A 72,089-nucleotide genomic window follows, 5' to 3' on the forward strand; every position below is an offset into this window, starting at 1 on the left:
GTACCCACCAGCGTCATGCATGTGACGTGACACGGCTAAAATAAGCGACCGGGAATCGGGGATCGTTAAAACGTCAACAAATTTCAAAACATAGAAAGCAGTAAACTTATTGGCGAAAGCGGTCCAATTTTGAGCCATAAGTTTACGTGGTGAACAAGGGTGTATGTGACTTGCAGCTAGCCCGAGGTACCCACACCTCCGTCACTACGATTTCCACTGTCCTTCTCCGTACGAAGGTCTGAGACTCCTGAGCATATCTGGTCCAGGGTACACATAAAATACCACTTTTTCTCATAAATACCACTTCCTACCATTCCTCACACGAAGATGAGACTTAATTTTAAACAAAACATATTTGGTGCATAATTGTAAATTCTGAGCACATTTGAGGATGTAAAAGACCAGACTTGTGACTGTTATCGTCACCGTGTTTTAAATTCTTCCTATAAATAGATGCCGTCAGTGTGACGTCATCCCCGCGACGTGACTTCACGGTGCCCCGTTTTTACTTACGTATCGCACTCATGGCCCTAGTGAGGAAGGAACAGGGCCATGATGTTTCGGGCTAACTTGCATCGTGCATTCATTTGCATGCAATGCATGCATGAGAGTGAGATGTAGGTATGCCAGGTGAATTCAAATTTGCCATCAAACTGCATCATTTTATATATCAAATTAAAGCCCTTGAGTAAAGAAAGCCAACACTGAAAACCTTTTTGTCATAGCACTTTCCGTAGCAAAGTTACATCTTGTCAGAGATTGACTTTCATCAAAAAGATTCTGCTAGCAAAATTCCCCAAAACAGCATTACGGGGGTGTTTCTAGATCTTATTCCCATGACGATAGCACCTTTTTTTAATGGAACTGCTATCAAAATCTCTCTGAAATTCCATGTGCGAGTCTCTCATCACCAAAAAAAATCATATATTTGGGTCAAGTGAAGTATAGACAACATATTTATGAAGGTTTCCTTCTTAAAAAGCTTCTTTTTAATTTCAATGTAAATTTGTATTGCCGGATTTAGGCCATTTTGACTGACTAACAAATGTGTTAACTGAGGTTTCCCTGTGATACCTATGAGATGCATTGTATACTAAACTCAAAGGTCAAGGTCAGGCTACCTGACATCGACAGTCACACCATAGACTGTCCTTTCTAGGGTCTATGGTCACAAGGGATAGCCTTGCAAAACCCGATGTGTGCAGTTCCTCTTCGTTGAGCTGGTTGCTACATGTATGTGCAGGCTTAAGGCAGCTGTGTACTCTAGACATTGTTTCTTTCGCAAAATTGAGTTTTTTTGATATGTTTGTACTTTGTTATGTTTTTTATAAATACAAGGAATGAAAATCCAGATTTGTAAACTCCAACTGCAATATTTTAAGGATTTTATTTCACTATTCCACTCGTGTTTGAAATTGAAAAGGAAAGAAAATCTTTGTTGTACCAGTAGGGTACGCGCGCATAACAACGCATCGCGTGCGATCGCGCAATTTGTTAACGCACAAATACGCTAAGCATACGCGACGCTTATCTGCATGCGCGGCCCATCTTATGGAAACACCACGGAAGCACAAAAACCTAGTGGTCAAATGGCTCGTTTTAGCTGATAAAATGTGGGTTTTTCAAGTTCTTTCCCCAATTTAAATATCAAGTTATGAATGGATTTCGCTCAAACTTCTCAAGGGGCCGTGGATTTACCCGATGTTTATGTAATGTAAGGTAGAAAAATAAAACTGCCGCATTCTCCTGCGAGATTCGATGAAAATGCAAAGTGTGACGACTTTAAACTTCAACGGCCATTATTTCAATGTTCATTTTCTCGGTAAAATGACGATTTAGGTACACGATAACTCAATAAATACAGCATCTATAGCTAAGCAAATATGATCATCATAAAAAGCATGATCGACTCAAGAAACGGTTTTCTCATTTTTTATATTTTGGTCTATTTCGATATTAGGCATCATTTTGTGCAAATAGGCGTTTGTGAATTTTAAAAAGTTCAATTTGATGCCTTATATGGTCAATATCTCAAAAAATATGGCCAATATCAAAAAAATAAAAAAAACGTTTTTGAAATGGAGCCTCAAGATTGAGCTAAAAATAAAATAAAATATTTTGGAAAGAGTGTTTTTTGTTATGATGTACCTAACAAATATTGCCAAAAACTCACTTTTTTGTGATTTTCTTCATTATTGTTGTTTTTACCCCAAATCTGTATTTATATTAAGATTTATTGATGTCTTGCCTTCATAAAAATGTATACTTTTATATGTCTTATTGAATAATTACAAAGTTATTGCACTTTTACTACATGCATGTCTGAGAGTACACAGCCTCCTTAAGTTAAAATGCTTGTACAAAGGGGACAATGTTTAGGTATGAGAGGCAAACCTTAGTTAACACATTTGCTAGTCAGCCAAATTCGCCTAGACCGGGGCCCAAACACAATACATATTTACATAGAAATTTAAGAAATTTAAAAGAACAGCCTGGTCAAGGAAACCTTCTTCCTTAATATAGTGCCTCCCTCATGTATGTAGGTATGCTAGGTGAATTCAAATTTGCCATCAAACTGCATCATTTTATTAGCTCATTTGCGCCAGCAAATGAACTATAGTCGTAGTCTAGATTTTCTATGTTTTTTACTTTCTCTTGCTACATCGTTTTAGCAATGGAGCTGGTAATTTGAGGGAGCGATCTTTGCATGATCGTTCATGATTGTTACTTATTTATCTAGGAAAATTCGGACAGAAAGTGTGATTTTTGGAGCATTTTGTTCCGAAAATTTTTACCAAATTTCAGGGAATAGTCTCCTTTGCAGACTGTTTGTGGTGCTGATCCTAGAGTTGGGCGACTATCACTTTTTTCCTAGTCGACTAGTCGGCATCAAATAGTCGCGACTACGACTATAGTCGCGACTATCTGTGGTTAAAATTGGACTGAAAAATCGGGTGAAAGATTGGTGGCAATTTAGTATTTATAATGCATGATTACAGGACCCGTGATTGCCGGCATCGCATCACAGTTTGCTACACAAACCAGCACTGTTGCGATACAAATTGCTACACTGTATCGCACGTTTGCGATGCAAATATTTGACTGTAAAATGCTGTAATATAGGCCTAACTTTTCTGTTCAATTAAATTCACTTGCCACTTTCCAGCAACAGCACAAGAAACTTCATATAATTTCTCAAACCTTCAATATTCCAATAGCGATCTTCGTTCGTTTCCATGTTTTGCTGTGCATGAAAATGTGTAAACATGCCGGTCCGGCAGTGCATATTTTCCATGGTATGCTCATGAACGTGTTGCATCGTGCATGTACGATTAACTTTCACCTCCAACCTACGTCACCTGACCTCATCTAGACTACTGCATTTGTCGCTACAGGGGTGGCATTGCAACATTACGACTGTTTGTCAGCTAATTTGTTTATTTTCCTGTTGCTTTCTAAATATTCTGTTACCACAATAAGCATAGCTTTTTGAAATTACGTGAAAAGTACTTCTAATCTAATAATATTTTCCTAAATTTTCCCTTTTGGAAAACACTTCTCGGAAGTTCTCGCTGTTTCTTTCCAAAGTTGAAATAATCTCATACCTTCAGTAGTTGGTACAAACACCCAACCTGGGTCTGTACATGCACGCTATGACGCTGCTACACCTGTTATCGCTGCATAAATTATAATCATAATGAGATGTTCGACAGTTCTAAGTAATTTGAGTTTTTTGACGGCTTTTATCTTGTGGGAAGTAGTTCGACAACAAGTCAATAACACCAATTTAATGATGATTTATGGACATTATGATTACTTGTTGGTTAGTGTTACTATTGGTAAGACAATGACTAACATTTTTTCACATTTTTCGCAGTTTATATGTTAGTATTCGGTTGGTTTTGGTGCGAATAACTGGCACTTTTAAAGTAATTTTTTAACACAAAAATATACTTGCATTAGTCGACTTTTGGTTTTCAATAGTCGTAGTCGCGACTATCAGTAATAGTCGCGACTAACGACTATTGGCGACTTAGTCGCCCAACTCTACTGATCATATTATAAACACTGTAGAAACTCCTTGATCTGGCGATGCTGTTTCATTTTGTGAAAGAGATGTTGAATTTTATTCCTTCAATGTTTGCTTTTCAGGGTTGCTTTGCCTTAAATTGGCAAATCCATAGATATTGCACCAAGGCCAACTAATAACTCAATGGTGCTACTATGTGCTAATAATGTGTAATTTTTCCAATTGGGAGGTTTTGGGGGGACCAGTAAACAACTATAAAGGCTTAGCAGTCATAAAATACTGAGTAAATAAACTGAGAGCTAATTAACTACACTTAATTAGGTCAGGCAAACACGTTTTGAAAGTTGTAATGATATCGAGAAGGTCGTATCTGTAATAGCTACCCTATAGACATTTGACCATTTCTGCATTCTATATTGTACATAATCTTAAAAATAAAGCACCTGACAGCTATTGCATAAACCCTACCTATGTGTTTTTACAATTTTGTATATAAGAGATAAAGTACACATTAGGGGTTTAGGGCAAGAAAACCCTATCTGCAATAGCTGCCAGGTGTAAAATGTGTACAATATAGAATGCAGAAATTACCCAAATGTCAATGGAGCAGCTATCACTGCAAACCCAGAACGTCTAAATTCAGCAAAACTTCTAGTATTGGAGATTAGATATGTATAGAGTATTAGCCTTTGTTAAACTGATACTGGGCAAAATTACTTATGGAAACAATTATAGACACATTCATGGTCTGCTAGCTCCCTCCCAATTTACCAGCCCAAATGGTTTGTTTTACACTTTTTTCTGAAGATCACTAACTATTATTCAATGTTGATTGTTGTACTTGTACAACTATATGTAAAATTACTGTTCAAATAATACTATTAATAACATCACCATTGAAATCCATGCTTATTGTTTGCTAGCAATTCACTGAACTGGAAATTGCTCCTTTGCAATGATTTATAAGAGCCCGTAATGTTACCCACATTTGCTTCTTATTCCAGAACCACCCATGTGTAAAATGCACCCTATGCTGTTTTGGGCTTATAGTGTCTAATTTTGAGTCTATTTATGAGACTACATTTGAGGTCTGATCTTCTGGATTGTATACTCCCCAAATAGTGGTCTAAATTTGTGCCTATATTTAGGGAGCGATCGTTATTTATGACAGAGGGGGAATGGGAAAATTTAGGGGGGGAACACGAAATTTGTTTGGGGTCTTTAGGGGGGAACCTGAAATACAGGAGGGGGATTGTTAAATTTTAAATGGTGAAAATTGCGATAACTAGGGGGAACGCGAAAATTTTGAGCGGACGCGAGGGGGGAATGCGAAATTTTTTGTCGATATTTTTTCCAAAACGCCCATTCCCTCCCCCCTGCCATAAATAACGATCGGTCCCTTAGTAATTAATCCCTCATTGTTACTGCCAAACCAATTTTAGAGGATCTGCTGAAATATAGGCACTTTGGGTTTGCAGTGTATGGTCCTAAACCCTCAATATAATTGTTTCTTGTTTTCCTTCTCACCCAGTTGTTTGTCTCCAAGATAAGTACTTAGTGGTCCAATTAACATTATTGTTATCTTATTGACTATGCAGCTCGTAAAAATTTGGCCCTGCTTTATATTAAGGTGAGACAGGTGTAATCGGTTTTGTGTGAAGATCATAGAAATTCAAAACTTGGTACAAAGTAACTGATATAAACAAAAAATACTCAAATGTTAAGCATATTAATTAGCTAATTTGCATATTTAATTAGGGAAAATGAGCTACAGCACCATTGGTGCTCTTGTATATCAAATTAAAGCCCTTGAGCAAAGAAAGCCAAAACTGAAAACCTTTTTTTCATAGCACTTTCCGTAGCAATGCAATTTACACAATTTAAAAAAAACCCCTACCTACCTACCTAAATTGTTAATGCCAATAAAACAATTTTTTAGGCCTAACTCCTTTGTTACTTTCAAGAAGGGCATATTGCAGTACTACTACTACATGTAGTTCCAGCAAGATGTTAAATAGGTGTGGAGACAGCCTTGCCGCACTCCTACCAGTGTTTTGAACAAATCTGTAGATCACCATAGAAACAAAAGTAATTACCGTATTCATCCGAGTATAGTCCCAGTTTTTTTTTTTTTCGGTTTTGGAGTGTCCCTGGACCTAGACCTAAATGCTAGGCACGTCTTTAGCGTCCCGTAATAAACTTTTTAGGCTTCTTTGAGAAACACGCCATCTCGCGATGACCTCATGGCATGTAAACCAATCAAAATCCAGCTACTATCCAACCTGAAAAAGGACGGCGCTTGATGTAAAAGGGATAAAGTCAATACGTGATTCTGAGAATGTGTACGCATGGTGGTGATTGTATTAAAGTATATTGTAAAACGCCGTCGCAAATTGACGTTGCCAACATTATAGGCTATCAGCAGTTTTGCGTCTGCCTGCATGATAACAATGCATAGCAACGATTATGGGACTGGCTCAACAAATCAGATACCGGTACCATAGGATTTAATAAAGTTCAAAGTTCATACAAAGTAAAATCGTTCGACGATTGTCATGGATAAGAATTTACGCACTGGAAACATACATGTAGGCCTATCATAGCTGAATAGCTCTCAAAAATGATGACATGATAATCGATAATTAGCATGATCAAACTCAGAACTGCAAAAGTCAGATATCGGATAGTATGATTCAGCAGCAGGATGTCATGACTTAATTTATTCTTTATGATTACGATTTAAAAAATAACAACGAAATAATAATTATAATTAAACGATGATAAAACAACGAAATAATAATTATAATTAAACGATGATAATATTATATACTATAATGTATAGGATTTTGTTTTAAATTAAAGAAATTATAAACATTTTTTTATCATAGGCCTAATTTAACATGTTAAATATAGGCCTAGGCCTATATATCATTTCAAGCAACATCTTATAGGCCACACAAACAGCATGAACATGATGAATATTATAAACTTGTCAAATAACTTAAAAACACTCAGTTGAAAGCGTTTGTCATTTTGTCTTTATTTATACAATATTGCTTCTCGTATCATTTGTTTTTGTGTAATTATTTTAACAAAACAATAGCCTACCAATCCAATTTAGCAGAAAAATGTTATATTAAAATGCGCTTTGCGATATTTGCAGGCCCTAAATTCAATTAAAACGCCATATAGGCCTAACTGCACGCGGTTGGTATAGGCTGAGAGAGAAGTTTTTTCAGCCTACAATGAAATTATTATTATTATTATTATTATTATTTTTTTTTTGGTTAAAAAAGCAGGACAATAAATCTGAAGTGTTTTCCAATTTGTACAAATACATTTTTGCAGTAGGCCCTAACCCAGCGAACACAAAACATTAATTTTTAAAGCGTTGGAAGCAGGTTGTTTTTGGGTTTTGGTTTTGGTAAAACCTTTTAATAACATTAAAGGAGTATTTAGTGATCATAGCACTGATGATCCTCTTTTTATGACAATTTTCAGTGTAGATATCCACGAAAAAAGCTTATTCCCAAAATTTCAGTTGATTCCAATTTTGCGTTTGCGAGTTATGCATGATTATACCGCTCCATAGACTGTGTTGTAATTTCGTTCTGGTATACCAGAATGAAATTCATATCTTTGCTAAACGAATTAATCTGCAAGATTTTTTTTGTACATAAACATTATGTAAAAGTCTCAACTTTTTTTGAAAAAAGTGGGGGAGATGATGCTGTGGATCACGAAATGCCCCTTTAAATGTCGGATTATATAAAAGTCATTAATACGTTTTAAAATGTTTGGTTATGAAAACACACAACAACAATATTTTTAAAATGTTTTCAAAATGTTATTTTTAATAAAAATTCCAAACATTTCTTTTGTGAAATATTTTGTCAACACTTAAATAACATAATGTTAGAATATTTTTGAATGTTATGAAAAACGCTTTATATATCGTCTGTATACCCTTTATATAACCCGACATTTAAACATTGCTGAGAAGGTTGCTTCATTTTAGTAATATTAGTAATTGTGCAGTTAGTAATTTATTTTCATATATTTAGTGTAGCAACATTGAATAGTATTGTTATTATTTTATATTGTTTTATTAAATTTTGAACTAGGCCTATATATGTTCAAAATCTCACCTTCTCTGGTTCAACTATGGTCTTTCAGACTTTCACATTGAAATGTAGATTATGTGGTATCTTTATACTATAGGCTATATAAATAAATGGCCAATGATTTAACATAAAAGTGGGAATATTTTAACTTTATAACATTAAGTTTTAAAGTTTTAATATTTATTTAATATTATTATTATTGTTATTATTATTAGTGTTATTTTTTAGCTAATGAGTTAATGACCATAGGGGTAGATCCCGGGGAGATGGGAATAAATCCTCCTAATATTTTAATCATCCCCCAATGTTGTGGCCTGTATATGGGTTTCTAACCAAAATTAACCCCATATTTGGTAATTTTAAACTAAATAGTGCCAATTTTTTGCGCTTCGCGCAAATTAATTCCGGTTTTGTACTATATTTCACCAGTTTAGCTTCAATATAGCAATATAGCCATAAACTTATTTTGTCGGCAAAAGGTGCTGCATTCACTAGACTTTAAGAAATTTTCTCCAACCCCAAAAAGAAATCTATGCTACTGTTAGTGATGTATATTTTTGGTTTCTTTTTTAGGACATGAAGGGGGATCAAAAAAAATTTTAGAACATAAAAAAGGGGGGATCAAAAAAATAGACCAAAAAATTTGACGTCCGAGGTTCCAAATTTTCCACCCCCCCCACCAAAGTATTTATGAACACTCCCTAGACTGGCACAAGTCTCTGGCACAAGTCTCTCTTGTTTTAGAAAAGATTAATTTCCGACTTACGCGACACCACCCGGATTTAGAAAATTCCCGGGAAAAAATGGCCTATTGGCATTTCAACTCAAAACTTGTCATATTATCTTTCGAATCACACATAAATTCGCCCAGTCCCATTTCCCAAATATGAAAGTGAAAAAAAAAAGTCAATTTCAGTTTGGCAGAGGTGGGACTCGAACATACGCCGCAGCTGCATACAGTATCTCCAAGTCCAGCGCGCTAATCCATTGAACCACATGAGTTGCTGGTAGCCATATTGAATTTTAAACATATAGCTTATAGGCAACTCCAACATTTCTGGGTATAGAATAGAAATACAACAATACGTGTATTGTGCTGAGCACAATAGATAATATCAACTTTGACTGCATCGTGCATCATGGTATTGATATATCGGTCCGTACAATGTAGGCCTATCTGCCTATCTGAGGGAATCTGCCATTTTCTTGTAGGCCTATTATTTATAGTCCCCGGAGTATAGACGTTGGGTTTTCCCCCAGTTTATTCAAGATTTTCACATAGAACCCCCAAGATGTTTTTTAGAAAATAGAAGATTAGATTACCATAAAAACGACACAGTAATCTTTATCGGGGTTCTATGTAAAAATTACATTCGATGTTTCATCATTTTTTGAGCGTTTATTTTCAGTAAATTCAAAAAATATTTTGACGAAAATTCTCCCCCTGCTAAACAACACCAACTGTACCACAATTGGGTATCACGAATCGTTATGCATGTTGTGCAGTTAATATTCATATATTCCACATAGAATGCTGCAGTTTTTACACAAAAAATATTTCAGCGAAAACTCGCCCACTCGGCTATTTTATAATGATAATCAGACTTCCTTGGAACATGCAATAATTAGCATTAAAACCAAGTTGTTTTTATGCATTTTAAAAACACTTTGGCTGGACGGCGAAGGCCGCTGTGATCCCGAATATAGAGTGCTTTGCGAAAAGTCATTAGTTCAAATCATCATCAGACACGCTCCAGAAGATATGCAAATGCATGGAGTACAAAAGAATTACTTTGATCAATACCAGTTAAACAGGCAATTGGTATTGTACTCCATGCATTTGCATGTCTTCTGGAGCGTGTCTGGAGGATGATTTGAACGAATGACCTTCCGTGCAAGCACCCTATAATTATGATAGGGTCACGCATAAATTCAGCGCTTACACTTTAAATTTTCGTCTTGGGTAAAGACTATGCTGCAGGGATCGTTTTAACGTAAATACCTAAATAAATCATGCAAGTGGCCATATTTTTGGGAATTTGTTGTGCCACACCATGATCTTTGCGAATGTTGCATTCATAGAACACCTCAATGAAATATGATATGTCCCATATATATGTTTACTTTAAAGTCGAAACTAATAAAAAAAAAAAAAAAAATTAAAATTTACTGGCCAAAAATGTGATATTTTGGCATTTTTCTAGTAACATTTTTATGGAAACAAAAATTACAAAAACCTCGGTAAATCTGTCAATTTACAACCAATTCTACCACCGAAAAAAAAACTGTCCGTGTTATTTTGCTCACACAATAGTTCTTGTTCAAAAAAGCAAAACAGCAGAATGCGTGTTATCTCTAATTTTAAAAGAAATGTTCGGGCCTTTTTATCACGATTATTGTAACACGACAAAAGAAGTACAGTACATACATCCGACACGTAGCATACATCCTTTTGGTCTGATAACATACCAACATAGCACCCGGCTATATGGCCACATAAATTGTTTAATTGTTTCGCATCCCAGTTGGAAAAGTGAGGAGGAGGGGCTGTTGATTTTTGTTTTTTTTTTTGCTGAATTGACCAAATAAAGCAGTTTTCATGTAAAATTTACATTGCTAGCAGTTTTCGGGCATTTCAGCATATGCCAAGAAAACGACGAAACCATCATTAATGAGGGGTAAGATCCCTTAGAGTTCCACAAAAACACTAGCAAGTGATTCATGCTGACTAATAATCTTGTTTATACGCATTAACATTTCACTCATGTATTGAAACCTTTTAATGTAATATGAAAATTGAAAAATGAAAAAAATATAGACTGATCCCAGAAAGTGAGGAAGGAGGTGGACGTACAACAAATGATTTTTTTTATTTGGCTTAGCATGGACTAACCGGTGTATGTCTATTATTCTTAACCGTAATCATGGGGTCAACAGTACATCCGATTTATAGTGATCTACAATCAGTCGCCAAGCTGTGAGTTATTGATTAGCAATCAATCAAGTAAAAGCACTTTCCTATAATAACAAAAGCTTCTAGTCCTGTCTCGCAGTTGAAATCGCAATAATCTTAAGCGACCAGTAAGTATAAACTCAGCGCCATGGGTTGTTCCTGGGATATTATATATAGAGGGAGACATTCCAAACCCAGAAAGATTATCGCTGTAGGACCTATGCTATGAAACACTTGTGTAGGATCATTCATGGTTGACCTAAAAAAAAAAATTGCACAATGTTTTGTGTTTTTAATATGAAAATTGATAATTTGTTTTCATGTCATACTCTATTAATGATATCAAAATGCATTGAATTTGAACGCATTTTGATATCATTAATAGAGTATCATCAGCGTGCGTGCATTATTTTGTCTAATTTCTCTCCCAATAAGTAATACGCGTTCATTAACCTATAAATAGACAATTAACCTTAGACTAATTCCATTTTAAAAACATACTCCCTCTGCAGAAGACTTTCCTTAAATCTTCCACAGGGTATGACAGATTTTAAATGGAATAATTCAGTTGGTTTGCTTTTTTACAGACATGATGATTTGTATCAAATATCTATCAAGATGATATGGATGCCAAGAGAGTGTTTCTAGATTTTGCATTTCCCAAGAGTAAATCTGACTTTGAATTGGACAGTTTTGACATAGATAGCAGTATCACCAGACAAGCTGTGCATCTGCTTCATGAATGTACTGATAGTTACTTTCAGTCTAGGTAAGGAGTTTGTTGCGGAATAAGTTATACCAGAGAAGATATCTTATACTTCCCATAATGCATTTCTCCCATTTCAGTTGTCAGTGCAGTCAGTCTACTCTGAAGTACAAAGTACCGTCGCGGACACACACATTGTGCCGACTTTGAAGGCACGCATACCTGCAGCAGAGACGCAGCACTACGCACTGTTTACGAGTGCGTTGTCACTTTGTACTTCAGAGTGGACAAACTGTACTAATTTGCTGTTAGTGCAACATGGGCTGATAGTGATGAAATTTCCCTCGATCAACAGTCCACATGTCTTGCAAAAATATGTGTATTTCTTGACTATCAACTCATGTTTAGCCGGTCTATTCTCAAAATGAAAAAAGGGATGTACAAAGTAATGGGACAGTCATTTGATGAAACGAGGTGATGTATCATGTTGCAAAGAATTCTGGGAAGCCGAAAGCTAAGATATCTGCTCTGCTTATATATATACATTTCAAGAAATTGGGATCAATTGGGGTTAGGTTTTTGGGTAAGGATTGGAAGGGGCAAAATTGGAAGGGGCAAGAATTTTTTTGGCAAGCTGATAATGTAACTGATTGTAATTTCAATGCCATCCATCTTATTTTGACAATTCGCTGTCAAAGTTATGTAATAATCGGATTAACTACCATAGCAATAGATGAATAGAGGCCCTGCATATGATGTATTATCCTGTAAATATGGCGGACTACTCAAATGCATTCAAGAAAAGCATGATTGCAATCTACCGTGACAGTTTGTCTCACACACATAACCCTGCACTACGATCAAATAGGTTGATGACAACATTTGATTGAATGAACTGTACTCCGCCATAACTACCATGAAGGACACCGGTTCAAATCCTTTGTTTGGAGCCAATCGATAAAAGAATGCAGGGCCTCTACAATTTTCGATAAGATCGCCATGCACTACAAGCAGGTTACACTCATCACCTGTGTATGTCTGCAATCACATATTGAATACAATACCGCTCTTTTCAAAGATTTTAATCTTACAGGTGCCAGTGATTAGCATTCCTTTGACATCTATGGTTCATGAATTATGTAGTCCACTGCGATCTATTCAAATTTTTTATTCATCTATTGCTATTGTAATTAATCCTGTTACATCATCACTTTAACAGCGAATAGCTTTTTATTCTGCTCTCTGACTTTGTAACTGCTCACCTGTTTTCTTCATCATTTCTTTTGTTACATTGGGTGTGACTTATTTTGGTCTGCTCATTGAAGTGTGTGAGTGGATGATTTAGGCCTACATTTATATTTTGGAATTAACACCAGGATATATTACTGTTGTTATGAATTTTGTTATAAATTGTGGAATGAATTTTGTGGAATACCATGTCATATCGATGATGCGATGTGTTGTCTCAATAATTAGTGCACTTGTTATTACACATGTTATTTTGGTCTTTATAATTTAGAACCTATTCCTTATTTCACATTTGCCACTCAATCAGTTTGGCATTGCTCTTGAGCTTTTGTTACACTGCAGTGTAGACTGTTCAAAAAGTCTTGAGTTAGGGTTTTTAGAGCCCAAATTGCCCTTAAACTTACCCGAAGTGTTTGCGAGACTCATAATTTCAAACACTTCATTTTTGGCTCCAGCGAAGCTTCGGAGCCATCGTCATCAGAACCGTAGGGTTACACAATACAGTGTTGGTTTTTATGCTAAGGAATTTTTTGTGCTTGGCTTTAGGTTTTCAAATTGGTTTCTAAGTTTTGCTAAATTATTTTTTAATCGATTGCACTCCCGATAGAGTTGAAATTCAGTTGAGAAAATGCATGGAAAACCAATGCATGTATAATATTGTGATAGATGAAGAGGTAAACATTAGTTAGTGGTTTCCATATTAAAGATAACAAACTGTATTTTTTTTGTAATGTTTTCCAAATTTTTTTTCAAATCATCTGTGAATGATACTAGCACTTCAGAATACGTCTAGTGTTTCTCCAAAGTCAACAAAAACTTTGACATGTTTTTTGTTAAATGTTTTTTTTTCTGAATTTTTAACTTTGTATTGTGCATCATATCAGTGTCCTATCAGTCACGTAGGCCCTGTTATAAAGCCAAAAAATCGCTTCAACGAATGATCTTTATGTACAAAAGTATAGGAAACTGCATTTTTAAAAGCACATTTTCTATGTTAAGGAAGCATATTTTTCAAACTTAAACAAGTCCCAGAATGTTTTTTCACATTTTTTCAAAGGTTGCAGTCATCAAATATGTGTTGCAATCGTTGCCAGATATGGAGTATAAATCCCTCCTCAAATACAACCTTCAGAATAGGTCTAGAGGTTCTCAAGTTGCCAAAAACTTTGAAAAAATTATCAATGTCCTATCAGTCACTTAGGCCTTGTTATAAAGCCAAAAAATCGCTTCAACGAATGATCGTTATTTACAAAAGTATAGGAAACTGCATTTTTAAAAGCACATTTTCTGTGTGAAGGAAGCATATTTTTCAAACTTATAAAAACAGGTCCCAGAATGTTTTTTCACATTTTTTTCAAAGGTTGTAGTCATCAAATGTGTTGAAATTGTATAATTTGTATAATAAAAAATTGTATAATAAATCCCTCCTCAAAGTGTATAAAAGCCTAGGGCTTCATTTTCACCTTGTTGTTTTTCTATAAAATGTGTCTAATGTGAAGGGGCTTATAAGGGTTTTTAGTGTAGAAACCCTCTAGCTTTGGGGGGCTTCGCCCCCTCAACCCCCACCGGGGCTTTGCCCCTGGAACCCCCGCCGTCAGAGGCGATACTACAGGCGCTTTGCGCCCAACGTTCGCCATGTACTCTGTTTTCTAGGTTTTCAATGTTGGCAGGTATGCTTGAGGTCAAATAAGTAAAAACTGTCAATGGGCGTGAAGCTAGGTGGGTATCGTCAACATTTGGGAGTCAAATTTTTGGAAAGACATTTGAGGGGTCAACAGGGGTCATCTGAGGTCAATGTAGTAAAAACTCTCGGACAGGCATGAAACTTGGTGGGTAAAGTCAACATTTAGAGCCAACTTTTTGGATAGTCATTTTAGGGTCACCTGTGGTCATCCAGTGTGTGAGGTCAAATTAGTAAAAACTGTCATATGGCCATGAAACTTGGTGGGTACAGTCAACATTTTAGAGCCAATTTTTGAAAGGTCATTTTGGGGTCAACAAGGGTCATCTAAAGTCAAATGAGTAAAAACGGTCGGACAGGCATGAAACTTGGTGGGTACAATCAACATTTAGAGCCAACTTTTTGGAAGGTCATTTTGAGGTCACCAGAGGTCATCTGAGGTCAAATTAGTAAAACTGTCATATGGGCTTATAAATAGGTGGATACAGCCAACATTTATAGCCAAAATTTTGGGAAGGTCATATCTGGGTCACCAGGGGTCATCTGAGGTCAAATTAGTCAGAACTGTCTTATGGGCTTGAAACTTGGTGGGTACAGTCAACATTTGGAGTCAAATTTTTGGAAGGTCATTTTGGGGTCACCAGGGGTCATCTGAGGTCAAATTAGTAAAAACTGTCAGATGGGCATGAAACTTGTTAGGTATAGTCACTTTTTAGCTAGTCAAATTTTGGGAATGTCATTTCAGAGTCACCAGGGTCATCTGAGGTCAAATTAGTATTAACTGTCATGAAACTTGGTGGTACAGTCACCATTTAGAGCCAAAGCCTTATTCAGACTAACACTATTCTTGACATAGGTCTACTCGCCTGTATATAATTGTCACATTATATTCAAATGATTTCACTTGTTGCCCATGCGACTCCAAGAACAATTACTTTCACTGTCACCAAAAAGCGCAGAGCCACAGCGCCATTGGTGCTCTTGTTTACATGTGCTACTTACTTTTCTTTTCTGTTTAAAATTAAAGCAAAGGAATATGTTTGTTCTGTTGATGTTGAAATTTGGATGAAAGTTAATTTTGAGTAAAGATTGCCTATTTTTAACAGTCCAAACTTTTGTTGAAGTGCAATTTTATCAACATTTTTGATGCAATCACCCGCTGTGATCTGCTGTGTTTACTTCTCAACTTCATTGCTTTACACAGTATCATGCTTCAGCGAATGTGACTAGATTTTGAATGCAGTGATCTCTAGCCTCAAATTATGTGAAGCTTTTATTGGCAAGCAAATTTGTGGCTAGATTTCTCAAGCAAAGGCCACGCTACACACGGCCAGGAAATTCTCTGACTTCGTCGTAAGTTTGAATTTGATCAATTCCCTTCAAACCCTTGGTGTGTGACAGTATTTGTCTTCATCTTTCAGGTTTACATTTGCCAAAGATGTATCTGATGAGTTACTACATTACACTTGGGAGAAACTTAACACAGGGAATTGGAAGGATGTGAGCATCGCATGGAGAAAGGTTTACAGCTATGCTTCCTTGATAAAAGCAGCTAGTATATGTGGTCTACTGGCTGAATGTTTGGATGATAAACATACGTATATGGAGTGGCAGGTAATTAGGACCCGTGATAAGGCCAAACAAAAAAGATTGTTTGCTGCTTGTCCTTAACTGACCGACCCTAATCTTGAAAATCTGGAGAAAAAAATTTTGTTTGTTTTACTGTACAAATGAATACTGACCCTAATTTTGGAAATTCTAGAATTTTTTTTTCATCATTTTTGACATTCTAAAAAGTTTTTTTACAGTTTCTACACACTTCTAAACTGTTTTAAAAATATGAATGAAGTGGTATACAGTAGAGAAATATCCCAATTCACAACTATTTGGGCTATTTATTAAACGAATTAAATGCATACAGTCATGTTTTAAAAAATCCCGCCCGACCAACCGACCCAATTCTGAAAAAGTTGTGGAGGACAAGCAAACAATCTTTTTTTGGCCTAATTAACATGCATATGTTCTGATACAGGCCTTGTCTTTTGAGGCGAGTGAGAGCGATCACACACCATCACTCGCCTATAATGAAGCTGAGGAGAGCTTTTTATCACTCACCTGCATCTGGTGTAATACTAATACAAGTGATTAAAATCACTCGCCTACAGCTCACCTGACAAGTTTTGAGGAGAGTGATTTGTCACTCGTCAGCAATTTTCAAAAGACAAGGCCTGCTGATATATTGCACTTGCACACGAATGACCAATTGTTTTTAAAATACCACCCAAAACGAGTTTCTGTCTTTTCGTCCAAATCAAGAATTTAATGCAATATCACTTCAAATTTGACCTAAAATGTGACTCCTAAAACAGTGTTACATGCTCTGTATCTATATCTGTGGGCTCCAGCAAAATGGTGGTTAGACAAGTTGCTGAGCTAGAAGACCAAGTTTTACTTTCACCCTTTACAAGATGATCAGCGATGGTTGTCTTGAAACTACTCAAGTTTGGTGACATTAATAATGTACTCTGGAGATCATTCCAGTGGGGATTGATTGATGGGTAGAAACTGGTACTGATTTTGGGCTTAGCATGGACGCAGTGGTAGGAATATTGGTGAGATCTGCAATGGATTCTGGATTGAATTTTGAGATTAGGATTCACGGCAACCAGTTCATGGGCGATTGTAAAGCATTTTGAGCTTGGCTATGATGCATCTTGTTTTAAGCAGAAGCATCCCAAGTTTTTGAGCAACTAACTTGAAAGAAAACCATTTTTCTTGCAAATTGATGTTTGTATACACATGGAATATGTGTTCTTTCACATGCACACACAAAAATGCCCCTTTTCACATGTTTTTTGGTCACATGTACATGTACACCCGATAAATGATACCAGTAACAATCAATATAAAATACTAGCAAATCATACTTTCATTCATATTTATTTTTCCATAAAAATCAAGAACATTACATAAATATGTACAAAAATATACAAACACGATATATAGACCACTTGACATCACTGTTTATCAACAAAGGCGAGGGACTCGTCTATCGATATGCTCGAACGAGCCGCTACCCTGTTCAATGGCTTTCTTGTATTGTATGACATGTGGCGGGCGCTTTAAAATGCACATGCCCTTAGCAGACTACGATGTGTACGCACACTGCAGGGCAAAGAACAATGTAAATTGTCATAATGCGCGCGCATACTGCCGGGCAATGACGTCACATGCCAAGTGGTCTATATGGAGGAAAAGGATGGAGGACCAAAAAGGCCTGAAAGTTAGCCTTTACCAAAAATCAAATGAAATTAGCAAAACAAATCAACTTTACAAAACATAACCAAAAGACAAGACAAGGGACGGGGATGTGCTTGCGGAAAAGATTAATTATATGTAGAGATAAGATTTTTTTAATTGATGGCAGAAATGTTTGACAGACTTTGAAGCTTTCTGATTGTTATCTAAAGAAGTCCATGTTCAGTAGGGTTTCAATTACAAGTGACTTATTCACCAATGTCTTTTGTGGCCAAACTTGTTTAAGAGAAGTCCTTCTGTAAGAATATCCACTCAAAATAAGAATTTGGTTGAAATTTGTTGCCAAAAATGATGTATAAATGTGTTAATTTTGCCACATAAATTCCTGTGATCATACTTGCCGCCATAGCATGTGGCAAACTGCAGCCCGTAGGCCTTTATGCACAGCATGTAAAAAATAATTGAGTGCTTTGATGCACTTCACTGTACAGATGCTTTTCAATACACTGGTAATATTGAAATTTCCATACTCGCTGAACTGTTACAGGGAGGAACTTGTGTAAGGTCTACAAATGTGTATATATGTTAGGTTTTGGCCAATCAGATCAGGACATGCTGGTATCTAGCCTTGGCATGTATATGGAAGAATGTTGCACAGTGCAAAATGCACCAAAAAATAAACATTGTGAGACATGTTCCAATTGTGAATACTGGGAATTGGTTTTTGCTGAACAAAGTAAGTAAAACATTAGGGACCATATTTTTATAAAATGGAATAACGGGTTTTAGTGTATTTGAAAATGGTGGGTTTGTGTAAATATAATGGATAAATATAATGGATAAAAAATAATGGATGCAGTTATCCTTGTTTTGAAATACCATATGTGTCTTTTGACAGCTATTTCATGGCAATCCATGCAGAATGAATTTGAATAGGTCACACGTACGTGTACACCAATATAGCTGAGTGGCCCTGTGGGATTTCAGTTTATGTTCAATATTAATAAACTCTAATAAAAGACCATCCAAGATTGCACACTATTAAATTAATGTGTGGTTGATAACTTTTACATGGACAGAGCCAGCTATGGGTGGATGTAAACATAACTTGCTACCAACTTGGCCTCTACTTGCTGATACTGCATTATACGGTGATTACCTGTGTGTAACAGTTGGAATGAATTTGAATATATGATAAATCAAATAAAGCAGTTTTTCAATGATTTTGTTGCTTGCGTTCATAGGTTGCCTTAGAGGCATGTGACATGGGGCTACTGATGGGAGCACCTGTACTGAATAATATACTAAGCAGGTTAGCATCTGCATTACAAACTGCATGTACTACATCACTATGTGAGCCAATACAGTGTCAGAGTTCTACCAAGACTGAAGGAAGGACCAGAGATAACATAGACTTGGTAAGAAATTTTGTATTTAATATTGTTTAAATCGGAAGCTGGAAAGATCATACATTGATTTGTTACTATACCATAGTTAATATGCAGTGTCATCTCAAAAAGCTAATCCTTGTATTACAGTAATGCTGGTTTATTACTTTCCTGTCGCTTGCTGCTTTGCTGCTCTGACGATGAGTTTACTTCACTGTGCAGTCGTACCGGAAATGCTAGCGGTAATCAGCGGCAAGCCGATATATCGATCACGCCACTGCTTTGCCCTCGCTGCAGCATCGGTAGGAGTTCAATTCAAGTCAACTCTGGAGCTGTGACACACTAACGTATGAGAATGATTTTTGGCCATGCTAAGCGTAAGCAGCAACATTGTCTTTCATCATTTGCAGAAAAGTGCAAGCGGTCGTCACGCCGTGCTGCAAGCGGCAGAAAGTATGAAACCAGCATAAGGAGTTGATGCTGAGCCATTCAGTAGAATGATTGACTATTTCTTTGTGAAATCAATCTGAATTTAGAAGCATGAAAGCAGGTACTGATGAATCATCGTATATGTCTGCCCAGAATGTGCAGGCCATTACATAAAATCAAGCTAAATTTAATATGTTGTCACACAATTTTATTTCTTATTTAGCCTGCAAGCAAGAAACAGAAGATTTATCAGAGACCATCAGTTGACCCGGCACTAGTAATTCCAAGATTGGTGTGCCCAGCACTACTTCAATTCAAATCTCACTATATGGACAAGAAACAACCTGTTATCATACAAGGAGCCATGGACCATTGGCCAGCCAGGACACATAGGAAATGGAGGTAATATTAGCACTACAAATGTTCATTATTATGCTGTATACAATATATTATTATCTGCAGAGTATGATAAAACTATAGGACAACTGTTAACCTCCATTCATCACTTTCCTTTGATTGAGGTACATGCATGTAAAACACCACTTGAATCTTCCTTTATGGCATTCTGTTTATCCGCCACACGCTTGACTGATTTGGTAGTTCTCTTTGTGAAGAAAATATTCCACCCATGGAAGTACATTATTAACTTCTTGATCTAGCAATCAAATCATACCCTTTTCCTTAAAAAAACCCAACAAAACCTGGGTGACTATGATTTTTATACAAGTGAAAAAGTATTATACATTCATTAATTCTTCTTTCCCCTGTACATTATACATTGCAACTTCCATAAAAAAACTCATTTGGTAAACTTGTTTTATGCATGGACCTCAGAACCCAAAACATACTAGAGTAAATACCAAAGACATACTTGAGTGAATACCATGCAAATATGGATTATTATTGGACTGCTGGCAGCAGGCGACAAATATGGATCAATCAGTTATGACAGATAGGTTCTGGTTTAATAGAAACTTTTGACTTGCAGATATTGGTGAAAATGTGTTTGTACTGAATTACTTTTTCATCAGGAGCTGTGATTTTTGCAAAGCAATATTGTGTGAAAACTACTTTGATTACTCAGACATGTGAACTCGCTGGATAGCTAATATCTACACCAGGCACAAAAAGAAACTCATCAGTTATATTCATCCTTGCTGTTCAATAACTTGATAATTTTGGATTATTCTGAAATATACATTTTGTTAATTGAACTTTTCTTTCTCATTTGACACCATGTTCGTGAACATTGAGCAAGAATTGACCAAGATATGCGCCTCCAAACTCTCAAACCCCAAAATGAAAAGTTGCAATTTTAACGATTCAATTGTGCCTGTTACACTGTGTGCTTTATTGATTGGCCCGTGGTGCTTGTGTGCAATACAACGATGCGTTCCCATTGAAAATCGTTGAAAATGCAACTTTTGATTTTGGGGTTTGAGGCTTTGGGGACGATATCTTGTCAATTCTTGTTCGTTTTTCACGAACAAGGTGTCAAATGAGAAAGCAAAGTCCAATTAACAAAATGTATATTTCAGAATAATCCAAAATTATCAAGTTATTGAACAGCAAGGATGAATATAACTGACGAGTTTCTTTTTGTGCCTGGTGTACATGTAATTGCACCGCTGCCACATATATAGTACTGATTTTTGGTATTGCGTACTGATTTGAGAGAATCTAAAAAAAACCAAAAATAAATATGGAAGAATACTGCAAATGCTAAAGAATACTTTTAATACATTATTTTGTAAAATAATCTAATACTGTTAAAATTTGCAACTTAATTTGGTATAATGCGTCCGATACCATGGTACATCATCAGGCATTTGATTGATGATGGTGTGACATCAGGCATAGTAAAGTTACTTCTTAGTTGCAAATTTTAGTCCCAGTATTAAATTACAAAATATTTTAAACTACTGGATGAATAATCGACACCAAGATAATACTGATAATATTTTTGTTTGTGACCATGCTGTATGGAAATTCTAAGGAGATTCGGAAGCTCAGTAATTGATGAAACTTTGCTAAAAGGTACTGCTCATTTAATTACAGCCTGGACTATCTGAAGCAAATTGCCGGTAGCCGTACAGTTCCAATAGAGATAGGTTCCAAGTACACAGATGAGAACTGGTCACAGGCACTTATGACATTGACAGATTTCATAAATCAATTTATGGCTGATGAACAGGTAAGGAATTGGGCTATTCCATTTAAAATCCACACTACCCCTGTGGAAGATTTTGGAAATATCTTCTACAGGGGAGTATGTTTTCAAATGTAATTGATCAGAGTTAATCATTTTGAAACCCATACGCCCCCTGTATTATGGCTTTACCTATATCTTCCACAACTTGTGTGAGATTTTTAAATGGAAGTTACCCAACTGTATATTCTATTTGAAACTTATATGCCATCTGTGGAGGACTTTAGCTAAATCTTCCACAGGGGTAGTGTGGATTTTAAATGGAATAGCCCATTGCATATCAGCAGGTAATACAATAGTGATCATGGGTGTTTGTGCGGTATTTTGCTTTCACACTTGAAGAATTTGAATGCTAGATGTAATGTCGTTTGATCGGTAATGTCTGGAAAAAGGTTTATACCCCAAAACTTAATTTCCTATCTGAACACATAAAAAGAACAGAAATGTTTTATAAAAAAAACATGGGAAGTTTTTGTGTAAGGGAATCAAATTTGAAATCATAGCTTTAAATATTCTAAGAGATGAAATAATTTATGGGAAATTTGCAAACAAGCAAATCAAAATGAGACTTTTTTGGTGTTCAAAAGATTGTAAATAAAAGCTACCTACAGTTTCATTTAACCTGTTTCAGTATAGCATTCTGCATATTATTATTTTACAGAATACCAGAAGTAACACAAAGGTATACTTGGCCCAACATCAACTGTTTGATCAGGTGAGTGTAATCGATCCATCTGCATGGTGTATGCGCCTTTGTAAACACAGGCAAAGGAGGACACACATATATGAGAAATATGTGTGTAACTATAAACGAACTGGATTACTGCATGGTGTTTCTAGATCCAAAACAGCATACAAACCTTAGATTATTAAACTTCAGATTGAAAGGTTCTGAGCATTATTGAATTCATCCGACTCTGATAGAGTGTTCAGACTTAATGATATCGCTCATCAGTGCTTTCGTGCAAACTTCCTTTTGCATACACTCGCACTCTTTGTACTATTTTTGAGTTCGCTTACACACCCTCACCTATTGTCAACTCCCATGGGCAACATGCCTACCTTCCGCGGTATGATGAAAACATAGCCATTTACTCCAGTTGCCATTCTAGGTTTAGGTCCGCACTTAGTTAGTGAACATCGCTTGGCAAGTCCATGGTAAGGCGAAGAAAATCACAAATATGCAGTGGCTGCAGTTGGATAATAAACACTTATCAGGGTATGTCAACATCCACAGCTACGTGTGTTGGGGTGGGTGTGCATAATAGTTTGCCTGTCAAATATATTACTGAATAAATCAGTAAAGGAGGTTCATTATAAACAGTGACCATATGATGTGGCCTGAGATTTGATGAGTCCTTTTCACTAAGGTATATAGTTTTAACATGAGCTCATCACAAGGATATAACATTTGTCAACTTTTTTGTGGTTTCAGGGCTCAAAATACATGGGATAAGGGCGATATACATAGCTTTCATATTTCATAAGAAAAGCTAATGTAAAAACATGGTATTGGTTTAAGTACACAGGTAACTTTACTCTGATATTTTATATCCATTTACAATTGCAGATACCCGAGCTGAAAGAGGACATATGCATACCTGACTACTGCTGTTTGAGAGACACAGCAAATCGGAAGTCTGTAGTTATTAAGCAAGATATTTCACATCAAAGAGTGACTGATGAATTCACCAAGAAATCAAAAACTGATTCCATTTGTACAGAACTTGGCCATCATAATGTACAGGGTACTAGTGAACAGTCTGATCAACACACTAAGATAAACACAACATCCGATTCATCAGAAACTTTGGACAAAGAAAGGCAAGATTGTGTTGCCAAACATTTATATAAACATGCTCAATATGTTGATGAATCTGATGCAGAGGTTGATGACCATGGTGATGAGGAAACAAAGGAGGAGGATGAGGATGTTGATATCAACGCCTGGTTTGGACCTGGAGGGACTATATCACCACTTCATCATGATCCTAAGCATAATTGTCTAGCGCAGGTGGTAGGGGATAAGTATATTAGACTTTACAGCGAAGAAATGACTGAGTTTGTGTATCCACATGAAGGCTATCTACTCAATAATACAAGCCAGGTAAGAACCTATAATGATGCTTCATGTTAAGGTTGGTCTGAACCCTGGAATTATGGAAATATTTTGGCCTCATAACTGCTAAATTGTTGGTCTAAAGTATATAAAAGTATCCATATTTAGAATGGCAAAGACTTGGTAAGTTCATCTGTGAGGTCAAATTTGGGCCAAAATGCTCATTTTGGGCCCAAAATCCCAAAAAACTTCCCGACTTCCCAACAAAATTGAAAAAAATGAAAAAACGCCTCCTAGATATTTTTATTTAGTTAAAAATGAATAAAAAATTTTGGTCCAAGAATTTGTTTGTTATGTTTAACAAAAAAGAAGTGGGGCAAAAACTGTTTTTTGGGGGATTTTGGGCTAAAAATAGCATTTTGGCCCAAGTTTGACCTCACAGATGAATTGATCAAGTCTTTGCCATTCTAAATATGTATACTTTTTAGGCCCGAAAGTTTCCATAATTCCAGGGTTCAGACCAACCTTAAGGCATTGTTGGACCCTGTGACAAGAGTCAAATGACTGCCTCTTGATGCCAAAATAGTAAGTTTTATGTGCCTGGGCTTTGTAAGGCCACTGGCACTATGATCTTAAACATACCAACCTGAAAGGACACCATGCTTTAACCTCATGCTTACATATATAAAATTGCCTTGTATTATGTTGGGTAGTGGGTACCAAAACTAATAGGGCGCTTGCATAAAAGGTTAAAAGGTTGATAAAAATGACCTGCATTGAGAGTCAGTCAAGTGCGGTGGAGGACAAACAAAACTATTATCATCCTCTGTGAATCTTGGCGTGTTATTCAAACTCATGCTTTGTAAGGAATATTAGCACTCTGTAGGTGATATTTCATTTTCACGTGCTCCAATATCGTTATTGTGCCTCCAGGGCTAGTGACCAGTGGCATACATGAAACCTCCCTATACTCTACAACTTGGTGTCAACTTTGGAGCTGTAAAATTGAAACAGAACTTTTTTGACTGCTAGTGTTTGCAAATTTGCATGTTATTTATACTTAGTGTTTTACTATCTAAAAGCTCTGAATAAACTTGGCTGTTTGTGGTTTGCATATTGCAGAACATAAATGAAAACAAAATGCCGGGTATTGCACATTTGGTACTGCCTTGGGGGCTGCTATCAGGTGTGCTGGCAACCCTCAAATTGGTGGTTGCCAGTACTCCTGAACAGAGATGCTGGACACATACAACACTTGAATGTGGGAGAATCGGGTGCGATGGGCACCAGGTCGTGTTCCAACTACCCAGTATACATATTGGCAGGCCTTTGATGGCGCATATAGCGTTACCTACTGAAGGAACTGACAGATCCCCAATTTACTTATCCCTGGCTTTCTGTTTTTGTTACAGGTCAATGTAGAAGACCCGGATGATGGTAAGTTTCCACTATTCCAGGAAGCAAGATATCATGAGTGCATACTGAAACCAGGTGAAATGTTGTATATACCACCTAAGTGCTGGCATTATGTCAGATCACTCACTACTAGTTTCTCTGTTAGCTTTTGGTGGAGGTAATACCTGTACAGTATGAGGTGAAACATGACCTACACCAATGCATATATTGTACACGAATGGGACAAAGTTCAGGTTGCCAACATATGGTTGAACATACTTTAGTTGTTATAGTTCATTTAAAGAAATCTTGATTGAATATGGCTTTGGACAGGGTGTATGAGATATAATGGATGGGGTCATGCTCCACCGTATACTGGACATATATTGTACTGCAGGGGTGTCAGTTTTCAGGCATACTGACAAATGTATCAGGCAAATTCCTGCAATTGGGTCACTAATGCGATTCACAGGTTTTGATCGATTTTGGGCATTTTACCAAAAAGACACTTACATCCTTGCTATAGATCACGTGTTGTGCACAGTACATAAATTACGCTGTTATTTTCATGGCAGGGATTTCACAATTTTCAAATATTGAAAAATTGTGTGAAAAATTGTGTGAGTTGTTTAGTTTTGTAGAATTTACATGAAGTATAATCTCTGTAAAATTTGCAAAATTAAAACCCTTGTGAAATTAACAGCTTGTACAATGTCAAGGAGCCCATAGTTCAAAGCCTGGTATGTAGGTTTGCCTATTACTGCTGCATTTATATGTGCCCATCCACCACAAACTGGTCGTAAAGTCGTCATTTTCCATATTGAGATACAGTCAAAAACAGTATATGGATTTCTATGTAAAATATAGGAATTTGCCCTTTGATGAACCATAACTTCACTTCCAGATGTCCGATGAAGCTGGTTGAGGTGTCATTTTAAAGCTGAAAGTGCATTCTTTCAAAATCTGCAATAAACAGAAAATGATCTAAAGCCGACTTTACTACCATTTCGTGGTGGATGGTCACATATCGATGGTAAATCGTCTTCATAAATTATGTGTCATGACTTCTGATAGATCAAAATTGTCATGCCAAGTTAAATCCATTAGGCTATTCCAGTTGAAAATCATGCCCCTGTATGGAAGATATGACCTTAACCTTCCACACAGGGAATGTGAATTTCAAATGGGATTACTTGAATGGGCGAGTCCACCTGTGTGGGAGATTAAGATCATGTCATCTATCTATATGGGGTGTATGGATTTCAACTAGAATAGACTATTTTATTATGTGAGGGAACTAATTCAAAACATGTTAAAAATCTGCCGTCCAGGTAAAAACACATTACCTGCTTTGTCAGTGCTCGAAATAAGTCAAAATCTTGAAGGGCCATTCAAGCCCATATGTTTGAAATCGACAAGCTTTCATCAATTTTCCAAACTCAATTGCAAAATCTGAAAGTTGCACTGGTCCACATTTGTGTCACTTTACAAGACACCAGACTTGCAGGTGTAATGGCATGGATTGATGCTGAAGTCAACCCTGACTTGGATAAATAAAACTAACAGGCCGTACGGGCAGTTGTAGTAGAGGGCCCTTTGTGCTTTCCATGGGCTTTTGGCATGATGCCTGCCTTATTTGGAGCATTTTGACTTTGAAAGCAGACTGATTCAAATACACCTGTCTCACAAGTAACAAAGCAGTACCTATGTTTTTGCTCTGGCGAGTACAATGGGTAATGTAACTCAAGTTTGTTTGTATGAAATAGATTCCTGATCAAGACTGGAAAAATGTGTAATTCTAGGAAGATGGCCAAATGCCAAGCCAGCAAAATTTCCCAAAATTTGTTGTGTATTTCTTACTTGGAAAGCAAAAATTCTCTCCCATATTCCAAATTTTTTCTCCAAATTCTAAATGAGCTTCCGGGATACCACATTCTTCCAGGCCTGATCCAAAAGTGCAGTTATGTAGTGTAGCTATCTGCATGTGAAGTGGTTTTATTTCAGGAACTACAGGCCTTTTTTCCAGTGATATCACCAACTCGTCATCTACCAGTTAATTTGGTAATTTAATATGATCCTAGATCCCTAGGTATCAGATGGCAATAAGACTTTTCTGCAAGTCCAAGTCTAGTTACAAGTCATTTGGTCCAGTCACAAGTCAAGTTACATTTGGTCACAAGTTCAGAAACAAGTCATTTGGTCACAGCACAAATGAAGACACAAGTCCCCTTGTACAAGTCAAGTCTCACATTATTTTGTCCAGCTGTAATCCGCATTTAGGCATCAACTTGGGCTTTTTTTTCAAGTTGACTACATATAAGTGACCTTTTAGCACTTTGGCATACTGTATTTAACCTCCACTCGATGAATCCATCCCCTTCGCGATAAAGATCCTTCTTCAAAAATACAAATATATGAGAAATAAAATTTATGTTTAAAATTAATATTTGTATTCAGGCCATTAGTAGTATTGGTAACATAAATTGATCTCAAATGATATTTAAATTCTATCAAGGCAATGTGTAAGCTGCTTTTCCCCCAAACCCCCTAATGTCATTTGCATATTTGCTGGTTGTAGGTCATCGCGCAATGCATTGCAGTTTGACCTTAGCAACAAAATGGCGCTGGTTTCCCTGCTAGTACCACTACGGTTTCTGTTCTTGACGTTGGTAAACCGTGTCTTTAGGTATTTGATCTTATTGATCACCTGTGCCTTTGTACATGTACAATTTAAGTCGTATTCTTCTTTAAGTCTCTCTACTATCATCTGAATGCTGTTATCCCCCACATCTCGATTAAACCTTTCAAAGCTTCAGTATTCCACTGAAAGTTCTGGGAACTCAATGATGTCAAAACTATTTAAACTAATACAAATGAACAAAAATCATTATTTATTATTTTATTTAGGGAGCAATACGTATAGTGAGCAGCATCAATAACAAGAAGTATGCTTGTGTTTGTGTTTATGGCAGCGTTGTTATGTGGTTGCTACTTTTAACAATGAGAAGCCAAAGATTCCATCTTGCGGAAATGGATGTTGAGGCTACAAATATTGCCTTCAAGAAGCAGTACTTACTGTCAGGTTTGATGCTCTGATAATGTACAGCCTGGAGCCAGTTGCTTGCAAAATAGCTACATTTATGGCCCTTCCCTTGCTACTAATCTTACATGAGCTTTCCACAAAGTGTCGAAAAGTCTCCACGCATAACTAAATAATTACATATGTCTGAGTTCATGGTTGGTGGCCAATGTTTCATGCCCTCATTCTCATCAGCCGCCCCTGTATTCCTTATCTAACTTCTTCAGTTAAAAAACCAATAAAATGGACTATGGTTTTGGTAAGATAGTGGGCATATGTTGATATGATTGAGATCTTTCATGACCTTGGCTTCTTCTTTTAGTTCAGCTACACATTTTGCTGCTGCTACATGTTTGTTGGTACTACCGACTATTTCCCAATTGATCAGTTTAACAATTAGAAATATCTCGGTGCACATGGACTAGACCTTGTGGTGTTGCTCCTTCGGACTTTCTACTGGCCACAAATACATGAAATGTCATTATCTTTGTTGATATGACAGAGATCCTTAATGATGCTAGCTTGCTATGAATCACATAAGTTCATAAACATATTGGGCTATTCCATTTAAAATCCACACTACCCCTGTGGAAGATTTTGGAAACATCTGCCACAGAGGGAGTATAAATTTCAAATAGAATGAGCACATAAGGCAGTTCCATTTGAATTTCATACCCCCTCTGAGAAAGATTCAACCTGAATCTTCCCCTGAGGGAGAGTGAGTTTCAAATGGAGCTGCTAATGTGTTCATTCCATATGAAATTCATACTCCCTCTGTAGCAGATATTTCCAAAATCTTCCACAGGGGTAGTGTGGATTTTAAATGGAATAGCCCATTTTTTCTTATTCCATCTTCCTACATTAGGTTAAGTCAATGTTCAAGCCATAGATCAAGTAAGCAGTCAACATGTTTTGTGTACATGTAACTAATAACCTGATTTAGAAAATAGCTTTAATTTTTCCCCTACATGTACCATAATTTATAACCTAGCCTGTAAAATCTGGTTGCAGCTCATTGAATCATCCACGGCAGCGTCAGAAACGTCACCTAGGCCCACGGTTGGTTCTGGCTCTTATGGTTCACTACAGATGAGATGGTGTCAGACATTTCTTGCTTCTTAGCGTCACTTGTTTGGACATAATTCTTAATGGATGTCTCATATTTGTGACCTGACACAGTCATTATGTCACAAGAAGAGTAACCATGGTAACCAGTATGGTCGAGTAGGGTCACGCTTGTTGCATGCAAACAATGATTTGTGTACATTTGTGAGCATTTTGGTATGTGCAGAAATATTCTTGGTCAAGTTACGCAATGAATTCTTTCCTAGTGACCAATTCAATTTGTGCAGTGTAGACCTTGAATTTCAGGCATCTTGGTTGATATGATCGAGATCCTTCATGACCCCAGCTTCTTCTTATAGGTCTTTGGACTTCTGCGCTAAGAGTACATGAAATGTCATCATCTTTGTTGATATGATCGAGATTCTTCTTTCAGGTGTATATGCAATGCTTCTAACCTGTCCCTGTCTGATTCCTTATCCAACTTCTTCAATTAAAAAATGGACTATAGTCATAAGTGACCATTGCTTGCTTTTTGTAAGATTTGGGGTATATGGTGTGTAGAGCCACTTGTCCCATATCTGTTATGTATCGATAATGGCTCCATTGGCCCAGTCTTGTTTCTAACATGTCCCCCGTTTTCCTTATCCAACTACTTAGTAGTAATGAATTGGGTCCCGCCACCTTGTATTTCTGCCTAGTTGTAGTGGTGATGACACCTCTCAGTGTTGCCCCTTCTGGATCTGTTCTCTGTATGCTTTCTCGAACATGCCATCTTTGCATGTTAATTCCTTGTGAGAATAAACATGCCTTAACAGAATTGGAACCAATTAGTTGCTTGTGATTAACCATCTCTTTATATCAGCTGATCCAACTCGGCATCCGATAGTGTTGCAAAATCTTAAGTCCTAGATCATTCTGTACATCATCAAGATCTATAAATCCCACAAGTTCCCCAGTGTCCTTCTTGAAATCCAAATCAGATTTAATTTTTGTTTCAGCATAAATAATTGCAACATATTTCTTTACACTACACCCTTGATGTGTATTTGCATTTACAGAAAACTGTTATCTTATTAATTTGTGTTTGCTATCCATGTGCCACAACAACAAATTGGGTCCCGCCACCTTGTATTTCTGCCTGGTTGTAGTGGTGATGACACCTCTCAGTGTTGCCCCTTCTGGATCTGTTCTCTGTATGCTTTCTCAAACATGCCATCTTTGCATGTTAATTCCTTGTGAGAATAAATGTGCCTTAACAGAATTGGACCCAATTAGTTGCTTGTGATTAATCATCTCTTTTTATCAGCTGATCCAACTCGGCATCCGATAGTGTTGCAAAATCTTAAGTCCTAGATCATTCTGTACATCGTCACGATCTGTAAATCCCACAAGTTTCCCAGTGTCCTTCTTGAAAACCAAATCAGATTTAATTTTTGTTTCAGCATAAATAATTGCAACATAGTTCTTTACACTACACCCTTGATGTGTATTTGCATTTACAGAAAACTGTTATCTTATTAATTTGTGTTTGCTATCCATGTGCCACAACAACAAATTGGGTCCTGCCACCTTGTATTTCTGCCTAGTTGTAGTGGTGATGACACCTCTCAGTGTTGCCCCTTCTGGATCTGTTATCTGTATGCTTTCTCGAACATGCCATCTTTGCATGTTGCCTTGTGAGAATAAATGTGCCTTAACAGAATTGGACCCAATTAGTTGCTTGTGATTAACCATCTCTTTATATCAGCTGATCCAACTCGGCATCCGATAGTGTTGCAAAATCTTAAGTCCTAGATCATTCTGTACATCGTCACGATCTATAAATCCCACAAGTTCCCCAGTGTCCTTCCTGAAAACCAAATCGGATTTAATTTAATCTCTGACGTCCCTTACAGTTGACATTACATGCTTGATAATGGCATGGCTAATTGCCATCTTTAATTCGTATTGTGCAGCGTCCATCATACCTGAAAAATAAACACAAATTTTCTGGACCTAGTCATTGATAAGTTCAGCATTGCCCTTTCATACAATGTAAAGATTGGTGTCATCATGATAAACATCAGTTTTATGAAAGAAAACATAATTCTTTCTGATTGTGGCATATTAAATCCTACATAACATTGGTATCATCAGTCAAGTAAATGACTTGTAAATAGCTGACATCCAATGAATATAATACAGGGTGTATCAAAATGATTGGTACCCATCAGTTTCCAGCGATGGACAAACCTGTTACACAAGGAGCTACTGTGACCTAATAATTAAAAAAAAAATGTTCTAAAACTATAAGTTGAATGCGCTGTTTACAAGTCTCCATAGATTTTTAATGGCATCTTCATGTAACCAATGAATGGTGTCTTAATTGATTATTCTCAAACTGAGAAGTCTTCATGCTTTTTATTTTCACTCTTAGCTAATTTGTCATTTTTGTGTACACACATGTAGGCCCCTTATTGGTACACAATAAACATTCAATAGCATCTGTATAAAAATATACAAAAAATAAATACACAATTATGTACATGATTTAGTGCACTTAGATTGCTCTGCTGCAAGTGCGCTTATTGAAATTTACACTTGCCTCCCAAAACTCATAAACGGTGTTGTCTGTGCATGATCTGTGCAAGTACCGTTGAATCATAATTTGTGGAACGAAAGTACCATTTGGTAACCAAATCGTTGAGCTTTTCTAGCCCTTGCTGACAGAAATCAACAACGTTGCCATGCCTTCTTATTGCTTCTGGTAGATGACAAGCAAAAATATGCATGTATGGGGTAACATCTTTTGTCAAATAAAGATGTCCCCATATAACTTGACCCAATCTCTAGCACCTTCTTCAAATTGTTCTATTTGTTCTTCTGTCATGTCCTGATTTAGTTGATCCATGAGTGACACAAAAGTTTGTCCACATTGATTTGATTTCTTCTAATTTGGGATGGTTTGGAATCAACTCATCAAACTGAATTTTTGCCATAATCATGCAATGTGAAAATGAATCATAGTCCAATTTGCCATCTTTGACTGTAAAAAACCAATTTGAAATCCCTATGTCTTCTTTAAGCTTGTTCTTTGCAAATGACTGGGAATGCGATGTTATCTTTGTCTTTTCTGGGTCTATGTTGATGATTTTACTTGCAGCAGCTGGATTGTCAGAACGTTCAAAAGTAACAAAGTTATCTGTTTTGGACTGCTTTTACGACATCCCATCTACAGTGTCTCTCTTCATAATACAGCCTTGAGAATTTGTTGTAATCCATTCTCCCACAGTGAAGGATGTACATCTCCTCTAGCACAGCGTTATATAGCCTGTCCTCTTCATCATGTGGGTATTTTGACGATTCTGCCTAAATTAGTTTGATGAGTTAAGTACTTGACAGCTAATGGACAATCTTCAATAAATGTTGTGGAAAAGTGGTCAACAGCATGAACATCATCTAGACTGATAGCGGCATAGCGCCATCTTTAAATAATGGTCTTCGGGCAAAGTCATCAATATTTCTTGGAGAGCTATTCTCTGTGACTGATGGTGTGTCATTTAGAGATAAATAATGGTATTCTGGTTGTTGGGATACATCAGGATATGGACTAGACTTTCTTTTTATTGGAGGTCCCTATACCACGGGGTTGATGAACAATATGAACAAATGTTACTTTCACCATTTACTTCCAGCTGGCAAGATCCTTTTACATGCTCAATATACAATTTGTGCCCATCCACCACAAACTGGTCGTAAAGTCGGCATTTTTCATTTTGAGATACAATCAAAAATAGTATATGGATTTCTATGTAAAATATATTTGGAATTTGACCGTTGATGAACCATAACTTCACTTCCAGATGTCCGATAAAGCTGGTTGAGGTGTCATTTTAAAGCTGAAAGTGCATTCTTTCAAACTCTGCAAGAAACAGAAAATTTTCTAGAGCCGACTTTACTACCACTTTGTGGTGGACGGTCACATTTACCCTGAATATAATGTCGGTCAATGAACTTGTGAATTTTACCGCAGTAGACAGAGCCTGGGATGTTTTCTCTTGTGGTCATTAATGCCACCTGATATCTCTTCAGCAAATCGTTGATAAAGAAAAACTGATCACTGCTTTCTGGTGATAAATGACAATGAATAAATTTGCCTAGGATGGGCCTATTTCCTTGTTGGTGAGCGTGGTGTGGGCAATATTTTCTGGGCCTTGCATTGCCCTCCAATGCCTATGCTTTCTTTTCTTTCTAGTACCTGAAGTGTGAAGAGTGCTGCTCCATCAGCTTTCAGGTGCAAATTGTCTCCTCACAAAAGTTTTCAATATCAAAGACACAGTCTCTTGCCTCAGTGCATGGGAATGCCATGAATCTTCGACTATTCGCTGTCGTAGTGCACGTTACAATATGGCCGTTGCCAGGTCAACTGGATCACGCTTTCTTTGTTACGAACCACTGATCGAAATGATCACAACACAAAGCCTATGGCATATCAAAATTGAACAGGTGTATGAGCCCAGGCTTGGAGCAGTAACCAATGGTTACTAACGTGCACTATGACAGCGAATTAAACTCCTCACATTTGTTATGAATGGCTTACGAGTCCCATCTTGGTAAAATGAAGGAAAAAAGAAAGATTATTTTTTACAGCCTTTGCTGCTTTATGAAGTTCAGTGGCTAGTTTCAGTGCCACATTCACTGATAAACCAGAAGCAATTTAGGTATTTGTTCCAACAGGTGGAGGTTTGTCACTAGCAACAGACTCTGTGTCAAGATCTTTACTTTCAGTGTCTATCATCAAACAGTGACATGGTACAGATGGCATTGACTCTGTTATTGATATTTTATCATCATTTCCCAAGCCTGGGGAACTGCATGCCGGTACACCATTTGTTGAATCAGTGGTACCAAATGGTTTAAGTTCCTGAGAGCTTGAGCTGCCAAATGGGGAGAATAGGTCACATTCATCGTCAACAGCCCTGGCTGAAATTTGATACACTTTTGATACACCACTTTTGATACGTATGAAAAATGTATGAAATAAAAAGTATTTGAATTGGAACCCTCATTTCATACACTTTTATGTATCAAAACTGTATCAAATTAACATTGCATACACATTTTATACATATCAAAAGTGTATCAAATGCCAAGATAATGTATCAAAAAAGTATAAGTATACATATTTGATACATAATTATATCAAAGGTGTATCAAATATGTAACTGTATCAAATCAGGGTTCCAATTTAAACTGTATCAAATTAGTGTTGAAATTTTTATCCTTTCATTTCATACACATTTCATACATAATTTATATCAAAAGTGTATCGAATATGTAACTGTATCAAATCAGGGTTCCAATTTAAACTGTATCAAATTAGCATTGAAATTTGTATCCTTTCATTTCATACACATTTCATACATAATTATATCAAAAGTGTATGAAATATGTAACTGTATCAAATCAGGGTTCCAATTTAAACTGTATCAAATTAGCGTTGAAATTTTGTCCTTTCATTTCATACACATTTCATACATAATTATATCAAAAGTGTATGAAATATGTAACTGTATCAAATCATGGTTCCAATTTAAACTGTATCAAATTAGCGTTGAAATTTTTATCCTTTCATTTCATACACATTTCATACATAATTATATCAAAAGTGTATGAAATATGTAACTGTATCAAATCAGGGTTCCAATTTAAACTATCAAATTAGCATTGAAATTTTATCCTTTCATTTCATACACATTTCATACATAATTATATCAAAAGTGTATGAAATATGTAACTGTATCAAATCATGGTTCCAATTTAAACTGTATCAAATTAGCGTTGAAATTTTTATCCTTTCATTTCATACACATTTCATACATAATTATATCAAAAGTGTATGAAATATGTAACTGTATCAAATCAGGGTTCCAATTTAAACTATCAAATTAGCATTGAAATTTTATCCTTTCATTTCATACACATTTCATACATAATTATATCAAAAGTGTATGAAATATGTAACTGTATCAAATCATGGTTCCAATTTAAACTGTATCAAATTAGCGTTGAAATTTTTATCCTTTCATTTCATACACATTTCATACATAATTATATCAAAAGTGTATGAAATATGTAACTGTATTAAATCAGGGTTCCAATTTAAACTGTATCAAATTAGTGTTGAAATTTTATCCTTTCATTTCATACACATTTCATACATAATTATATCAAAAGTGTATGAAATATGTAACTGTATCAAATCATGGTTCCAATTTAAACTGTATCAAATTAGCGTTTAAATTTTTATCCTTTCATTTCATACACATTTCATACATAATTATATCAAAAGTGTATGAAATATGTAACTGTATCAAATCAGGGTTCCAATTTAAACTGTATCAAAATAGCGTTGAAATTTTTATCCTTTCATTTCATACGCATTTCATACATAATTTATATCAAAAGTGTATCGAATAATTATGTTACTGTATCAAATCAGCGTTCCAATTTAAACTGTATCAAATTAGCATTGAAATTTTGATCCTTTCATTTCATACATCTATCTATACTATAATAATCATAAGCTCTGTCTGTCTGTCTGTGTGTCTGTCCGGTTATGCGTTCCGCTGCGCTTCGGACGCATCGTTCGATATTTCACACATAGATGGGTATCGGGCGGCGCTGTTTACCGGGTAGTTTTGAAGGTCATCGGAGGTCAAGGTCAAAGGTCATGGGGAAAATACCCACGTGGATACAAAGCAGCAAGTGCACATGGATAAAAAGAATCCAGTAGACGATCTACAACAAGTTTCAAGCTGCCCAAGCCGGTGAACAAGGTCATTCATTCATAGATTCCATTCAGCTTTTGGCTACATGCCCAATTTGAAATGCACTGTAAATGTCTACCCAGAATGCATTGCTGCTATCGCTATCATGCCAGTGCTCTCACAGCATCTGGGCTCTCACAGCCGCAGGTGCACTAGTACTAATAAAATAATGAGCTCTGTGTGTCTGTCCGGCAATGCGTTTCGCCGCGCTTCGACGCATCGTTCCAATATTTCGCAGATAGATGGGTACCGGGCAGGCGCTGTTTATCGGGTCGTTTTGAAGGTCATCGGAGGTCAAGGTCAAAGGTCATGGATTTCAAACTTTGTCCGATCGGGCCCAAACTTGGTGGGTAGAATCCTTGATAGGAGGGGAATATCAAAAAAAAAAAAAAATCGAGGTCAACAGAGGTCAAAGGTCATTACGGAGAGGTCAAATTTCAAACTTTGTCCGATCGGGCTCAAACTTGGTGGGTGGAATCCTTCGTATGAGGGGAGCATGAAAAACATTATATGGAGGTCATCCAAGGTCAAAGGTCAAAGGTCATGGATTTCAAACTTTGTCCTATCGGGCTCAAACTTGGTGGGTGGAATCCTTGATATGAGGGGAATATATGTGCAAAACAAAGTTGAGATCAACCCAGGTCAAAGGTCATTTGGGGTCAAAATTTCAAACTTCCCCCAATATGGCTAAAAGTATTCTCCATATCACGGGAGCATGAACAAAATCAAACCAAGGTCACTTGAGGTCAAAGGTCGTATGGGGTCAAATGTTAGAGTATGTCCATTGGGCTTAAACATGGTAAAAGAATCACTGATATGTCATGAAGCTGTCATAAAGTCAAAAACGGTCATCAGAGGTCAAGCAGTATCGCTATCATGCAGCTGATGCCCTAATAGCTACAGGGCCATTACAGCTACAGGTGCACTAGTAATTATATAAAAAGTGTATCAAAGATGTCACTGTATGAAATCAGCGTTCCAATTTAAACTGTATCAAATTAGCATTGAAATTCTTATCCTTTCATTTTATACATAATTATATCAAAAGTGTATCAAATATGTCACTGTATCAACGTTCCAATTCTAATGCTGGCCAGCGGGACTGCCCTATTTTTGATACATGCCATTTGATACACTTTTGATATAGTTTTTTGATACACTTTTGATACAGTTTTTTGATACACTTTTGATAGTTTTTTTGATACACATTTGATAGTTTTTTTGATATACTTTTGATACAGCTTTTTATACACTTTTGATACAGTTTTTATACACTTTTGATACAGTTTTTTATACACTTTTGATACAGTTTTTCAAATTTCAAAATTGGTCCAATCAAGCTCAAATTCAACAAGAATTATCCTTACATGATCTAAACATAATTTGCAAACATTAATGACCCCAAAGTGAAGGGGTCAAAGGTCAAATTTTGAAATTAGTCTAATCAAGCTCAAATTTAACACTGCCCTCTACTGCTAATGCTGACCTCTAGCACTTTCCCCCATCACGGAGCAGCTCAATGCACTTTCCCCTATCAACGTTCAAAATTACAACGCAATTTAGGATAAATGTGTGAGAAAGTATTGCAAAACAGAAGCAAAACCCAACCAAAATGGAACATACATACATCAGAGGGCCTGCTTGAAAAGCAGTGCTTGTCACTGAAGTTGTTACCCTCAATAAAGAGACAAAAAGGCTACCAATAACAAAAAGATCTACTATACAGGCATGTGCTATATTCATGCTTAATACATATACATAGAGGCCCTATATATAATATATAGTAAGCTTACCTTATCAGAACAAAGTCAGATATTTCCTCTTTTATCACAGTCCCTGATTACAACTACATTGTAACCTAATGTGCAGTCTACAAGCATGTTTATATCTTCATCATGATAAATAAAACACCATAATTTGCTCTAAAATACAGTACATTTCCAAATGCAAATCCTGGTGTTAACTGCATGCATGCCACATGGGCAAATTTGAAAATGATGAGTCATTATCTAGACATGTGATCAGTTATTGATACAGTTTTGATACACTACAAAAGGTCAGTTTATGAAAGCCCAATTTGATACACTTTGATATACCTCTAGCCACCCAAAATAAACTAAGTCCAATTTAATACACTTTTGATACACTGTAGGCAGCCAGAATTTGACCAAGTCCAATTTGATACACTTTTGATATACCTCTAACCACCAAAAATTAACTAAGTTCAATTTGATACACTAAAAAACAGGCAAAGTCCAATTTAATACACTTTTGATACACTGTATGCAGCCAGAATTTGACTAAGTCCAATTTGATACACTTTACATACACTAAAAAACAGGCAAAGTCCAATTTAATACACTTTTGATACACTGTATGCAGCCAGAATTTGACTAAGTCCAATTTGATACACTTTTGATATACATCTAGCACCAAAAGTTCATTTTGATACACTTTACATACACTGAAAAACTGCAAAGTCCAATTTGATACACTTTTGATACACCACAAGCATGGCCAAAATTAACCAAGTTCAAATTTGATACACTTTTGATACATTTTTGATACAGTTAGGTGGTATTTGATACAGTTTTGATACCCTATATTTTCAGTTGATACATTTTCAATACACCCTTTGTATATCAAAACTGTATCAAATTGCCGCTTGATACAGTTTTAATACACTTTGATACACTTTTGATACACTTCTTGCTGTATAGAATTTCTGCTAGGGGTGTCTTAAATCGTTCCAAGCAAATGGAACACTGGAGGGATTGATCATGAAGCAGTTCTAAATTTCCAGATTGGCAGTTTTAGCCCATGTGGCAGTAGCACTGGCATCATTGGTTACAGATTGTTCTCATGTTCTGATTTAGTTGTGGCAGTGTCATGAAGTGGGTGTCTTGAATCGTTCCAAGCAAATGGAACAGTGTTGGGATTGATCATGAAGCAATTCGAAATTTCCAGTTTTCTAGTGTGGCAGTTTTAGCCCATGTGGCAGTAGCACTGGCATCATTGGTTACAGATTGTTCTCATGTTCTGATTTAGTTGTGGCAGTGTCATGAAGTGGGTGTCTTGAATCGTTCTAAGCAAATGGAACAGTAAAATTAAAAAAGTATTATAATTTTACAATGTTGCAGCTTTCAAAATTGAAACTACTTTAAAACGATTGACTTCTGTAGTGATCATAATACTAAGCATGATTAATTGTTTAAATTTAACCTTTTAAAACTGTACTTGGAAGACAGTTCAGAGAGACGAGGAACATGTTTTATTTGTAACTTGGTTTTGCATAGCCAATGTGTGGGCCCATTTCTTAAAGGGCTTGTGCTTCGCTTCATGTTTGAAACTCGAACAATGGTAAAGTGGGCCAAGTTTGCGAATTGCCCCAGGGTAGTGTAACAAATGTTGGTGTTTGGAAAACAAGTGCTTGTCAGGGAAGAGGTTCAGAAATAACTGATGATGTTCAGCTATTTTGGCTTTGAGGTAGAACAAAGATTTGGAGTATGCCCTAATGTGAATCTTTCCCAAAAAGTGAATATATTTTTCTGTTGACTTGCCATGAAGTGGGTGTCTTGAACCGTTCCAAGCAAATGGAACACTGGAGGATTGATCAATGATCATGAAGCAATTCTAAAAGCAATTCTAAATTTCCAGTTTTCTAGTTTAGCAGTTTTTGACCATGTGGCAGTAGCACTGCATCATTGGTTACAGATTGTTCTCATGTTCTGATTTAGTTGTGGCAGTGTCATGAAGTGGGTGTCTTGAATCGTTCCAAGCAAATGGAACACTGGAGGGATTGATCATGAAGCAATTCTAAATTTCCAGTTGTCCAGTTTGGCAGTTTTAGCCCATGTGGCAGTAGCACTGGCATCATTGGTTACAGATTGTTCTCATGTTCTGATTGAGTTGTGGCAGTGTCATGAAGTGGGTGTCTTAAATCGTTCCAAGCAAATGGGACAGTGGAGGAATTGATCATGAAGCAATTCTAAATTTCCAGTTTGGCAGTTTTTGACCATGTGGCAGTAGCACTGGCATCATTGGTTACAGATTGTTCTCATGTTCTGATTTAGTTGTGGCAGTGTCATGAAGTGGGTGTCTTAAATCGTTCCAAGCAAATGGAACACTGGAGGGATTGATCATGAAGCAGTTCTAAATTTCCAGTTTGGCAGTTTTAGCCCATGTGGCAGTAGCACTGGCATCATTGGTTACAGATTGTTCTCATGTTCTGATTTAGTTGTGGCAGTGTCATGAAGTGGGTGTCTTAAATCATTCCAAGCAAATGGAACACTGGAGGGATTGATCATGAAGCAGTTCTAAATTTCCAGATTGGCAGTTTTAGCCCATGTGGCAGTAGCACTGGCATCATTGGTTACAGATTGTTCTCATGTTCTGATTTAGTTGTGGCAGTGTCATGAAGTGGGTGTCTTGAATCGTTCCAAGCAAATGGAACAGTGTTGGGATTGATCATGAAGCAATTCGAAATTTCCAGTTTTCTAGTGTGGCAGTTTTAGCCCATGTGGCAGTAGCACTGGCATCATTGGTTACAGATTGTTCTCATGTTCTGATTTAGTTGTGGCAGTGTCATGAAGTGGGTGTCTTGAATCGTTCTAAGCAAATGGAACAGTAAAATTAAAAAAGTATTATAATTTTACAATGTTGCAGCTTTCAAAATTGAAACTACTTTAAAACGATTGACTTCTGTAGTGATCATAATACTAAGCATGATTAATTGTTTAAATTTAACCTTTAAAAACTGTACTTGGAAGACAGTTCAGAGAGACGAGGAACATGTTTTATTTGTAACTTGGTTTTGCATAGCCAATGTGTGGGCCCATTTCTTAAAGGGCTTGTGCTTCGCTTCATGTTTGAAACTCGAACAATGGTAAAGTGGGCCAAGTTAGCGAATTGCCCCAGGGTAGTGTAACAAATGTTGGTGTTTGGAAAACAAGTGCTTGTCAGGGAAGAGGTTCAGAAATAACTGATGATGTTCAGCTATTTTGGCTTTGAGGCCGGGCTTTGAGGTAGAACAAAGATTTGGAGTATGCCCAAATGTGAATCTTTCCCAAAAAGCGAATATATTTTTCTGTTGATTTGCCATGAAGTGGGTGTCTTGAACCGTTTCAAGCAAATGTAACACTGGAGGGATTGATCATGAAGCAATTCTAAAAGCAATTCTAAATTTCCAGTTTTCTAGTTTAGCAGTTTTTGACCATGTGGCAGTAGCACTGGCATCATTGGTTACAGATTGTTCTGGTTAAGTTGTGGCAGTGTCATTTGAAATAATGAGCTTTTGATAGAACAGATTTATTTTTGAAGTGTAGCTATTTTGGCTTTGAGGCCGGGCTTTGAGGTAGAACAAAGATTTGGAGTATGCCCAAATGTGAATCTTTCCCAAAAAGCGAATATATTTTTCTGTTGATTTGCCATGAAGTGGGTGTCTTGAACCGTTTCAAGCAAATGTAACACTGGAGGGATTGATCATGAAGCAATTCTAAAAGCAATTCTAAATTTCCAGTTTTCTAGTTTAGCAGTTTTTGTCTCGCCTGATAAGGCAGGAGACTATATAATCACTTTTCCGTATGTATGTGTGTATGTGCGTATGTGTGGGGGTGTGTATGTGTGTGTGTATGTGACAAATTTGGTTAAAGCTTTGGTTAAAGTTTGCTTTCCGCCTATTTTCTCAGAGACTATGAGTCGCACGTTCCTCAAACTTGGTGGGTGGGTACATCTTGACCCGAGACAGAACCGGTTCGTATTGGTTAGTGGGTCAAGGTCACTGAGGTCATCTAGGGGTCATCTGAGGTCAAATTAGTAAAAACTGTCCTATGGCCATGAAACTTGGTGGGTCCAGTCAACATTTAAAGCCAAATTTTTGGAAGGTCATTTCAAGGTCACCAGAGGTCATCTGAGGTCAAATTAGTAAAAACTGTCGTATGGGCATGAAACTTGGTGGGTCCAGTCAACATTTAAAGCCAGGTCATTTCAAGGTCACCAGAGGTCATCTGAGGTCAAATTAGTACAAACTGTCGTATGGGCATGAAACTTGGTGGGTACAGTCAACATTTAAAGCCAAATTTTTGGAAGGTCATTTCGAGGTCACCAGGGGTCATCTGAGGTCAAATTAGTAAAAAGTGTTGGATGGGAATGAAACTTGGTGGGTACAGTCAACATTTGAAGCCAAATTTTGGAAGGTCATTTTGAGGTCACCAGGGTCATCTGAGGTCAAATTAGTAAAACTGTCGGCTGGGCATGAAACTTGCTGGGTCCAGTCAACATTTAAAGCCAAATTTTTGGCAGGTCATTTCGAGGTCACCAGGGGTCATTTGAGGTCGAATTAGTAAAAACAGACGTATGGGCATGAAACTTGGTGGGTACAGTCAACATTTTAAGCCAAATTTTTGGAAGGTCATTTCGAGGTCACCAGGGTCTATCTGAGGTCAAATTAGTAACAACTGTCGGATGGGCATGAAACTTGGTGGGTACCGTCAACATTTAAAGCCAAATTTTTGGAAGGTCATTTCGAGGTCATCTGAGGTCAAATTAGTAAAACTGTCGGATGGGCATGACACTTGGTGGGTGCAGTCAACATTTGAAGCCAAATTTTTGGAAGTTCATTTCGGGGTCACCAGGGGTCATCTGAGGTCAAATTAGTAAAAACTGTCGTATGGGCATGAAACTTGGTGGGTACAGTCAACATTTGAAGCCAAATTTTGGAAGATCATTTCAGGGTCACCAGGGGTCATCTGCGGTCAACTTAGTAAAAACTGTCGGATAGGCATGAAACTTGGTGGGTCCAGTCAACATTTAGAGCCAAATTCATCAGCCAGATAATCGTGCCCAGCCGATAACCGCCAAATTCATTTAACGCTACCAAAAGTAATTGAAAAAGCAGGCGGTCGCAAAAGCAGGCGAGACTCGTGGTTCGAGAACCGCCTTGTTGACCATGTGGCAGTAGCACTGGCATCATTGGTTACAGATTGTTCTGGTTAAGTTGTGGCAGTGTCATTTGAAATAATGAGCTTTTGATAGAACAGATTTATTTTTGAAGTGTTGCAGTGTGCAGTAATGTGAGTACTGATAAGTGCCTTAAAAAACCCAGTGAGCCAGTCAATTTGCATAGTCAATAAATGTGATATCAATCCAGCTACAACAAAGATATGGAGTACGCCTAAATGTGAATCTTTCCCCAAAAGCGAATATATTTTTCTGGTGACTTACTGAATTCTTGTGTCTTAAATCGTTCCAAGCAAATGGAACAGTGGAGGGATTGATCATGAAGCAATTCTAAATTTCCAGTTCGGCAGTTTTTGAACATGTGGCAGTAGCACTAACGTCATTAGAATGGTTCCAGATTGTTCTGATTAAGGGAACCGGAATGAGCGTTTATGGCGTTTTGACAGCATTTTTTGTGGGACATGAGAGCACATCGGACCTATCGAATTGCATTCTGAATACGAAGAATGTCTTTCTGATATCAAATAATTTTCATTTTATGAAATTCACGATATGATACAAATTTTATGACAAATTATTAAAATTTGATATTTTTCACATTTTGGAGATATAACAGTCCTCGAAGTAAATTTTATAAATTTAATGACATTGTCTTAAAGCATATGTAGTGGGAGGAAAAGCCGACGATCAATTGAAAATTTTGACCTTTCATATTGAAGATATGGATTTTTTCCCCAAAAGATCTAATTTTTTTGTGTTTTGGGAAAAAAAAATCCATATCTTCAATACGAAAGGTCAAAATTTTCAATTGATCATCGGCTTTTCATCCCACCTACATACACTTTAGGTAGAAATCATCAGATTTATAAAGTTTACTTGAGTACTGTTAAATATCAAAATATCAATTTTTAATGATTTGCCATAAAATGTGTATTACATTGTAATTTCAAAAATCAACATTATTTGATATCAGAAGGCCATTTTTTCGTATTCAGAATGCAATTTGATATGTCTGATGTACTCCAATGTCCTACAATAAATACTGTCCAAACGTTCATACCCCTTCCCTTAAGTTGTGGCAGTGTCATTTGAAATAATGAGCTTTTGATAGAACAGATTTATTTTTGAAGTGTTGCGGTGTGCAGTAATGTGAGTACTGGTAAGAAAGGTACCTGTGAGCCAGTCAATTTGCATAGCCAATAAATGTGATATTAATCCAGCTATAACATAGATATGGAGTACGCCCAATTGTGAATCTTTCCCAAAAGGCGAATATATTCTTCTGTGTACTTGCCATGAAGTGGGTGTCTTGAATTGTTTGATCATGAAGCAATTCTAAATTTCCAGTTTTCTAGTATGGCAGTTTTAGCCATGTGGCAGTAGCACTGGCATCATTGGTTACAGATTGTTCTCATGTTCTGATTTAGTTGTGGCAGTGTCATGAAGTGGGTGTCTTGAATCGTTCCAAGCAAATGGAACAGTGGAGGGATTGATCATGAAGCAATTCTAAATTTCCAATTGTCCAGTTTGGCAGTTTTAGCCCATGTGGCAGTAGCACTGGCATCATTGGTTACAGATTGTTCTCATGTTACACTGGGTAACCACAATTCCTGTGTGAACATACCGTTACTGTCATGGCAATTTGAAACATTGATTTTAATTACAATAGATGATATGGCTTGAATGAAAATATGGCACATTATGTACATATTTGAATTTTGAAGGGGTGGTGAAAAGAATAAAGAGGTTGAATTGTGACTGAAGTCCTTTTTGATTTTTAATAATACAAATGACAATATATAATTAAAATAGAATTATTTGTAACCCGAGGTTAGTCAAAAAACCTTGAAAACATAACATTCTGCCTATAATGAAAAAAGACAGGGAAACCTTGCTGTGGTTAAAAAAACAAAGATAAAAATACTCTCAACTATTTATTTTATAATGATTACTAACTTAATACATACTACAATCTATAATCTAAATGAAAGGCCTAACTGGATCCAAAAAAGAAATAATAAAATATAAAACGCTGCGCGATCGATGCATCAGTAAACATCTGGACGTCTGGTACATGTAGATCTGTCTTCAGAATATGAAGTCCCCTATAAAGAGCCAACTCAGATTCAGGTACGTAGGAAGATGGGTTGTCCATTCATAACAATTCTGGATTTGCTACAAGATCTCTATCACGATAAATTGTCATTGTTCAAGTTCACAATCGTTAAATCAATAACAGATCTCCAGGGTATCACAACCAGTCGAAACTGTTGAGTGTTCACAATACATTAGTATGTCCATATCATGGCATATATTGCCACATGTAGTAGGTTGTAGCAATGATGGTAGAGATGCCAAGATGAACATGATGAAGATTTTCATCCATCAGAAGTTATAACAATATAATACAATAGCAATCCAGGCATAAGTTTATGAAAACATATTTAAATACTGTAGTAATCCATATTGTGTTCCAGATACATTATATAATAATATCTGTGGTCCAAGTTGGCGATGATCTGACCATGTGCTTGAAATGTGATGTGGAAATGTAGGGTAATTTGAAACCCAGGGTCACCTGGCTAACCCCTGACCCAATTGGGTCTTCATACCAGAGGGCAGCAAACCTGATTCATGTAGACCTATGAGGTGGGGGCTACATATAATTTTACAATGTTGCAGCTTTCAAAATTGAAACAGTACTTTAAAACGATTGACTTCTGTAATGATCATAATACTAAGCATGATTAATTGTTTAAATTTAACCTTTAAAAACTGTAATTGGAAGACAGTTCAGAGAGACGAGGAACATGTTTTATTTGTAACTTGGTTTTGCATAGCCAATAAATGTGATATTAATCCAGCTATACCAAAGATTTGGAGTACATGTACGCTCAAATGTGAATCTTTCCCAAAATGCGATTATATTCTTCTGTTGACTTGGGTTTTGAATCACTTCAAGCAAATGGAACAGTGGATGGCTTGATCTTAAAGCAATTCTAAATTTGAGGTTAACATTTCCACTGGTTGGCTGACATAATTGTTGGAAGATCACGATATCTTCGGATTATACATGTAGAAGCGTCGGATTATAGAACAGTCCCCGTTAACACTCTAGGATCACCAGCTGAGTCAGCCTCTCTTGTTATTTTCTCAAATGGTTGTAAGGATTTCACCAGTGTTTCTGCTAATTTCCACTGGTTGGCTGGTTGGAAGATCACGATATTTTCGGATTATAGAAGTGTCGGATTATAGAACAGTCCCGTTAGCACTCTAGGATCACCAGCTGAGTCAGCCTCTCTTGTTATTTTCTCAAATGGTTGTAAGGATTTCACCAGTGTTTCTGCTAATTTCCACTGGTTGGCTGGTTGGAAGATCACAATATTTTCGGATTATAGAAGTGTCGGATTATAGAACAGTCCCGTTAGCACTCTAGGATCACCAGCTGAGTCAGCCTCTCTTGTTATTTTCTCAAATGGTTGTAAGGATTTCGCCATTGTTTCTGCTAATTTCCACTGATTGGCTGTCATTGTTGGAAGATCATATAAACTTGCATATTCCACTAGAGGTGATTTCTGCTCATTGGTCCTTTGCAACATGTAGTATATACATGTATGTTGAGTTCCAGCGAGTGGGTACATCCTGGATGATGTTGTGTTGTTTCCTCTTCAAAGGTTGCAACCTCTCATATCCAAGGACACTGTTGTGGAAATGGCCAGCTATCCTCCATGCTATTGCTAACATATCATTCACCCACTTCCAAGCATCTAAATATTTTGTATGGAGGGTGTGTAGGAAACATCCTTGGTGGTTGACGTTGGCAATATTATCCACATAAGCTATTGTAAAACTTCCCTTCTTCAAAAGTGACTTCTTAATGTCATTTACAAAAATTAAGAAATCATTAAGTGCCTTTTCACTAGTACAGAAACCTGTACTATTACAAGCTGTAATAACCAGTTTTTTTACGAAATTGACAACTTGCAGCAGCAGTTTGCACAAACCTTATACTGTCAATCACATTTGCTGTTGCATGAAAGTTCAAAGAACTAACATCACAATCATTCTTATTCTCACCAATTCTTGTATTAAAATCTCTAATCCACACTTGGTGTCCATGATGTCTCTGTATTGTGACTCCAGATATGACAATGTCCATAGGCTTCTTATACTCAAACATAGTAAGGTTTTAGCAAGTTGGTGGATATGCTTCACACATTCAGCTGGGGAGTTGAAATCAATGTCATTAGTACCAAGATGCATTATAACTACGTCAGGAGTATCAAGTTCAATATATGCAGGTCCAAGTTTGTTCCAATAATCCAGATTGGAACCAGGCATGCACCAATTTAAGACGCGTTGAGTTCGCGACATGTTTTTCCCTGAAGATGCTTGGGAATCGAATCTCCGATCAAAAGCAGTTCGTTTGCGCACTGTAAATCCTCTTGATACATTGTTGCATGTGGGTTACTCTTCCTCAAAGGGGAAACCTATGGTGGCTTGTGATATCTTCCACTGTTTAGAGGGATGCATTGTGTATCTCTAGCTCTTTAGAATTCAGCGGAAACAAAGATGACACCTGGAGAAGACATATATCTCCTCCACAGAAGCTTTGTCAAAGATCTTGGAATAAGAATATGGTCATTGGCAGGTGGCTACAAACTTGCAGCAACAGTTTTTTATCTTCACTTTTCACTTTTTTATACAAAGAGCAATAAATATTAACAAGTATGTACATATGTTTTCCTTTTTAGTTTTTACAATAGCAAGTGTATTCAGTGTCATTAGCTGTTGGCTAATGGTTTTAACTGCCTTTGAATCCACAACCAATATGTAATAGCATTTTAGCTGAGGCCCACCTCCCCTTATCGGCCCCCCATGCACAAAGCCTCCTGCATATATTGCAACTGCCTTGTGAACCCACCCCTTTTGTATTCCATTGGAAACCACCGCACAAATTTCCTTTGGCATCCTCGCTATTTTTTCCCTGACAACAATTTTGTTGCGGAGGGCAATCTGGATCTGTCTAGCAAGAATTAAGGGGCAAGTCATAAAACAATCTTTGCTCCTCCTCAAAGGGAAAACCTATGGTGGCTTGTGGTATCTTGCACGGTTTTGAGGGATGCGTAGTGTATCTCTAGCTCTTTAGAATTCAGCGGAAACAAAGATGACACCCGGAGAAGACCTCTATCCCTTTCACACAAGCTTTATCAAAGATCTCTGCATATAAGAATATGGTCATTGACAGGTGGCTGCAAACTTGCAGCAGCAGTTTGTACAAACTCTTTTCTTCACTTTTCACTTTTTCATATACAAATATCAATAAATATTAATAAAGTACTAGGTGGTTACCCGTCTTTCGCGGTTAGTAAAAACATTAAGAATTCTTGGATTGGATGGTTGGTGGAAGAGTTCAGTCAGGTTGAATTAAAATCTTAGCTCCTGCAGTCTAACTCACCAAAATTCACGAACCTGCAACAATATACATGTATGGCGATTTGAGAAGATTCCTGGTTTGGATGGTTGGTGGAAGATTTCAGATTAAATTATCTGTAAAATTTCTGGGTAAACCACATTAGTTGTGACAGCTCCATGCTCCACCTGGACAAAAATGTCTCCAAATGCTCTGGCACGAGAAAATGCAACATAGAGTTGTCTGTGGGAATGGAAGGTATTTGATTTTTTGATTTGATTTATTCAGGTTTTAATGCCCACTTTGTCAGATGTCTGTCCTTGGGACTTGTTAATTGTCATGACATATGCCAAGCGAAGTGGAAATTGCCTGTGCTCCAAGGTGAATGGAAGATTTGGGTCAGGAGGGAGCTAATCTGATCCTTGGTATTAGGACTCTTCGTCCACTCCATTCTCCTGGTATAACCTCAGCATCAAGTATATTGTCATGCATATGACAAATGACCAATCTGGTGCCATTGCATATGCCATTGCGAATGTCCAGGTTGCGTATTGGCATTACTACAGCACCTGTCTTCAAATTAATAAAGTATGTACATATGTTTTCCTTTTTAGTTTATACAATAGCAAGTGTATTCAGTGCCATTAGCTGTTGGCTAATGGTTTTAACTGCCTTTGAATCCACAACCAATATGTAATAGCATTTTAGCTGAGGCCCACCTCCCCTTACTGGCTGGTCCCCCCTGCATATATTGCAACTGCCTTGTGAATCCACCCTTTTTGTATTCCATCGGAAACCACCCCACAAATTCCCTTTGGCATCCTCCCAATTTTTTCCCTGACAAAATTTTTTTGTGGAGGGCAATCTGGATCTGTCTAGCAAGAACTTGCTTACCTCTACATTAAGGTGCAAGTTACCATAAAACAATCTATACTCTTCCTCAAAGGGAAAACCTACATGTATGATGGCTCCTGGAATCTTGCACTGTTTTGAGTGATGCGTAGTAGGGGAAACAAAGATGACCTCTATCCCTTTCACAGAAGCATCTGGCAAAGATCTCTGCATATAAGAATCTGGTCATTGACAAGTGCCTGCAAACTGCTGCAAGCCTCTTTAAAGTTCCACCAATTCTGTCACACAGACTTTTACCATTATGTGAAGTGGCAAAACAGTGCCATTCTGCATCAAGACTGAAGTTGTTTTGTGTTGGACCAGATTGTCAAAGTTTTTTGTATTTGCATCGCACACCTGACCCATCACTGAAGTAGATGTGTTTTTTTTACATTTGGGAGATGTGGTTTGATTGGGAGATGTGGTTGGATTATTTGTGATATGATGTCTGTTTGAAAGGCATGGAGAGTGGATGTAATATGTGCCATACAGTTGGTTATCTCACATGCAATGATGCCTATCACGGTTGTTTGATTTGTATAGAATTGGCTTCATTATATTAACTAAATGCAAACTATAGATGGCGCTATTTATCCTAAATCATATTTCTTTATTTGCAAGGGGTAGGTGATTAACACCGCCATTAAAACAGCTGAAATATAGGTGAAGCAAGTAACAAGGAAATTTTATAAACATATTTTATCAAACAATAAAAGGAGTTATTTGTATTAAAAGCTTGAAGCAGAAATTTCCAATAACTAAATAGCGCCACCAATTTTGTCATTAATAGATACATTTTATATACGAAAAAGCTATAAAAATGCTATTGAAAGTGAATAATTTTGTAAAAGAGGGGAAATTAAAGTTGAGAATGACTCAGAATCATCTGTATACATTAGCATGATATCACATTTAGCTGTTTAAACCTAAAATTTGGTAAGTATATGATGTTTTGTTTGAAAAACATTATAATAAATCATCCCCATCAAGGTTCATTCTCTCTAGAATAGCAACATTTTCCATTACCTCCAAGTCCTAATCAAATTTGGAATGGTAATGAAAATCGGTGTGGTGGCCACTGATTTGGCAGAAGTCACCATCAATTCTTTAACACCGGACATCTTAAATACACAAATTTCTGACCCAACTGGATAAATGAGCTTAAAGTCGCCTGTAATGACCTCCCATTTAACTTCTCTGATATATCTCACGAAGTCACAATACGCTTTCCTCACGCCCCATCCAAGAACTACCATCTTCTGAAAAACTGTCTTGAAGGTCTGTATATGTGCGATGGTAATGGAAATAAACGGTGTGGCAGAAGCGCCACCAATTCTTGAATGTTGCACACCGGACATCTTAAATACACAAATTTCTGACCCGACTGGAAACATGAGCTTAAAGTCGCCTGTAATGACCTCCCATTTTCGCCAAGTTTAGTTGAATCTAAGTGCAGGGGAAACTTAACTTCATATTCAACTGATACTAATGAAGTGCAAGCACAGCAATGAGTCTCTAACTTGTGACCTGACAAAACACAGTCCCTTTTTATATGAGTTGAAACCCATCAAATCTACAATTTCTGAAAACTGCATCTACTGTGCCCCTTGGAACAAACGTTTTTCCATTTGTTACTAACCAATCCCACACCAAGATCTTGAAGGTCTCTCTCTATGTCACTCTGTTGGGTGCATCTTTGATGGAGCGTACACACCCGGTAAGCTATTGATAGCAAGGGGCCGAGTTTTACAAAATGTATTTCTTGAATATCATTGCTTACAAGCAAAAATATACAATTTCAAGAAATCAATTTATAGAACATGAAAATTGTGGTGAACCTGATGAATGGTAACTACAGCTTTTGAATCAGGACGCATGACAAGAATTTTATATCTCACAACCAATGGCAAAGAATAAAATTATTACATCGTTATACAGTTCGTAACACTGTGCAAATTTTGTCAACAAAGTTGTCACTTTAATACACTGATCCCACAAACTGAACGTTGATTTCCCACTTGGTGTTTCCAATTCAAGTCGAGAAAAAATACCTGCAAATTTTGAGATATTTTTGTATGAAGCACACTTTTTGACATCAGTGCCTATCAATGACCCACTATGGTACGCTGCTCTCTTCAAGTGTAGACTACCTAGAACATCAAATCTAGATTTGAAAGGACCATTAATTAAGTTCAACTCATCTGTAGTTTCCTTAAGTTCCACTTCACATGCTTTTAGCGTTTTCTTTGTCCTTCCAATTTCAATGTCATGTTCCTTGATCTCTGTACCAAGTTTGTCAAATTGGGTCCTAACTCCTTTGGCAAGTCTGTCTTGTGCACAAATTGTCCATGGCTGTTTTATTGATTTTGGGGAGTAGCCTTCTTTGCCTCTTATGCCCCTGTTGCCCACACTGGTAGCATCTGTGATCTTGGTTGGGTTGCCTTGGTGGTTCCCAGCTTTGTTCCTGTTGTCTGGTGGTAAGGTTCTCCAAGGCCAGCCTCAGCTGCTTCACCTCCTCCCTGAGATCTTCCACCTCTGTGTTCTTTACTGCTTCTTTTGGTTTCTCGACCTGTGACATAGTTGGCTCTGCGAAGTGCACATGGGCAGTAGCGTGCGCTGTACTCTTGGAATGTTTCGGAGCGACACGCTCCTGCTGACGTACATCTTTCATGAGATCGGTCACCTCGCACCCGCTGCTGTACTTGAAGTGCAGGGCAGCCTTGATATTGGTGTCCGCCAGGCCCTTCCAGAATACTTCCTCAGATCCGCCTCTAGCTGCAGTGCTGCCCTGGGGTCGACCTCCAGGATCTTCCTCTTCAAGGAGAGCAGCCGAATCAGGAATTGGGATGCGCCCTCACCTTTGGCCTGGTGCGCCCCGTAAAAATCCTGTAGAAGGCGCTGTTTGTCGCCTTCCTCTTGCAGGAAGAATTCGTCGAGATTTGCCAAAAAGCTCTTGATCGAGGTCTGCCCATCGACTATACTAAGTGCATCCCTGCAGAGTGAACTGCGCACCTGCTGCAATGGATACGCTTGGTCATTAGCAATCACTCTCTGCACGGCTGCTCTCCAGCTTCCATAGTCTACCTCCCCTGGCGGAGTCTTTGATGCGCCAGAAAAGGCAGGTAGCCGCACAAATGGCAGCTGGACGACATACTGGTGAGGATGGTGAGCGCTGAAATCAGGCAGATTGTGCTGGTTACCACTGAAGTCTGGAAGATTGTGAGTGTGGTTGCCACTGAAGTCCGGAAGATTCAGCGGTGCAATCCCAGGTATAGGTGGTGTTGACGAATCTGGTAAGTGGTCCATGTAAGCCATTTTGGAGTGTGAAGTCGCAGGTTGAAATGATCAGGGTTGCCACGTCTGCATGGCCAATGGGAGTTAATGTAACGAAATTGGGCCCCATCATCTTCAGCTAAGTTATGGCGTGGTTGCCTGTATAAAAATAGATGAAAATATATACACATATTTAGAGAATGGTGGCACTCTGGCATGGCAAAGATGAGTGTGCTGGTTCACGATATTTGACAAATACCATTTTTTATTATGTGAAATGGCAACTAGTTCTGGTTCCCAGAGTATAGATGTAAAAGTGATATTAGATGTGTTAACCAGGGAGCACAGAGTACTTTTTTTTGAATTCTTAATGCTATTTTTAGTTGCACCATCAATTTGGATGGTCCATGGCAAGTATTTTAAGCACCGACCGGAGACCCCCAAAATATTCACACGGACCCCCCAGGGGGGTCAAATCTGAAGTTCATCGAAAGTATGTCAATATGGGTATCAAATGAAAGGAAATCACACAAGAAATTCAAATATCACAATTATATCTTGTTTAAACAAATCGTTTTTCATTTATTTTCAAAAAACACCATATATAGCATAAAATATGTGTCAATGGATGCGTTATTTGTACATGAGCGTATTACAATGGCGTAACTCCTATAGGCTCAGGGTGAGTGAAACTGCAGGGCACCCCAGACTTGCACATTACCCTTATTTTCAGTCTAAAATGATCCCACCATATGCACCTGCTTCACTTTGAGCCACAAGCACAGGCAGCCACTGTGTATTACATTGAGAGTCTTTGCGACTTGATTGACATATATTGAAAAATCTTGCATTATCATTCTACTTGGCAATCTTACACGATATGCATTGTCAACATGTTTTTTATTAATTATTTTGTATCTGCTTTGAGTCTGCTTACCACAGGATTGATCTCAGCCACAGGTGTGAATTAGAGAATAAGGGTATTGTTTTTAGCACCTGGAGTGCATCTATCGTCTCATATAACACAGGCGACATCATTATTTTAAGTAAAACAACGAGGCGTGAAGCCGAGTTGTTTTACGCCAAAAATAATGATGTCGCCCGTTATATGAGACGATAGATGCACGATAGCTGACTAAAAACAATACTTTTATTCTCATTCTTAAACACTTCAATTCAAATAAAAATATCATTACAAGTAGGCCCCTATTACAAATATTAATGAAATTAAATCCTACATTTTGCAAGGAATTACCTAGGGCTTAAAATCGATCAGTCCCGTTGTTGTTATCGCCTCCGATTGGTTCAAATAGCTTAGTACGCGATCGCGTCAATGCACATCGCAGCTGACCCGTGTGATATCGTGTCATATCACACAGGTAAGAACCAATAAGATTGCAGGAACGTTCTCAAGTGTTTAAGAATCTTATTTAAAGTATGGCTTAATTATGTTGAACCATAATAACTTTACTGAAAAGTGAAAGTGCTGTTCAACACACATTTTAAGTTGCTCCTTAGCAATGTATAATTTTGTATTTAACATATCAAATGGTATACTACATATATCGCTTTGACAAGTTGGAAAAATTAAATGCCTTAGTGTGGTCTTACTAAATATACTAAATCAATGCTGTCCCATTGTTTTGTAAGAACTATTGGACAGTATCTCTAAGACTAGCTTTACTACATTTTAACAGCCCAATAACAATTAATGGTCATAAATGTATAGATGAGGTGACATCAGTGTATATCAACCAGGGCAATTGGAATAATATTGATGTTTAAAATGGCTTTCTTGTATGCCTACATTTTTGTACTATTGTCTGTCCAAATAACTTAGACACCCGGTTTTTATGATTTATTTCGAAAAGTTTTCACTTTGGCAAAAAGTCATGAAAGACAAGTTACTAAATACTGTCAGACCTAACAGAATTTTTTAGAAAAGCGATGAAAAAATATTTTTCCATGTCTACTTTTATTCAATTTTGACCGATTTACAGCAAGATATCTGGGTCCAGGCGAATATTCCTAATGACTTGAAACTTTTGATGGGATAATCTATTTAAAGTAAGGGGTGTTTGAACATTGTAATCATGCATATAGAGGTTGTGCATGAAATTATTGATTGGCTCCAAAGGATTTGAACCGGTGTCCTTCACCGTAATCATGGCGCAGTGTAGTCCATTCAATCAAATGTTGTTATCAACCTATTTGATCATAGTGCATTTGTTATAGGAACTGTCGCGATATATTATGCTTTTATTGAATGCATTTTTTCTTGGTTCCTTATCATCGATGCAATATAATAATAGATGCTTTTATTAATTCACAATAACTCAAAAGATGTCACAGTTGGTGCATTATAACAAATAATAGGACAAGTTACTATGCGTCTGGAGTGTACTGTGGATTATACTCCTCACCAATAACATCAGAGCATTCATAGGGCATACAATTTGTATTTATTATAGAATTGGGTCAAGCCACAAGCATGCACAGAAGAAGATTCAAATACCACGCCGAATTGTTATAATTGGCTGAGGGACAGCTGGGATCACTGATTTAGTACACTAAGAATAAATATGCCAATAAGAAACGTCCGCAGTTTATGAACTGAATTATATTGAACAAATATTTTTGGCGAGGAGTATAATTAATGTACTATTCATTCATTCATTCACTATATGCAAAATCATCATACCTACAAATCCAGTATAATGAGACCTTCCAAAATAATGGTACCCAACTTCTACCGGATTATTTTTAAAGTGTTGAGAAAAACCTTCTAATTTCAATAGAATTTCAGGTAAATTCTCACTCAATGCTTTGGAAACAAAAAATCCCGTTAGGTCTCAGCAAATGTTAACACTTTTCTTTCATGACTTTCTTTGAAAGTGGATATTTTTTCCAAAAAGTAATAAAAACTGGGTGTCTAAGTTAATTGGACAGACAATAGATATGAAATGGACCTTGATCAAAGTATGATGCATACGCATAATGCTGGGCAAAGAACAGTGGAAATTGCCATGATGTGTGCGCATGATGTCACCTGTCACCTTATCTATTATCCCCTTTCCCTTAATGTAACATACATTCTGCAAGTTCTTAATCTTGAATTACTTAATTATTATTTCCAAAATGACACTTGCTAGTAGTAGTCGATATAATCTGTTCATCAATGCATTCATTAAAGTAGAGCCATTTCATTGATCTGAAAAGACACAAACAATCTAGTTTTACTCATGTTATACTCCATTTCATTTAATCTTGGCAGTGAAATGGACAAGTGAAAAACAATGTGTGCACAACTGTATCATGCAAGACATTAGCCTACCATTGCCAACTGCCATGATGAAATGACCTGAAATATTATAGGTTTGTCTTTGCTACAAACATCTTATAATTTACAAATCAAATAATATAATAATATTAGTGTGAATTCCCACTGAGGAAACTGAAGTGGTTTAGGCCCTATAGGAGCAAAAGTACTTTTAAATGTTTCTGTGGGAAAATCACCCCTGTGAATTCCCACTGAGGAAACTAAAGTGGTTTAGGCCCTATAGGAGCAAAAGTACTTCAACTTCAAAATAATTGCTACAACATAAACAATGAATTTGTCCAAAAATAAACTTTTGATATGTTCAGACTTTATCCCTGGATGTCTGCTGATGCCAGTGTTTTGCTATGCTACGCGCGTGCTGCGTACAGATATTACCACGCAAAGTTGTTGTGAAATAGGAGCATCGGCAGACATCTGGTGATAAACTCTAGTGCACGATATCCATCAATCTATATACTTTTTAGTGTGTAGAACTACAAAATGATAGGAAGTACAGAGAGAGAGCTGAATACCACAAAATCACCCGTCTTTTACAATGATTTATAAAACAAACTTTTAATCAGGTCACAACTTTTAGCATAAAATATCCAATTGATGCATTTTGTGCATATCAGGGACATAAAGGTAATATAAATGTCAGCCTGCAATAGAAAATTCTCCTCTGGGAAGCTTGCTAAGAGAAATGACTAATGAAATTCATATCCAAATGCTGCACAAAGAACTGCTAGACCAGAAATCAATCTCATTACAGGACATTGAAATGTTTGCAGTCAAGAGTTGAACTGTTTGTCAGCACAATACCGAGGTGTTTAACTAAGTGTTTTCATCAGAAGTGGACTGTTCAGAATCACTATACAAGTCTGACAACCCCTCATCACTGTCTGAACCATCTTCATCAGCTGTTGTATCATCATTTGTGTCCTCTTCATCATCCTCATCTTCCTCGTCAGAATCTGATTCATCTTCTTCACCCATCTCTGTCTCATAACTTTCATCATTGAGTTGTTCCTGTAGTCTAGCACATGAGTCCACCTTTGCCCTACACCCACAGTAAATAGTACATGGGATGCCAGCAGCCTTGCACCTACAACGCCCTTTACACTTGCTTGCAGCACATCCGCATGAAGTTAACTTTTCCGCATTGCCTGGATACTGTGGGCTGGTTGATGTTATGGGTTCAAGCACATTTTCAGCGTTCCACTTCCATCCCATTGTGTCAGGTTCAGGCAACTGTGGTACTTGACTGTGCGCATTCTTCATAACTAATGCCGAGAGCATGGCTCTCTTCAGATGAAGCTGAAAGCTGTTCTCTGTTGGCACCAATCCCTGTATATCCCTGGTGGCACTCTTGAGATATTGGTGGGTTCTACACTCTGCCAACGTGTCAAAACCACTCCCTCCAACAGACTTCAGAACTAGATTTCTTGCCTCTGTTGTTAGCTCCTCTGTCATTTCATAACTGCAGCCTGGCTCGCCAAAGTTTGAGAGATGATTACAAGCTACTGCTTTCCTGGCTGTCAAGATTGTTTTCTTACCAATATTGCGGATATAACTTACATCATCCATGCCTGAAAGTGCGTGAAGGACAGGTTGTAGTTTACAATCCTGCTCCCAGCTTCTGTGCAATCTCATGTACAGGGATGTACTCATCATCTTGACGTTGCACAAATAATTCCATTCCTGTCCATTTGGAACAATAGTACAGAGCCATGATAACGATGTCTGTGTCTGATGCATAAATGATGACTCTCTTCACGTGGAGATTTTCAATACTAAATGCAGCATGTAAAATGACACGGGTGTCCGCCTCTTCATGCATACAAGACAGTGCTGGAACCGACTCCACTTGGTCACGGCTTACACATACACTTACCTTTGCATCTTCAAACCCGCCAGACAAGTACAATGTAACATCACCAAGCCTCTGCTTTGTGCCATCTGTACACCAGGACTTATTCAAGAAAGCCTGAAGAGCTGCTTTGTTTGAACCCACTGCTGTGAAGTCTTTGAAGCTGGGAGTTTCTATGTGCGCTTCAATCTTGAACTCCTTCTGCACTTGCCCTTTACTCCTTCTCATCCTTTCTGATACCTTCCTAGATCTTTGGAAGTCATAACGATCTGCAGGAAAATGGAACTATGTTGCATCCAGGTGGTAGAAGAGACTTCACTTTGGTAAAACACCGTGACTGATACCTCTGAAACGTTTCATCATCTTTAAAAGGATGGTTTCTGATGAAGCACATGCTATCAATAACCAGGGCTGTTTTCTGATCTGTTTCAGGGAGTTTGTCTAGTGGGGTAACACCGGTTTCCTTGAGGATGTTAGTTACCAATAAGGACTTTGCTCCATGATGCATTGTAATTGTGCCATTTGAGTCTGAATCAAACAGACTCGGTGGAAAGGGAGCGCATTCATAATTCCCAATGAACTTCGTCACATCAATGTCTTCTCCAGCAGCAGACATTTTCAGCAGTCGCTTCAGGACACTTATCTCAGCCGATCCCTTAGCAATCTTCTTACCTTGGTCTCCACGTCTCTTTTTAACTTGGAAGGTGTTGATCACTTTGGTTGTTATCTTCTTGTCATTGTTTCCCAAGGACTTGTTGATGGCATCCATGCCTATCTTCTCTATGGAGGTTAGGTCACGCTGGGCTTCTTTGCTTGCCTTTTGTCCTGTTGCAATATTGATAAGATCTGGAGAAGTGTGCTGAAATGGATTTATCATCTCACTGCTTATAACCTTGACAGCCTCTCGTACTTTGGACTCTTTCCCTTCATGCTTATGGTGATGAGATGAGGTAGAAGATGACAACCCAATCATGTCTTTGTACTTACCTGAGCATGCAGACAAAGCAGGCTTTGTGTAAATCCATTTGTTGCGTGCAGCATCTTTCAGGGTAATACCCGACAGCCCGCTTTTTTCCTTAACGTCCTTGTTGTACGTTTGTTCCAAAGCCAAGTCAGGAGAGACGGCATTACCCTGACCATCACTTCTCCGTACAACAAATTTGCCATCAGTAAACTGTTGATGTACTTCAGGAGCTGTCTGTGTGAGCATCTTCATTTCCCTGATGTACAATGGAAGACTATACGCATAATTGAAATGCCTTGCCGTTACAAGGTATGGCAAAATATCTCCCAGAGCAGCAAGGTAGTCATCCCATAACCCATCATGAATCGATGCAGAGAGTCTCATCAGGAGATCCGTCATCTTCACATAGTTACGCCAATACTGAAAGGTTGGACTTGCAGATGCGCTGTCAAACTTACAGGTCAGCTCCTTTATCTTGGTTAGATTACTTACCACTGATTGCATGGTGTCATTGAAGCCGGTCTGGTGTGCTGTGTTTTCATGTACATGTGTATGGCAACAATGAATGTTGGAAGACAGACTGTCGAACATATCTCCGTGAAGAGTGTCCAATCCTTCGCTCACACACCATTCTTCAAAACTTTCATAATGTACCCTAGACATGGACTCGTTGAGTATTTCATGTGCTCTCACAGCCTGATAGTAGTCTGGAGAAGGGCCAAAAACCTTGTTTGCTGTTCCTCTTTGACATACTTCAGCTTTCACCAGAATTTCTTCAGCACCACTGCATCTCATGAATTTTCCAACTGCTCCCAAGAAATTCTTTTCTATGTGGAAGGCTCCCATCATCAAGATCATGTTATCGAACACATCTCCATTGCGATCAGCCACCGAATCCCTCTCACGCAACCCATAAGCAATATCATATATGGCTTGGTCTGCTGTACATATTGTGTATTTCAGATTCATCTTATGTGTCAGTTGGCTCAAGTACCTCAAACCAGTCATAACAACATCTGCATTTGGTGGTTTGGGGATGATTGGTAGATATGATATTTCTGTAGCAGGTTGGAAAGATCTTGTCATACTAAAGAACATAAACCATCCTGGAAAGGTGGACGCAGAATAATCGACATCTACTTCAAGTAACTTGGTTGGAAACATTCTGCACATTTTCCATGTACTGCGCAAATCACTTACGTATCCAGACTCTGCAGAAAAAAGCTCCGGTGGGTTGATTCCCTGCACGGATCGAGCCTTTCTCCGATCAGCAAGGGAAAGGTAACATGGCATGATTCTGTTTTCAATTCCCAAATGAACTATGGATCTTCTTGACTGCCTTGATGTGTTGTGCAACTGAATGCTTCCAAATTTTCCATTTTGTGGCTCAAGCATATCCTGATCCTGTGTTGCTGAGAATGCATCATGGTCAGTAAGCATTTCGGTGTCCCCTGAGGTGCCATCATCCGAAGATTGATGAACTACGTTCCTCTCCTGTGTTTCAGACTGACTAGGTACATCATTTGACAGTACATCATGGTCAGAAGCCATTCCAGTGTCATCATCCATGGACCGAGACTGACTAGGTACATCACTTACCTGTGTTTTGGACAGTAGGCCTACATCATCCATGGACTGAGACTGACTTGCCTGTGTTTGGATTCCAGTATTTTTATCGATGGACTGAGATTGATCTCTATCTGCATATCCAAATGCAATGATACTCATGCCATGAAATGTGGATCCGTCAGGTGTATTTTCATGCCAATCTACGTTATCAATGGCGAAGTGTGCAACATTACATTTGGCCAGGCTTGGTGGAGTGTATATCCCTTCTTTTTGTTCAGCATCTATGATATTCTCGCACAAGCCAGTAAGTTGACGCTGGAATGTGGTGTAGCTCACACACTGGTTTAAGTGATTGAATGTGGTCAGTAGTTTTTTGCTACGGGTCTCATTGTACAGGTGAAAAGCTGTACCAAGGGCTGGAGGGGTTGGCTGCTTTGTAATAGTGAACAGTGCCTGTTGTGCAAAATCAACAACTTTTTGTGTCGATTTACGGGATCGGGTTGCCTTATTTCTACTCTGCAGCAGTGTGCGAGAAAATTGGAGCATGGATTCCGGAATCATTTCTGATGCAGCTTCTCGGGATAACTCCATACTTACATTGCCTTTTCCCCTCTTCTTAGCATGCACAGCATCTTTCCTTAACAAACGTGCTACATATTTAATTGCCTTTTCTTGTTTCAGCCTTTTATTTGCCTTAGATGATTTTGTGTTATGCTCTCTACTCTTACTTCCCGGGATATCTGAGTTTTTTACTTTTTTCACCCGTTTGTTGATGTACTTATCCATACACAATTTGTGATAGCAAACATCTTTTGCTACCATGTCAATTGGCTCATCTAACCCTCCTTGTACTTGTATTTTCTCTAACATTTTATGGTCATGTAGACTCTTTGCCTTCTCTATCATAGATAATGCCCTGTTTTTTTGCCTGCACAAGACTTTTTGGTTTTACACCTTTCTTGTCATACACTTTGTTACATATCACACAGACTTGCTTCAAAGGGTGAATTTTCTTATCTTGCCTGGTACAAGGCTTTTTACATGTATGTAGTGAACTTGCATTATCTGCATTTAGTTGCCTCTTACTTGCTGCTAAATACAGCTTTTGATTGGTATACCTGATTTGGCATTTTGCATGCCACTTGGGGTTATATGTTGCCACAAATTCTTTACATGAGTCTTGTTGTAGTCTAGTTGCAACATCATCCCCCCCCCAGTGTTTAGCCGCCTTGGATAAAGAAGCATACCCTACTATTGATATGGTTTGCAATTTAGCTGTCTGATAGTCTTTCTCCTTTACCTGGCAAATGATACAACATCTGTAGTCTGTCCTCTTGATTGGTGATGCTGAGCCTGTGGAGGTGCTGTGTCCATCATCCATGACTCGACTTTTACAAACCTATTTTTGAAAGGAAACAGACACAATATTTAGACAGATTTTTGAAATAGGTGTACGCTCTTGCCTATAAATTGCATATCCAAAATGGAGAGAGAAAAGGACCAGGAAGGAGCTTCCTTGTTGTGCGTAAACAATAGAGTATTGTTCGTCCGAGATTTAATCAGCTAACAACAACAGGGATCCTGCAGGAAGGAGAGAGGATTCCTGGCTGTTTCTTGGATAGTGGTATTTAGACAAGAGTCGCAATAATAAATGAAGATCTAAAACAAATATAACATGATAAATGCCTTGCATGCTAGGCCTGGCATTTTCGGGCGGGCTCATGGTACCGAGATTACATTGCCGGGCAGGAACTACCCTGCCCGGGTACTCAAAATTTAAAAAAAAAAAAAAAAAAAAAAAAAAAATCGGTTTTGGAGTGTCCCTGGACCTAGACCTACATTTTTTTGTAAATGCTAGGATCATTCATGGTTGATTAAAAAAAATAAAAAATTGTAGGCCTATGTGTTTTGAATAAATTTGTACTCATGTCATATTAAGGCCGTACTACACCCATATATTGGTTTGATTGGTCTAAAAAAATATTTTTTCATTTATAGCTAGGCGATATATACACGGATCATGTGAAATCAAAATAATTATGAAAAAACTTTGTAAAAGTGTGTCTTTTCATCCATTTGTCTTAAAGTTGACTGGTTGGTAAGGACGCTTATTTTTTTAGCGATCCACTTTTTACGTCTGTGACAGGCGGCGTAGGAAGCGCAACACGTGACGTCTGAGGCTGGCGAAGATACACTGACAGCCCCATTCAAAATACACGGTTAGCAATTACAAAGAGAAAATTATCATACTTGCAGTGGGGTACTTTGTCGCATTCCCGGACGGTTTTAGAGTAAGATAATTTTGCTTTGACATTCACATAACAAATTTAGAATTCTTTGTGACGATTTCATGATTATGTGTTAAATCTAATGGCGACCTCAAAATTGGCGATATCGCTTCCATCACCGCCTGGTCTGTGATGTCAACGGATGTCACTCTCCATAGGGATGGGCGATACCAGCTTTTGTCGATCTAGAGCAGTCAGGGGGTGGCGGCCGAATTTTTAGAAAAAATAAAATAAAATTAAAAAACATGGCCGCGGAGCGCGCTTGCGCGACGCAGGAGGTTGTCTGATGGAGGATGTTCCCCCTCAGAAATAAGAAACTGGTGCAAAATGAAGATCTAATTGATGCAATTTGGTGGACAATTTTGGCGCTATTACTCACGGTGTAAAATTTTAGTTTGGCGGCCGAATATTTTGTGAAATGTGCGGTTCATGAAGCCTTTCTTGGACAAGTTTCCCTATTGTCGTAGGCCTATAAATTGTTTTAAACATAAATCGGCGAAAGAAGAATTGTAGTTTGAAAAAGCCGCGAATTTGTTAAATGATGGTCTATGAAACCTTCCTTGGACAAGTTTTCCCTGTAAGCCTATACCGCAAATTGTGTTAACATATGGCTTAAATTTGCAAATGTTGGAAGAAGAGCGAAAATGATCATATGTTTATCCACTACGCAAGGGTTAGTCTGAGGAGTTTGAAAAATTTGCAAGATGAAGGTCGAATTGAAGCCATTCGTTGCATTGTTTTTACACTGTACTACTATTTGAATCAATTGCTTTAAACAGAAAAAGGGCCCGAACTCAATTTGCAAAACTTGAGATTGGCAATTACTAAAGCATGCATAAACCGATGAAGTCGGTATGGAGTCCGTCTTAATACTGACTTTGGTGGCAAAATGTGAGGGGCCCTGCATATCGGCGGACCCGAGTAATTTTCACATGCTTTTAGGACGAGGACCCGCCTTCAAGCAATACCTAAAATAATCGCATGAGGCCTATATAGGACCTACTTCCAATCGTCCCGACTGTGCGATTATTTAGACATCGGCCTACTCAATTACGTGCAATTTAGTTTATCTCCTCCTTTCCTCCATTTTCTCTTCTATTTTTCTCCTTTCTTCTCTTCTCTTTTTTGGGGGGTGGGCCCATCAGCCCACTGAATCCAGCGCCTTAAATGAGTCAATGTGTATGTTGGGGGAGGGAGGGGGTACTGAGGCCTACCACATTTAATAACGAACTTGCTTACTCTTTGTGGGATTTGAATCGCAACACAGGTAATAATAAAAACAGTAGCAAACTTCACTTTACTAACAAGATTCAACAACTTTACAACTTTCTTTTTAATTAATGAAACAAAGCTTATTTTTGACTCAGAGTTTAATTTTAAGATGCTAGCAAGTCAATAACTTTGCACATTCTTGGGTTCCTTTGTTTCCACTCTTGTTAAAAGAAGACATAAAACCTGATGATCAGCTGACTCTTTCTGTTGACAATTTAAGTTTAAAACATTATTAACACAATTTGTGTGTTGATTGTAAACAAAACCAATAGGCCTACAATTGGCTAGTTTCAAATCTTTCGTAACATATTTTAAACCGTGTTTTTTGTACTGAAAATGTTTTGTAAAAGATTTGCAATTACTTTGATTGGGATCGAACATTGCCACTTTACAATGCTCAAGGTCACCAAAACTCAGATGTGTGAAAAATCCTTTTTGTTAAAAAATTATATGAAATCATCCCTCAGCGTAAACTAGTTTCTATACACTTCTAAATGTGAATGATACGGTAGGTAGCTGAAAAGTGTTTTGTGACGTTACATGTACGTACATTAGGAAAACAATTGTTATTTAAAGCACCGTAACATTTTTCAAAATCGGGATTTTTTGTACCTAATCGTAATAAATATAACATAACAAACACACCCTGAAATGTTTTATCGTGTAGGCCTACATGCCCCGCCAATACCCGCCATGATGTGCTGCTGAGTGCATATCCACAATCCATTGGATTATTCAAAACACTGTACAATGTAGGCCTAGGCCTAGCGGTGAGCCCGGCTGCGAGATCTGGATCTGGATCATTTATACTCCAATAAAAGCAGTGAATTCTGCACCGGATTCTGCATCACTCTAGAGTTGGAGATAGTCTAGACCTACCACACAATTTATTATTCGCTACCTGAAGTCGCTAATAGAGAATGAGAGATTAGAATATTTGTTTATATTTGTTTTCAATTTTCTAATATTTTTTCAATACGTTCCATTAAATAATTCTTTAGGCCTATTCTGTCATGTCTGTAAAATACGGTATAAATGACGCGTGCATCGGTATCAGAGAATCCGCGGTATCGAGTATCGCGCAACCTTAGTCAAAGGTCAAAACCAATTATAAAAATATGGCGTCGATTTCGTAAACGGCTTATCTTCAAGCGAGCAGTGATTTTATCAGTTCCAAGTTTCACACGGATTTTTCATCTTTTTCTCAAAGTGGAAGGAATACACACCGCTACAGGTAAGTGACGAAACCGTTACTACACATGAAGTTTTAGGGTGTGTCCAACAGTTTAATATTGAGGTTTTACCATTGTGAACATACCGATTCACATTATTATCGTATTTTGTAAGCTTTCTATTTTCTCAGAAAACTGAGCAAAAATTCACCTAATACTGAAAATTGACTGTTTTGACTGTTCTTTAATTTCAACCGTATCAAACCTGAAACAAATGTGCTTCCTTGTGAACACAAATTTTGCATATCATTGTCAACTGGAAGGGGGAAAATAAGTTTAATTTCATTGATAACATGAAATTGATGCATATTCGTGTTTTCAAAGCTGTGCATAATTAATGCATTTCCAAAATAAAAAATATTTTGGTACTATTAGGGTCTGCCATTGCTGATAAATAAGTGTGTAAAGTGGATTCACGTCAGCAGTTCTGAAATTGCAAATATGATCAAAATTGTGATGGGGTCATCATGTACCTCTCTTTGGCTTGTACAATTAAAAGCATGTAAGCTACATTATTATCAATACCACCAATAGAACGAGAAGATTTGCCCCTTCATTTTGCATACCACTTTGACCAATTTTTTTTTCTCATTTCTTCACAAAATGCAAAAAACCCGCAAAAAAATGTGATGGGTGTAGTACCCCCTTAATGATTTCAAAATGCATACAAATTCAATGCATTTTGAATTCATTATGAAATGAGTACAAATTTGTTCAAAACACATACCGGTAGGCCTACAATTTTTTTTTTAATCAACCATGAATGATCCTAGCAAAAAAATTCTAGGTCCAGGGACACTCCAAACCAAAAAAATAAATAACTTTAAAACTTTTTTTTTTTTTTTTTTGCAATTTGGTACCGGTTACCACCGAAAATGCGCCAGGTACCGGGCACAAAATTACCCGAAAATGCCAGGCCTATTGCATGCTGCTAAAGGTATGGCAGCAAGATAGTCAAAAACCCAACTTAATTTGTGTAGCAAGCCCCATGCAATAACAAATTATAATTCATAAAATATTTCTTTTTAATATGAAAACAAGTGAAATATTTTTACATAAAAGTAAACAGACTTTTTAAAAGAAATTAACAGTTCTACTTACCTTGAGTTTGATGCAGTTAGGTTGTGATATTTAATAGTGAACAATCATGCTCCCTTGGACTCAAAACAAATGAATGGTTATAAATAGAATCATGTTAATTGTAACAAATGAATGGTCATAAGGTTATAATCATGTTAATTGTAACAAATCAATGGAAATAAGGTTATAATCATGTTAATTGTAACACATTAATGGTTATCAGTTTATTATTTATAATCAGATTAATTGTAACAAAATATGAAAATAATTAATATCATGCAGTGTCTCAATAAAGTTTATTTTTTTTTTTTATTTAAACTTGAAAATGTGATTAATTGGGTTGAGTTGTAGACAAACGCAACTGATATTGGCAATTCATGCAAATGTGGTCATAATTTATGAATATCATTTTTATCAACATATCATTTTTTATCATGACTTGGATTAATTATTGTAAAATTGTAAAATAAAATAAATACAGAGATGTGATACAGTACATGGTCAAAATTTCCTGATATGCTTTGAAATTTCCTGAAAAAATGAGCTGTCTCATTCTAATTTCTATCGTGCAGGGCAAAATTTCCTGAAAACAATAAATTTTTAATAAAATTTCATGAAATCAGGAAAATTTCTGAAAATCACATCTCTGTATTAAAGTATAAAGTTAGAAACAGAGAATAGAAAACTTGTTAGAAATTCATGTGAAATGAAAAAAAAAAAAAGTACAATTGCTTACGCTTATCTTGCAAATCTATATTTCTGCATGGCGACTCCTTGACTTTGCAGCTGCTTTTGATAAACTTGGTGATATTTTCACTCCCTTGACCTTGCAGCGGCTTTTGATAATCTTGGTGATATACGTCTGAAATTTTCAAAATTGTGTTTAAGTTTAAATAACGATTATTGAGTTTATTGTTCAGCAATAAACTTTTTTGCTGCTAGAAATAAAGAGGGTCAATGCGGTTGCTATGATTTTTTGTTTTGGTTGGTTACGGCTTTCGCACCATTGTTGTATTATTAAATTTTACTATATTACAACCAGAGGATGGAAAGTGGCGTGGATGCGCTTAAAGTGTAACACGTGTTACCGTGGAAATGCCCATAAATGACCACATTTCACATGTCATGTATACAAGTCGAAATTCCCAATAAAATACATCACTTGAGAAAAAAGACAATAGAGAGTCTAGAATAGACTTGGGACATAGACCTAGATATTCCTGCAGATCTCTGTGACAATATTGCACTATTTTTGCAGATTTTTATACAGGCCTTTTACACTTAGCATTACGTCCAAACTTATGGATCCTGCTGAGTCGACCGACGCTAACGTAAACACATTGACTGATAGGGCCTAAGTGATAAAGAATAATTTAATCCCGAATTTAATATTTAACACTGGTCAGCTTGAATATTTGCCTGTGCAACTAACTTGTCTTGAAGCAAAATTGATTACGTATTAATGCATGAATGGTACCAGTAACTCAACTGATCAAACCAGTCATTTGATACATGATAATAACAATCATGACAATAAATATCAATATCACATAAATTATTTATATTACCATTAAAATATCATATACGGTACCGTACAGGTATATGCTCATAGTAAAGTGGAATTTACATTCATGTACCATGATATGCTTTCTAAAGTGAAAGTCAAAACTTCATAGATAAAATGCAACTTACCAAGAATTCATATACCTTCAGTCTCAGAAGACAGAACCACTGGCACTGGAACAAGCCTAAGCTTAGTCATGACAGTTGATACAAGCAGTCACAAACACCACACCGTCAGGTTGTAATAATCATGTTATCATGCTTGACGTGTCTATCAACGGCAGCTTGAATCTTATAACTTTGAGTTTAACTTCTTTTAAGTGGATCTACTCCAACTAGAACATTCAAATCATGCAATTTAACCAGTGCCATATAATTTGGCAAATTTGCCCACCACCGTGTGGGCACACACCACTAAATAATCGTCCCATTGAAATACACGGGAAAATGCAAGAAAGTAAGTTTGTTTTTCTACCCCATGTAACAACATTTTTAATATTTTGATCAAACCAATGTCTTAAATAAAGATTAAACTTTTATTTAAATTTAATTTTTGGGACAAGTTAAGACAAACTTGAGAGATACTGAACTCCTGAACAGCGCCATCCCGAATTTCAGCCGACACGCTCGCCTCCTTACCAGTTCGCCATGATATTGTTCCGAGGGCCTATTACCCATGCACATTCGATTCAGAAAATTTTCTGAACAGATATGTAATGTTGAGCTCCTATTCTATCTTTTTATCAAAACAACCAAGAGTCACTCAAATTTGGTTCCTCGGGACGCCGATATATTTCGCATAGGTGCTATTTTTTACCGAACTATGAAGGGTTACACCAAATGCGGAAGGATTTAGTGTAGTGCACCCTTATAAGAAAAAATATTTTTGATATTCTTTATTTTTGGAATCAGTGGTCAACATCCTAAAAAAGTGTAATTGCTTTTTATCGCTAGTCACTCCAAAGTTATAAAACAGGGCTCCAAACAAGCTCGGACTTAGTGAAAATATGATACTTTTCGCAATTTTCAGCATTCAAGGGCCAGAGCAACATTTTGACCATGTTAAACTGTATTTATAATCCCATTAACATCAGGAAAGTGACTTGGTTTACAAAAATTTATGTACAATCACAATTTAACATGACCAAAAGCGACATGTGATCATTTTCCCCCCACTCTTAGATCATGCATAATATAAGGACGTGTCAATAGGCATATGCCTTAAGTTTGGGGGGGGGGGGTTATGGGTAGATAGAACGGTAATTTGACACTCTAAAATGTTAAAATTCCAAGTTGCGTGTATTATTTTTGCAAGATCTAAAATTAAGAAACCCCATCATTAGAATTAATTGATAAATTTCTCTCTTGGGAATTGAACATTTGGTCATGAGATAAAAATGCCGTTATTTTGTCATCATTAGGCCATAATATAGTATGCTTTGACTTTAAATGTCTATTGAGACCCAATTAAAGGTTCAGTGATTATTTTCAAAACGGTTATAATTGAGTTTTGATCTTATAATTACATTTTGCATCAAAATAATTCCAAAGATGTTTCATTTTTCAGCACCGAGATAACCAAAAGTGACCACTTCTATGATATTGGGGCCAAAATAGCTCAATTTCAAGCACGGTCTTAAATTGTCAATTCGACGGAACTTCATTTTGAAGCTAATTTCTCGATGCGTTTAAGAATGAAATCGCGATTTATAGACGGAAATAGAAAAACAGACTTTTTTCTTTGCAAAGACATCAGTTTCAGTCAAAATCTCAACTTTTGGCACTTAAAATCAGGTAATAATCACGTCCATAGCATTTAAAAATGAGTGTTCAAGGGCACACACCACTAAATAATCGTCCCATTGAAATACACGGAAAATGCAAGAAAGTAAGTTTGTTTTTCTACCCCATGTAACAACATTTTAATATTTTGATCAAACCAATGTCTTAAATAAAGATTAAACTTTTATTTAAATTTAATTTTTTGGGACAAGTTAAGACAAACTTGAGAGATACGAACTCCTGAACAGCGCCATCCCGAATTTCAGCCGACACGCTCGCCTCCTTACCAGTTCGCCATGATATTGTTCCGAGGGCCTATTACCCATGCACATTCGATTCAGAAAATTTTCTGAACAGATATGTAATGTTGAGCTCCTATTCTATCTTTTTATCAAAACAACCAAGAGTCACTCAAATTTGGTTCCCTCGGGACGCCGATATATTTCGCATAGGTGCTATTTTTTACCGGAACTATGAAGGGTTACACCAAATGCGGAAGGATTTAGTGTAGTGCACCCGTGTGATAATAGCTATATGCAGCATGTCATGATGACAGGCTGCGATAGCTCATTGGCAGCAATTAGCCTACGAGGGCAGTGTTCGACTAATCAATTTTATGTGATTAATTACATGAAAACCATACACAAATTTTAAGTTTTTATTTTTGAAAAAATTAATTTACATGAATATCTTTCTTTTAAAACCAAATTTGTCATAGTAAACTGCATAATAAATAAATGCAGTCAAAATCAAAAACAGCTTTGATTTCCCTATACTTTACTGTACAAACCCTAATTTGACACCCCCTGTAACATGAGCTGTGTGTATTTTTTTAATGGTCTCCCTTTCAGGGACATTCTAGAGGTAATAAGGTATCCAAAAAATACTATCAACTAAAAATAGCAAAAAATCATATTTTTAAACTCTAACATCACCTGGTGCTCCTGGGTTATGTAGTTGATATATGATGAAGCCAAATAGAAGAATGGTCAGCAGAAGAAACAGATGTGATGATGATGACAAAAATATGTAAGCATTGGCACATTTTATGAAATAAAATAAGAGCTAATATATATACAACGAAAAAAGACAACTCCATCCATAAACACCATAAGAACAGTACTGCAACTTGTCGACATCCATCAGTTCTAATATGTATTAGATGTTGCTAATATAACCAAATTGGTATGGCAAGCAATGATGACATATATTGCAACAGTGACAGAGACGTGTAGTGTACTTGAAATTAATGAAGTGTGGCTTTTATGTACTTGCCTCGATTTTTTGGTACTCTGCGTGCCCCTGAGTGCCAGTTCTTGCAAAAAGTTGTCATGTATTACACGCAGATGGTTTTTTTTTTGTGTGATCTCCATTCTTGACGGGCTTGATGATAACTTGTTCCATAAGGTAACCGGCAATTCTGTCTCCCCTTCCCGGACACGCATGTTTCTTACTAACGCCCCAGAATCTGTTGAGTGTGGAATTTCATCCTGTAGAAGTAAGGATTGAAGGACACAAATTAAAACATGGCATTTTAAAACCAAATTAATTGTTTGGTCAATTCAGGTTAAATTGTATAGCGTAGACTACTTGTATTTACAATAAGACTACTTGTATTGGAGAAAAGTGGCATAAATGACAGGAATTAAATACAATTTTATTGTATTTACAATTAGACTACTTACTTGTATTTACAATTTTCAGTCCAGGGTTGTACTTTTGCCCGGGCAAAACCTGTTTTTCCCACAAAGCAGTTTAAACCTGGTTTTAACCAGGTAATACTGGGTAAAACTGGGCAAAACCTTAAAATTGTGTGTACGGTATGTATGGCACCCGCAGCCTGGGCACCCGTCACACATCAAGAAAAGGACAATATAAGTCTCACAACTTGTCAGCATCCATCAGTTCTAGATGTTGCTAATATAACCACGTACAATTGCGCCTAACTCAGCCAAACAAAAGAAAAAATTGAACAAGTGAAATATATTTGATCCACTTATAACGTTGGAACATAGACTCTGGAAGTTCTTTGGTGGTACTTGGAAAGTTACGTCGAACAACTCGCTCCAGTTCTCTAAAAAAAAGAAATGTTACATCATTAACGATGACTAAGCCACCTCTGCTTTGGGCGGTTACCCATTCTTTTGTGTAATTGAGCCGTGTTTCAAGTTTTTAGTCATTGC

At 37.2% G+C, this 72,089-nt stretch overlaps 1 protein-coding gene and 1 long non-coding RNA gene across 8 annotated transcripts; one reads left to right on the forward strand and one right to left on the reverse strand.

Moving 5' to 3' along the window:
* The first annotated feature begins 11,700 nt into the window (after positions 1 to 11,700).
* On the forward strand, positions 11,701 to 26,051 carry LOC140138455 (lysine-specific demethylase 8-like). The gene is made up of 9 exons (XM_072160346.1): positions 11,701 to 11,876; positions 16,164 to 16,377; positions 19,245 to 19,418; positions 20,041 to 20,219; positions 21,876 to 22,011; positions 22,688 to 22,741; positions 23,597 to 23,664; positions 23,851 to 24,133; positions 25,498 to 26,051. Exons 1-9 carry the CDS (start codon positions 11,731 to 11,733, stop codon positions 25,660 to 25,662), a joined length of 1,419 nt encoding a protein of 472 aa, XP_072016447.1. The 5' UTR covers positions 11,701 to 11,730; the 3' UTR covers positions 25,663 to 26,051.
* A 31,219-nt stretch (positions 26,052 to 57,270) lies between these two features.
* LOC140137906 (uncharacterized) lies at positions 57,271 to 68,552 on the reverse strand. Of its 7 annotated transcripts, none has more exons than XR_011856923.1 (3): positions 68,254 to 68,552; positions 67,298 to 67,423; positions 57,271 to 57,569 (listed from the first exon to the last, which is right to left on the reverse strand). It is a non-coding gene; the product is annotated as an uncharacterized lncRNA (long non-coding RNA). The 7 variants fall into 7 exon arrangements; XR_011856922.1 differs by having other exon boundaries at positions 57,271 to 57,603; XR_011856921.1 differs by having other exon boundaries at positions 57,271 to 57,617.
* Positions 68,553 to 72,089: the final 3,537 nt, after the last annotated feature.

The sequence above is a fragment of the Amphiura filiformis genome, chromosome 17, assembly GCF_039555335.1.
Source record: "Amphiura filiformis chromosome 17, Afil_fr2py, whole genome shotgun sequence".
Classification (NCBI taxonomy): domain Eukaryota; kingdom Metazoa; phylum Echinodermata; class Ophiuroidea; order Amphilepidida; family Amphiuridae; genus Amphiura; species Amphiura filiformis.

What these genes read in the sequence shown, in the direction of transcription:
- LOC140138455 (XM_072160346.1), top strand. Translation starts at nt 11,731, where the DNA reads ATGGATGCCAAGAGAGTGTTTCTAGATTTTGCATTTCCCAAGAGTAAA. An exon ending in CCAGAGATAACATAGACTTG is followed by an intron (nt 19,419 to 20,040) that starts GTAAGAAATTTT and finishes TTTCTTATTTAG; the next exon opens with CCTGCAAGCAAGAAACAGAA. An exon ending in AGGACACATAGGAAATGGAG is followed by an intron (nt 20,220 to 21,875) that starts GTAATATTAGCA and finishes ATTTAATTACAG; the next exon opens with CCTGGACTATCTGAAGCAAA.